Source organism: Bos mutus, chromosome 17, assembly GCF_027580195.1.
Source record: "Bos mutus isolate GX-2022 chromosome 17, NWIPB_WYAK_1.1, whole genome shotgun sequence".
Taxonomy (NCBI): Eukaryota; Metazoa; Chordata; class Mammalia; order Artiodactyla; family Bovidae; genus Bos; species Bos mutus.
This window is the reverse complement of record NC_091633.1, coordinates 31,852,273-31,924,361: the sequence shown is the minus strand read 5'-3', so window position 1 is coordinate 31,924,361 and position 72,089 is coordinate 31,852,273. Positions and strand designations below refer to the sequence as shown.

Below are 72,089 nucleotides of genomic sequence, written 5' to 3'. Positions count from 1 at the left end.
GGAGTTAGAACATCATCACATCATGGGTTACCTTAAAGTTTTGTCTAATACAGTTGTATGCAGAGTATTTAGCATAGGCAGCCTTACTACTGAAGGAATATGTGATTGGGTGAGTGTTGAGCCAATTTATTGATTAATATTGTGCTTTGGAACACTATAGATTAAATGAATCAGTCAATATATTATTCTTATTACTAAACACAAATGAGAAAAGACATTAATGAAACAATCCCCTGCAAGCAAAGCTTTTAAACATTTAACAAACACCACTTTCATAAACTTGTGTATCCTGGGAATTCCCAGGTGGTGTAATGGTAAAGAATCTGCTTGTCAATGCAGGAGATAAGGGATAGGTTGGGAAGATTCCCTGGAGGAGGAAATGGTAACTCATTTCCATTGCCTGGGAAATCCCATGGACAGAGGGGTCTGGCTGTCTACAGTCTGTGGGGTTGCAAAGAGTTGGATACTACTGAGCAACTGAGCATGCACACATTGCAATTCCTGAGCAGTGTGGTAACATGAACACTTGCTTCTATGTGCTTCACCCAGAAAATGTTAAACAGGGCCATTCTTTGACCAAGCTGTGAAGTCTCTTAGATTTGTTTTTGTGAAGGTACTACTTTGAGGAATGATTTGATAGTCAGTTCTTTTCATGTATGTGTTGACTGCTTCACCATATTTTCTTGCATCAATTCTTTCTCATTCACAAACAATTCTTGTTTTTAGCCAGGGACTTGACTGTATGCCTGCTGACTCTAAATCATGAAATAAAAGGTCTGTCCCTTATTACAGGCATTATTAAGAAAGACAATCATCTAATAGCATATTTAGTTTCATTAAGTGCAATAGGCATTATGTACCCATAGTGATTAGGTACCCACAGACAAATAAAGCAGCAGTTAAAAGCATGCATTCTGGAGTCAGACCAGCTGAGCTTAAATCCTGGATCCGGCACTTACTGGCTGTATGTTCCTAGGCAAGCTGCATCTTTATGCCTCAGTTGTTTAATCTGTAAAATGGAGAAATGGATAGCAGCTTTAGACTCATTGTGAAGATATGTGAAAAGCATGTGGGACACAGATCGGTGCAGAGGTGAGCACTCAAGGAATGTTAATTACCATTATAGATGACTGTGCTAGGTTAACATGGTCAACAAAACCAATAAAAACATAGTGAACCTGTACTACATTTACTGATTTTGACTCATACTCTGGAGTTTGCCACTTGTTCTTGTCTTTTTTCCCCTCTTGCTTACATAAATCTGTAGGCCAAGTATAGAGCCTAGACTGACCCATTCTCTAAGATGGGCAAATTTCTGAGAGCTGTGATGTCAACTGTAATCACCACTAGCCATATGTGGCTATTAATTAAAATTAAAATTTATATTAATGGAAATGGAATAGAGCAAAATTCAGTTGCTCAGTCAATTAGCCACATTTCCAGAGCTCAATGCCCAGATGTGGTTAGTGGCTACATGGTGTTTAGTACAAATATTGAGCATTTCCAATTTAGCAGAAAGTTCTATCGGGTAGTACTGATAAGAGTTTGGAAGGGTACCAGCTCTCTTGCTTCATCCCAGTCTGCAGCTAATATAAATAGCTTCTTGAAAATTGGTTGGAACTTTGAATCAGTCCCTATGGACCCATTAGATCAAGATTATGGCAACATAAATTCTATGAAAAGATCAGTCACTAACAAACATATGAAAATATTCAAGCTTATTAGAAACAGAAATTAAGACAATGGACTTACTTTTGATTCTCCAACTAGAAAGATTAAAAAGTGGTCAGGTTTAATGCTGATAAATGTTCAGTGAAGCAAGAATTTGTGGGTGTATATTTTGGTAAAATTTATCTGTCATGTGATTTATCAATGTATATTAAGAGGCTTAAAATTGTCTATATTATCTGGCCCTATAATTGCACTTCCTAGGACTTTAATATAAGAAAACAGACATACTTGCAAGATTCAACACAGAGGTTCTCACAACAACATTAATTATAACAGCAGTTGGAAACAACCCAGGTGTCTTACAATAGGAATAGAGTTAGGTCAGCTATGACTTGGATATATTGGGATGCTGTATATCCACTGAAATGCTAACGTTAATGAAAATGTTCTTGTTTTAAAACATAGGACATACTCATGTAGAAATACATGAAGAATAATATTTAATACTGCATAGCATGTTTAAATAAAATATCTTTAGGAAATGGTTGAAAATAAACTAAAACATTAATAATGATAATATTTTAATAGTAATAAAATATTGATCATGATAAAGTTTTCAGGAATGGCATGTGATTTATTTTTTTATATTCTTTTGTACTTTTAAGTTGTCTACAGTGTACATGTTGGTGCTTTTGTCATCAGGGAACAAAACCACAATAATACTTGGAAACTGTTTAATGCGGATAGTTTAAAGTGAATCTAATAGTACTATAAATACAATCAATCAGATGAAAGTTTAAAATAGTCAATAACTATTTATTGGGCACATCTTCTGTATTATGTCCTGCTTGAGATGCTTAGTTTAAAAAATAGAACTGGGCATTAAATAAAATTACATTAGCAGGAATAAGTAACCTGATTAAGGTTTTTGTCTATAATATTGGCATATCCTACTAGGTTATGCTGTAGAAACAAATGCACCTAGCACTGTAGTCACACACAGCAGAGATTTATTTTTGTTGATGTTACTTGTCCCTTAAGGGTGGCTGGGATCCATGTCCTCTTCTTCAATGGGGAGACCAAGGCTAACAGAGCAGCCCCTAACTGGAACACTGCTGACCTGAACATGGCATAGGGAAAAAAGGGAAGATGGAGCCCATAATGATGTAGCTTCTGCTATGACAGAGCTTCACACCCTTTATGTTTCATTGGCCAGTGCAAGTTACAGATGTAAGCTTCATGTCAGTGGGGTGAGGGGTACAATATTTCTGCAGGAGAGGCCAGAGATGGAGGTGACTGATGTGGAGAAGCCTGAACCACTTTGAAGATGACACATTCATTACACTCAGCAGTGGAGATTTTGATTCTACAGATACGTCTCAGGAAGTTGAACTTTGAACAGTGGTCATCAGAATTTTTATGAGTTCAATGGAGGGACCCAGGTTTAGGAATAATTAACTAGAGTATAAAAGTTATTACAGGGCTTCCTTGGTGGTCCAGTGTTTAAGAATCTGCCTGGCAATGCATGGGACACTGGTTTGATCCCTGGTCTAGAAAGATCTCACATGCCACGGGGCAATTAAGCCCGAGTGCCACAACGGCTGAGCCCGTGCCCTGAGGCTGCCACTACTGAAGTTTGCACGCCACAGAGCCCCTGCTCCACAATGAGAGGCCACCGCAATGAGAAGCCCGTACACCACAAATAGAGAGTGGCCCCTACCCCTGCAACTAGAGAAACCCCACGCAGCAGTCAAGACCCAGCATGACCAAACATAAATAAATATTTTAAAAAATTATTACAAAAAAAAAAAAAAAAAAATTATTACAATCGGCAGCAGTCTTGAAATAAGAGTAATTACAGGTTTTTATTGGTTGAGGCTTGCTACGTGGACCAATGTAATTGTCAAGACTTCCCCCTTTCTTCACAAAAGTATCCCAGTTTATATGATAAATAGTATGGCCACCCTAAGAATAATTCATTATTAAAGCAGGAGAGGATATAGTTTCTCCTGCTTTCTTTCACGTGGGCTTAGCCCAGTATAGTCAATCTTCCCCAGGCCAATTCTATAAACCATATCTTACTGATTCTGATGGATGGCATGTCACAGAAACTCTAGTCCTGAGAGACCCTCAAGGTTCACTGACAAACTATTTCTAGGAGTCTCTAGGGATGGGATAGCTCACATTTTCTCAGAAAGATAGCTTTCTGTGTCCTTTTCATTATTGTGATACGCTGTATCACTGGAAAAAATGATTGCCGCCCATGTCTACAGAAACACTTGCTATCAGGCGCCTCTCCACCCACCTGTGGAGCAGACACACGTGTCACCCTACTGATGGAAGACTGGCTGTGACACTTGCATGACAGGTGAGTGTGAGTGCAAGTCCCAGTGCCACTTTAGAACCATCATGCAGTCCTGCTTTCTCACTGTTCTCTCTGCTGCAGGCACAGAATGTTCCAGATAGAAGATGCTCCTGGATTCAGCCTTGGTCTGGAAACAAGAGGATGTGCACCAAAGCCACACCAAACCTCAAACAAGACAGGGGTCTTTTTGAGTAAGCCACTATCATTCCCTGGTGGCTCAGACGGTAAAGCGTCTGCCTACAATTTGGGAGACCCAGGTTCGATCCCTGGGTTGGAAAAGATCCTCTGGAGAAGGAAATGGCAACCCACTCCAGTATTCTTGCCTGGAAAATCCCATAGACGGAGGAGACTGGTGGGCTACAGTCCATGGGGTCGCAAAGAGCTGGACACGACTGAGTGACTTCACTTTCACTTTCAGTATCATTCTAGGGTTAGCTGGCAACGCAGCCTCACTTAGTGGAAACTGGATGATGCAGTTGTATTTTTCATTTTTTCTCTTCCATGCCAGTTCTCCATCTTGGTCAGTCTCTGATGTCATGAAAGTTGCATATGGTTTTGAAAAGTCACTGATACCCTGAATCAGCTGGGGCTGCTACATTTGGATTGCCTGTAATTACACCCGAACGTCTTGCTGCACATCTTCTGGGCCGAGCGGGCATGGTTTAGTGCTATTTTTGTGAGGTGCTTCCTTTCTTTGTGACATTGTTTTTGTCTCTCTTCAATCATTTTGTTCTGCTGGGGGTGCCTCTAATAGCTTTCTGGGCCCCCCATTCAAGATACTCGGTATTCCATCCCCACTGGGATCAGTGGTGAGTCCAAGAGTGAGTATGTGATGAAAGTCTTCTCTGGGGCTCTTGTTTCTAGCTAACATGGAAGATGCTTTTCTTAAGATATGTGGGAGGTGGTTGGAGCTGCTTGTGAAGTTTCACCACCTTGTGGAGATAGCCTAGATGAGGGCAGGGAATGAAACCAGTCAAAGCAGAGTACAGCTGAGAGTAAACGACAGAAAATATGGGGAAGCAGAGGTAGTAAGGACTAAGCTGGCAGGAGATGGGGAGAGAGAAAAACAGAACACCCACCATTCTGAACTGAGTGATGCCTAAGGCCACTCCCTACTGTCTCCCTATTGATACAAACTGAAAAGCTTCTATTTGTCTCAAGCTGGTTTGTGTTGGGTTTTTGTCTCTTGAAATCAGAGATACCTCACTACCACACAAGTGTGAAAGGGGGAGCCCTGCAGAAGTTCCCCTGTTGTGCACACCTGCTGATACCATCCGCTCCACAAACACAACAGAGCCTGTGATTCATCCTTTTGGAAGCTGGGGCCATCCTGCTCCCCTCAACACTGTGTAACACCAGCTACAGAGAATGGCTGCTACTCCAGTGTCTGACTGGGATTTTAATGGACAGACGTTTTGTTCTTACTTGGCCCTTGTTCTCCTTTTGGTTCAAGCAAGTGACTAGGTGAGATGGATCAGAGGGACAAGCCCCGTATAGTATCCAATTCCAAGTTCCAATGCTATTCATCATAGCTTTTTTTTTTTTTTCAACTATTAGCTAATTCCCTTTTGAACAGGATGTTGTTTCTGATTTTGCATTTTCCTTTCTCAAATGAGACCTCTTGTTATTGTCTTTACAGCTTCAACTAACAATCCTGCAGTAGGAAGAGTGAATAACAGAGTGAGCGCAGCCACAGAGAAAGCAGGAAGCATCTCTGTCAATGTCATTAAAGACTGAAAAACAAATTAGGGATGGAGACGCAATAAATGAAGGCAGTAAAGAAACATGATTACTAAATTCAATGTGTGAGTCTTGAATCAATCCTGGATCAAAAACCTGAAAGCAGCATAAAGGATCTTATTTTAACAGTCAGGTAGCTTAAATTCAGACTCAGTAATTGTAACAGGGAAGACCAACTCTGACTCCATATTGTATCTGTGTCTTTTACTTTAACCTTTTATTTTTGCTATAAGTTAAGAATGTGCCCTACAGCCTGAGATATACAGGAAGCCCATTCTCAAGGCTCTGACCTTTAGAGGTATTATACTCTTCCAGTAACATAGAGATAAAAAGTTGCAGAACACAGGATAACATTTGTCTTGTTTGAGGTTTACAGAAACCTCACGACCTAACCCATGAGGACAGCTGCAAGAGCTAAGGATTCCGGCATCAAGAAGTTTGCACCAGCCAATCACCTTCCCTTTAGGTATAAAAGAAGAGTGAATTCTAACTCAGGTGATTCTTTGGGACATAACTCCACCATCCCAGTCTGTTCTGTGGGCTTTCCTTATAAATTCTCTATTCCTTACCCTAGCCCTTCATTTCTCAGTTTATTGGCAGGAGCATATGAGTTGAGGCTCAGTAATAGTATCATATATTTATTGCTGTGCAACCAATAAAAGCTAAGTAACTTAAAAAGTAATTTGTCAAGTTTCTGTGGATGGGTTGGGAATTTCCTGTTGGCATCGCCTGCACTCATGCAGGCAGCAGGAGGGACCACTGGGTCATGGACTCCTCTGTCCACAAGCCCTTTATCCTCAAGCAGGGTGGACCAGACTCTCTCTGTGGCTCCAGCAGCCTTCCAAAAGGAATGCACAAAGGTATAGTAGATAACAGTTTGGGGACAAGGTTAAATTTTATGAATGTATTAGTTATATTGTCATGAAGCACAATATCCTAGTCTTTTTTTTTTTTTAATATCCTAGTCTTAAGCAAAAAAAGCTGGATTAGTTAAAGGTAGTGTGACATGATTTGTGTCATGACTGGTGGAATTTTCTTTCAGTTACTTTAGGGAAGAAGGGAGGGAGGGAAGTGGTAGGTGGGGAGAGGCGTATAAAGAAAGATGGAGAGAGAGAGAGCGAGGGAACAAAATGCTGGCAACTATGCAGGTCAGGAAGCAACAGTTAGAACTGGACATGGAACAACAGGCTGGTTCCAAATAGGAAAAGGAGTACGTCAAGGCTGTATATTGTCACCCTGCTTATTTAACTTCTATGCAGAGTACACCATGAGAAACGCTGGGCTGGAAGAAGCACAACCTGGAATCAAGATTGCCGGGAGAAATATCAATAACCTCAGATATGCAGATGACACCACCCTTATGGCAGAAAGTGAAGAGGCACTAAAAAGCCTCTTGATGAAAGTGAAAGAGGAGAGTGAAAAAGTTGGCTTGAAGCTCAACATTCAGAAAACTAAGATCATGGCATCTGGTCCCATCACTTCATGGGAAATAGATGGGGAAACAGTGGAAACAGTGTCAGACTTTATTTTTTTGGGCTCCAAAATCACTGCAGATGGTGACTGCAGCCATGAAATTAAAAGATGCTTACTCCTCGGAAGGAAAGTTATGACCAACCTAGACAGCATATTAAAAAGCAGAGACATTACTTTGCCAACAAAGATCCATCTAGTCAAGGCTATGGTTTTTCCTGTGGTCATGTATGGATGTGAGAGTTGGACTGTGAAGAAAGCTGAGTGCCGAAGAATTGATGCTTTTGAAACTGTGGTGTTGGAGAAGACTCTTGAGAATCCCTTGGACTGCAAGGAGATCCAACCAGTCCATCCTAAAGGAGATCAGTCCTGGGTGTTCATTGGAAGGAATGATGCTAAAGCTGAAACTCCAACACATTGGCCACCTCATGTGAAGAGTTGACTCACTGGAAAAGACCCTGATGCTGGGAGGGGTTGGGGGCAGGAGGAGAAGGGGATGACAAAGGATGAGATGGCTGGATGGCATCACCGACTTGATGGACATGACTTTGGGTGGACTCTGGGAATTGGTGATGGACAGGGAGGCCTGGGGTGCTGCGATTCATGGGGTCGCAAAGAGTCGGACACAACTGATCGACTGAACTGAACTGATTAGCCTTAGATGAGGGGCATACAGCTGTTTGTACTACTATTTTTGCAAAATTTCAAACTTGAGTTTGTTGTACATGTTGTCAGTAGGTTTGAAATTTTGCAGTGTAAAACTTGGAGGAATTAAAAAGAGCCCCTGGCAAGCTTGACCAAGCACACCTCTCCTCCATCTTTGGGATCTGGGGTTCAGTAGGTCTGAGATCAGCCTGAGTAATATGCACTAAGGTGACTCTGTGATTCCATGGTCCACACTTTCAGAAACACTACCCTATACAGAACTAAGAGAGGTGCATATATTTTCTAAATTACAAGGAGGACAGAAGGTCAGAGAATACAGATTACGTAGGAAAAGATTGGGAAAAAAGGAAGTTACTAAAAATGAAAGACAGAAGATGAAAGAATTGAAATAAACCCTTGTGTTTAAAAGGATAACTATAAATGGATAAAACTCATTTCTTAATTAAAAAAAAAAAAAACTTTTGTACTGGATCAAAAAGCAAGACTCAACTATATGCTGCTTACATGCAATTCATCTAAAGTTAAGTGAAAAAGTATATTCAAAGATAAAAAGATCTTTTATCTTCTGTAATGAAGATCTAGTTAACTAGTAAATCTCTTTGAACTAAGTAATATAACATCAGAATTCAAGAAGCAAACCTACATGTAATACAAAAGAAAGTTAATAGAAAAATAATTCTTTCAGGGAACATTAACTGATAGATTAAATTAAGAAAACAGACTTGTTTAAAGGTGATGAAAAAGATAATAAATAAGATTGATTTAATAGGTATATGCTGAATTTAATAGCTTTAGAACAGTTATGACATCTTATTTTCAAACTTTGTTAAGTACTTATAGAAATAATATCCTATCTTAGCACACAAAAAATTCTTAAATATATTTTAATAAATATAAGATATAGATTACCTTAATTTTTTGAAAAATAGAAATTATAAAAATTGAAAGCTTTAAACACCTGGAAAATTTTAAATGCTACCTTAATTATTGTTGTGTAAAGCAGGATACTGAAATTCATGGTACACAATTTCTAGAATGAAAATAAAACTCTAGATATCAAAAATTATACGACTTGTCTAAAATCATGTTGCTAAAAATATTAGTAAACCTAGGAACTTATACTTACTAAAAAAGATAGAGCAAAATACTGAATTGGAGGCATTCAAAATATTGAAGAGAATTAAAATGATTAAAACAAGTATAAAAGATAAGTAGAATTCATTAATAAAACCAATATCTGATATTATACTTTAAAACAATAATAAAATACAAGATCATGCAATAGCACAACCAAAATGTTTTTTAAATGTGCAAAGATATTAAATGCTCTTGAATAGAAAGACTATTTGAAGTTTATATACTGAATTTTTCAAATTTAACATTAAAATTAAATCTGAAAATTCAGATACTATCCAATAAATATATCAGCTGACATCTCATTGCTGTTGCATGTGTTTGCTTGAAACTTTATAGACTTATTCTAAATTCATCCATAAAAATAAAGATGCAAGAATAGCCTGGAATAACGTGAAAGAGAATAACGAAGATAATGGACAAGCTAAACAATTTTAGTCTATATTGTTAATATGGTAATTACAATTCTGTGGTCCTAGCACAAAAAATGATTACATGATCCAGAGGTTGATTCAAGTTCCTATAGGAATCTAGCATTTCTAAAAACATTTCTGAACACTGGATAAAAGAAGAATTATTTGGCAATCAGTGCTGAAATAACTCATGAGGTGTTTGGAAAAATAATATAGATAAGTCTTCACCCCTCACTCTAAAATTGACTATTTGTAGATTAAAATTTTAAATATGAAACATCAAAATGAAAGTGTAAGAAAAAAAAATCACAGAGATTAAAAACAAATTATCCTGAGAGTGAGACCAAAATCCGTTAAATGGAGGCATTTGATACTTTTGCTGCTGCTGCTGCTGCTAAGTCTCGTTAGTCGTGTCCGACTCTGTGCGACCCCATAGACAGCAGCCTACAGGCTCCCCCGTCCCTTGGATTCTCCAGGCAAGAACGCTGGAGTGGGTTGCTATTTCCTTCTCCAATGCATGAAAGCGAAAAGTGAAAGTGAAGTTGCTCGGTTGTGTCCGACTCCTAGGGACCCCATGGACTGTAGCCTACCAGGCTCCTCCATCCATGGGATTTTCCAGTACTGGAGTGGGGTGCCATTGCCTTCTCCCTTGATACCTTTACCATATAAGAATTAAATGTATGGTCAGTTCAGTTTAGTTCAGTTGCTCAGTCGTGTCCGACTCTTTGTGACCCCGTGAATTACAGCACCCCAGGCCTCCCTGTCCATCACCAACTCCCGGAGTTCACTCAAACTCATATCCAATAACTTCAGGGACACCAGACAGAGTTGCTGAGCCACCTAATGCCAGTTTTTGGCTCTAAACTTGTAGGGAAAATATGTATATATATATATTTATATATACACACACAAGACCTTCATGAGGATATAAAACCTCTCCCTATTCTCTTGGGGAGCAGGGCACAGTTCGTGAGGCACTGTGTTAATTGTTCAGTCGTGTCAGACTCTTTTCGAGTCCACGGACTGTAGCCTGCCAGGCTCTTCTGTCCATGGGATTCTGCAGGCAAGAATACTGGAGTGGGTTGCCATTTCCTTCTCCAGGGGATCTTCCTGACCCACAGATCGAATCCGGGTCTCCTGCACTGCAGGCAGATTCTTTACCTTCTTGAGGTGCTAGCCTGCTACATACTCCCCTTTGCCAGGCAAAGATAAAGCCATTTTTCTATTTCCTCCAAACTGTCTCCATATATATATATATATTATGTGAGGGACAAGGGGCTATGATTTTGACAACAATTACACCAAAGAGATGAATTCTTTTACTAAACAAAGGTATCCTACAAATTATGTTTAGACCCCAAAACTTCCTAGGAAAAAAATCAACAACAGGAGCAAGAAGAAATCACAAGAAAGGCAATACAAGGAGCCAATACACATAGAAAGGACTGATCAGTTCTGTCCACATATTAATGATCACTTAGACACATTTAGTGGTTTCGATGCCATTTTAACCACATCGCGTTGGGAAATAAGAAAGAAAATCCTTTTAGCAAGTGTATGGAGAATCTTAGCAGTGTTAAAATATAGTTACAACTTTTTGCAAAGTATTGTGAAAATATATACAGAAATTTTAAGTGTGTAACTATCTCATGATACAGTAATTCTACTGGGAATATGCCTTGTAAACAAATGTAAGTGTATCACAATATACAATATATATGGAAAGATATTAATGGCAGCATTTCATTTAGTAACAAACAGGAAATGCTGGGACACTGTGTGTGTGTAAGAAAGAAATTGACAGATTGGGAGACAATGAAAGCGTAAATAAAGGTGCTATTTAATTCACAGTTTTGTACTTTTGATCTTTCACTATTTTAAAAACAAACTTGTTTTACTGATAAACAAACCAACCTACTTAAACAATATCTATGTCCATTTTGGAGAGAATTTAGATGGACAGCATAGGTTACATGAAAAAAAAAAAAAAGAAGAAGAACCAGAATCTTGTTCTACAAATAAATTTTAAAAACTCCAACCAATATGAATAGCAATTTATGTTGATGTGCTTCTTTCTCTTGGACAGGTCAGTTGCAATCAGACTGGACTGTTTTGGCTCTGCTGGATTTTTCAGAGACTTTTCTGAAAAGTTTGCCTGAATCAAGCAGCTGAGGCTGTAGAACCCAAAAAACACACAACACATGAGGATAATTACATTTTGCCCCTTTCATTCATGAACTTGAAACATCTTCTCAGGAGGAGAAATCAATCCCACACAGCATCGACATTAAGCAGTGATTGGGCACTTAGAATTTTTGCAGCGGTCATGTAAAAGACACCCACATAAAACAGCACAGCATGTGGAGACAGCCTTGTTTCTGCAGAAAATCTTTCCTATACAAAAGTGTCCAATACCAAGTTGCCAATAAAATGCACAAAAACCTATTAGAATATATTGAGAGAGTTAATTATATGTATTTTTTCTAACCACATAAGAAATATATCATGCTGCTAAGCTGCTAAGTCACTTCAGTTGTGTCCGACTCTGTGCAACCCCATAGACGGCAGAGAAGGCAATGGCACCCCACTCCAGTACTCTTGCCTGGAAAATCCCATGGATGGAGGAGCCTGGTAGGTTACAGTTCTTGGGGTCTCGAAGAGTCGGACACGACTGAACGATTTCATTTTCACTTTTCACTTTCATGCATTGGAGAAGGAAATGGCAACCCACTCCAGTGTTCTTGCCTGGAGAATCCCAGGGACGGGGGAGCCTGGTGGACTGCTGTCTCTGGGGTCGCAGAGTCAGACACGACTGAAGCAACCACAGCATAGACGGCAGCCCACCAGGATCCCCCATCCCTGGGATTCTCCAGGCAAGAACATTGGAGTGGGTTGCCATTTCCTTCTCCAATGCATGAAAGTGAAAAGTGAAAGGGAAGTTGCTCAGTCATGTCTTGACTCTTAGCGACCCCATGGACTGCAGCCTAGGCTCCTCCATCCATGGGATTTTCCAGTCAAGAGTAAAGGATCATAGTTTCATGTTAAATTTGAAGGCCTTATTACTAAGACAACACTTATATGTGACTTTGGAATTTCAGACTTGAGGTCTTCTATAGGAAGCAACACAAGATGATGTAAATGAAGAGACAGGATTCTGAATGACATTTATTGCATAAATGAAGAGAAATTAAGATGCTGGTGCATAGTCGCTCAGTTGTGTCTAACTCTTTTCGACTCCTTGGACCATAGCCCACCAGGCTCTCTGTCCAAGGGGATTCTCCAGGCAAGAATACTGGAATGGGTTGCCATGCCCTCCTCCAGTGGACCTTCCAAAACCAGGGATTGAACCCAGGTCTCCTGCATTGCAGGCAGATACTTTACCATCTGAGTTACCAGGGAAGCCCCAAGATGGTGGAAAATGTCTCAGTTTCTGATTTGAGCATTTGAGGCATGTCCAACTTCCCTATCTCAGTGGAATATATTATGCAGTAATTTTCCACTAGGCATTTTGGAGTTGGAGCAGACATCATGTTCATTTGCTACCCACTTTCCGTCAAATAATTCACTTTAGTAAGACATTGTTCTGTTCCCTGGAAATAGAAGCTGAGGACATGCCTTCCTGAAGCCAGTGATGGCAAAACCCTTCAGAATCCATATTTAGAATCCATCCAAATTCAGCATACGATTACTTAATAACCTATTTGGAAAACATTTCTCTCTCTTGGTTGCAAAAGTTTCTTCAAAAACAGCAGGGCAAGTAGTCCCAGGTCTCTTTGACCTAAAATGTCTAACAAAGCTCAGGAATTATTAGAACAATTTACAGAACCCTGAGGCCACTCAGCCTGATGATTTGATAATGATGTTTCTGTCACTGGGGCAGAGAATGTTGAGACTCCCAGCTCAGTATTTACTTGCAGCACTGGCTGTGAGAACTCTTCTATGTCCTTAATATTCTTAAGTAACACATTCTTCTGTTTGAATAATTCTAGGGGTGGATGTATTCTGCGATGTGTTCAAACTTCTAGGAAACCAAATGATAGAATGCAAATAATGTTATAAAGGTGTGAAAACTTTAAGAAAGCAGATGTTACAGTGAGGATTTGATTGATACATATAAGATATAGGAGTGTTGTTCTTTAGTCGCTAAGTCATGTCTTTTGGCCCAATGGACTGTAGCCCGCCAGGCTCCTCTGTCCAAGGGATTTCCCAGGCGAGAATACTGGAGTGGGTTGCCATTTCCTTTTCCAGGGGATCTTCTTGACCCAGAGGTTGAACCGGCATCTCCTGTATTGGAAGGCAGATTCTTTACCACTGAGCCACCAGGGAAACAAACAAACAAAAAAATTACATTTTAAAAATATAGACTATCACAACTAAACCTACACTGCCCTCTGGTGGTCAAATATGAAAACATTTATACAGTTGAATTAAACGAATGATTATTTACACATACGGAAACAACTAAAGGTAAGGCAACCAGGTGCCTCATTTTGTATTTTTAACAACTCACTTGACCTGATTATCAAGGTTGAATGGCTTCTTTATGAAGACGTCCCAATTCTTCATTTTAAACTTCATTATAGAAGCTTTATGTAGTAAATTGTAATTTACTGAGTAATACTACTTACATACTGGGGATTTAGGTATTTATACATGTGACAAATTTACATGTAGTAAATTGTAATTTGCTGAGTAATACTGAGTAATACTACTTACATACTTGGGATTTAGGTATTTATACATGTGACAAATTATGCTGAAATAATAAGAAAATATGTTCTTCAATTTGTTACACTATTTAAAGAGTAGATGGTGAATTATTTAATGTTTTAATTTTATCATGCATATTAAAATGAATATTTTAGGAATACAGACACACAATTATCATGGTATGTCAGGTCATAGACTTAATCCAGCAACCAAACCTAGTGTTCTCTATTGTTAGATAATTTTTCTGATTAACAGTTTTAAATTTTTCTAATTTGAACTTTACTACTTGCACAATAAAAAATATTCATAAAATATTTTAAAAATACTTTTGTTTATTTATTTATTCACTAGGCTGCACCAGGTCTTGGTTGCAGCATGTGGAATCTAGTTTCCAGAGCAGGGACTGAACCCGGGCCCCTTGCATATGGAGGCAGAGTCTTAGCTACTGGACTGCCATGCAAGTACCAAAAAATATTGTTTTAAAAGGAAAAATGTTAAATCAAGAGGAATCAGTTGATATGTCCACAGTTTCATTGCTGGTTGTATGTAGGTGTCCTGATACCATCCAGTGGTTTTGTCTATAGTCTTCAAATTCTGATATATTCTCTGTTGCTAATAAAAATGAAAGCAGGTTTCCTCCAAACCTGCTTTTCATTAAAATGTGCTCTTGCAATTTGCTTTCAGTCACATCTCAGATGCTAATTGCTTTGGGGTGAGTGCTCAGGTGCTTCAGACCTCAAGCCTCAGAGTTTCTCAAGAGTTGTTCCTGGTTGCACTTCCCAGCATGTCTCGGGGGTCACTACTGAGTGTCCACTCTTAATGGAGGATGTAGGACAGATGAAGAAGCTTCTCTGTACATGTGTATATGCCGAAAACCAGTGGAGAACTATCTGCAAGGTCAGACCAGGGCAACTACCCACTTGCTCTCTGCCCACCTCCCTTCCTCACACCACAGACTTTGTTAGGACGTGGATAAGAGACAAGTCAGTCTGTGTGGACTGTGCTGATGCCTCAGTGAAGAGGCATCTGACTTTTCTTAGCCATGTCCTATCACCCTGCAAATTACATAATTTGCCTCAATAAAAGTAGTCCTCAAATTTGCCCCAAAGCCTCTTTCTCTTATTATATCATATTTTGAACCAAATAAAAAAAAAACACTATTTTGAACATAGGTTTAATACAATTTCTCCCTGAAATTTTATGGAATTTTATCACATACTAAAACATTTTATGTATTTGAAACATTTATCATGAATGAGTTGACCACCAACCTCTCAATGCTGTGACCACTCACATAAATGACAACTTACTCTGCCCCTTTATATTTCAACAGCTTTATGTCAGGTTTCAGCTGAAAGATAAATTATACACAGAGAAAATATTGTTTCCTTTTTCAGATTGCACAAATTTCTTAAAAGGCTGAACCACATTTTTCACATGGTTTCATGTTTAATTCTGCGGAGTTGAATTTGACTTTAATATAAGCGAGTGAAATCTGAAATAATATCAGACCAGATAAGATCCAGAGGAAAACTTCCTAAGAATTGCATATTCTTTTGTGTGTTTATAATAAGCATATTTTAACTATAGTCTCAGACATATCACAAGCAATCTCTACCTATCAGTATTACCAAACAGTGTATTCAAGAATTTAAACTCAAGTTCTTTTTATGATTGAGGGGTAAAATATGATTGAGTATGAGAAAATATTCTCCCATATGTGTGATGGTTAATACTATGTACCAACTTGGCAGGACCACAGGGCGCTCCAATATTTGGTTGAACATGACTCTGGGTGTGTCCTGTGAGGGTGTTTCTGGATGAGATTGGCATTTGAATGGCAGAATGAGTGAGGCAGATTGGGTGGGCCTTATTCCACCCACTGAAGGCCTAAATGGAATAAAAGGCTGAGTAAGAGAGAAGCTCGGAGAAGGCAATGGCACCCCACTCCAGTACTCTTGCCTGGAAAATCCCATGGACAGAGGAGCCTGGTAGGCTGCAGTCCATGGGGTTGCGAAGAGTCGGACACGACTGAGCGACTTCACTTCCACTTTTCACTTTCGTGCATTGGAGAAGGAAACGGCAACCCACTCCAGTGTTCTTGCCTGGAGAATCCCAGGGACGGGGGAGCCTGGTGGGCTGCCGTCTATGGGGTCGCACAGAGTCGGACACGACTGAAGTGACTTAGCAGCAGCAGCAGCATGAGAGAAGCTGGGCTTCCCAGGTGGTGTTAGTGGTAAAGAACTTACCTGCCAATGCAGGAGATTTGACAGATGTGGGTTTGATCCCTGGGTCGGGAAGATCCCCTGGAGGAGGGCGTGACAAGTATTCTTGCCTGGGGAATCCCACTGACAGAGAAGCCTGACAGGCTATAGTTCATAGTGTCACACAGGGTCGGACACAACTGAAGTGACCTAACACGCACAAGAGAGAAGCCACACTCTCTGCCTGTCTCTGGGTTGGGGCAGGGGTCTTCTCCTGCCTTGGGCAGACCTGGATTCAGACCAGAACTTATTATAGCCTTGGTTTTCCTGGTTCTCTGGCCTTCAAACTCAGGCTGGGCTTGACAACATCAACTCCTTTGTTTTCCAGGCTTTTGGACTCAGACTGGAATTACACAAGCCCTCAGGGTCTCTGGGTCACCAACTGCAGACTAGGGACTTAGCCTCATAATCGTGTGAACCAATTACTTATAATGAATCTCTTTTACATAGTTATGTACAGGTAACTCGAGCACTGGTATAAACAATGATGAGTGAGTCATCAGATCAGATCAGTCGCTCAGTCGTGTCTGACTCTTTGCGACCCCATGAATCACAGCACGCCAGGCCTCCCTGTCCATCACCAACTCCCGGAGTTCACTCAGACTCACGTCCATCGAGTCAGTGATGCCATCCAGCCATCTCATCCTCTGTCGTCCCCTTCTCCTCCTGCCTCCAATCCCTCCCAGCATCAGAGTCTTTTTCAGTGAGTCAACTCTTCGCATGAGGTAGCCAAAATACTGGAGTTTCAGCTTTAGCATCATTCCTTCCAAAGAAATCCCAGGGCTGATCTCCTTCAGAATGGACTGGTTGGATCTCCTTGCAGTCCAAGGGACTCTCAAGAGTCTTCTCCAACACCACAGTTCAAAAAAATTCTGTGTTACATTTTATTTTTCACTTTACTCAGAATCCTTATAATTATCTTCCACAGAGACAGTTTGTCTTCAATAGGAAAAAGAAAGCGACATAGCTCCCACATGAGTACATCAGTAGCCAAAAAACAATTGAGTTCACGTCAGTGTCCTGTTTGCTAGAAGGATCTTACTGTCAATATCAAGAAACTTTAGACAAAGTTCTATTATTTTTAATAGAACATAAAATTCTAGTAAAATGAAGTTCTGTTATTTTTCTTATCTAATTCCTGTTTCCTATATGGAGATGTCTGCCTAAGATGCTTTACACAACATCCCAGATCATCAGGTTTATTTCCTTTTTAAAAATGAAAACCAAACAAATGGAAAATCATTTGACACATTTCCTTTTCATAGAGGAAGAAAGGTGTGCCCTCTCTCACACTAGGATGAAATGCACAACTCTGTTGAGGCAAAAACAGCCACTTTTTCGGACCTTCACAAAATGTAATTTTCTACTTATTCTGTTTGCCTTGCAGTTTAGCCAACATCTTTATCTTAGTAGTAGTATTGCCAGGGCTAAAGTTCATAGTTTGCATTTGTGTATCTTATTTTGTGCAATATATTGTATGCTCACTGGGTTAGAGATACCTGAGTTAGTTGCTTAGGGGTGTGTGCTCTCTTACACACACCCCTGGTGGCTATCAAGTCTGAAATTAAGATCTTGGCAGGGCTGTGTCCTGGAGGGTGTGGGGAAGAAGTTCTTTCTATGTCTGTCTCTTGGTTTCCAGTGCCTTCCAGCAATCCAAGTCATCTCTTGGCTTGTATTGCTTATGTCTCTCTTATCTCTCCTCCCTTTTAAAGTATCCTTTCTTGTGTTCCTGAGAATGCCAAATAATCCTCTCCTCCTCTTATAAGAGTTAGAGTCCATATTAAACCCAGGATGACCTCACTGTGAGATCCATAATTTAATTAAATCTGCAAAGACCTTATTGCCAAATAAGGTCACATTCATGGGTACTGAAAATTAGGACTTGGACATACTTTTTGGGTAGTCACACTCAACCTGGTATAATGCCTAATTATTATCTGATATTGCTGTTTATGAAAGTGTGACAGAAGAGAAGTTTCAGTAATTTAACCTGCTACAATTTAGTAACAGAATGCTTACCAGAGGGGTTCTGTTTCTGGCAAAGATGAAATAACTGAAGGCACATGAATCTTCACACAATAAAGAAATTTAACATGAGTAAAATATATAAAATATTGGGCCATAGGCAGGACAAGACTGTGATACCTGTTATAAAGGGAAACAAGTTGAGTCCTACAATTTTCCAGTTTTACTTCCTGGAGAGAGTTTGCAGGCTTTAGTGCAGTAAGGGGGAAAACAAACAGACCCCAGCAATCTTCCTGAGTAGACAGAGATAAGAATTTGGGAATGTTAAGGTAGGTACAGTAAGTAGGATTAAGTACTAAAAGTTGGGGAAGGGAGAGAGTGAGATCGAGAGACCAAGCAATATCCAGGGAGTTTCTCAAGTCTTCAGGTCGCTAAAGTGTTGGAGACTGGGCAAAGAACCAGAGAAAAGGTAAAAACAGGTGGGGAAAAAAACTCCAAATGACCTAGAGTTTGGGAGATTTCTGGTTCACCACTGCCAAACAAAACAAAAAAACCAACCTCCCCCAATACGAAAAACCTAACAAAGAACAAAAAAATCAAACAGCGTGAAGCCACCAAAATTCTTATAGTATAAAAGGATCTGAGTATCAGAGTACATAAGAAGGGTAATAAGTTCTGAACTATAACGTAAAGATATTCTTCAGAGTATATGGTAAAAAAAAAAGTCACTTTTCCCCCCTATGTGTCTACACTGTGCTATGTTCTTGAGATATAAAGATTAATCAAACACCATTCACATTTCATAATAATTTAAACTATCAATTGCCTATAAAGCTCATATAATTCTCAAATAAAGGGAGACAAAACAGCTTTCTATGTCAGAAAAACTTAGAGGTGAGTTTCATAATTCAGAACTTTATGGTATATGGGAAAGACAAACTTATAAACCCTTTAATTATGGAAGGTATGAATGAGTTAAGAGTACTTACAAGTACCTTGTTGGTAAGAGAAAAAGGAAAAATAGATCTCTTTCTTAGCTGTGTCACCTCACACTGGTCAGAATGGCCACCATCAAAATATCTACAAATAATAAATACTGGAGAGGATGTGGAGAGAAAGGAGCCCTCTGACACTTTTGGGAGAAATGCAAATTGGTGTACCCACTATGGAGAACAGTATGCTGCTGCTACTGCTGGTAAGTCGCTTCAGTTGTGTCCGACTCTGTGCAACCCCATACACGGCAGCCCACCAGGCTCCCCTGTCCCTGGGATTCTCCAGGCAAGAACACTGGAGTGGGTTGCCATTTCCTTCTCCAATGCATGAAAGTGAAAAGTGAAAGTGAAGTCGCTCAGTCGTGTCCGACTCTAGAGACCCCATGGACTGCAGCCCACCAGGCTCCTCCGTCCATGGGATTTTCCAGGCAGGAGTACTGGAGTGGGTTGCCATTGCCTTCTCCAGGAGAACAGTATGGAGATACCTTAAAAAAGTGAAAACAGAGCTACCATATGATCCAGCAATTCCACTGCTGAGCATATTTCCAGAAAAGATGAAAACTCTAATTTAAAAATATATACACAGCTCAATGTTTATAGCAGCACTGTTCAAAATAGCCAAGGCACGGAAGCAAACCTAAACATCTATCAACAGAGGAATGGATAAAGAAGATGTGGCACGTGTATACAATGGAATAGTACTCAGCCATTAAAAACAAGAGATAATGCCATTTGCAGCAACATGGATGGACATAGTCAATCCTAAGGGAAATCAGTCCTGAATATTCATTGGAAGGACTGATGCTGAAGCTGAAACTCTGATACTTGGACCACCTGATGTGAAGAACTGACTCATTGGAAAAGACCTTGATGCTGGGAAAGATTGAAGGCAGGAGAAGGCATCAACAGAGGATGAGATGGTTGGATAGCATCACCGACTTGATGGACATGAGTTTGAGCAAGCTCTGAGGGTTGGTGATGGACAGGGAAGCCTGGCATGCTGCAGTCCATGGGGTTGCAAAGAGTCACATGACCGAGCAAATGAACTGAACTAGATGGACATAGAGATTATCAAATTAAGTGAAGTAAGTCAGACACAGAAAAACAAATATATAATATCACTTATATGTGTATCTAAAAATAATGATACAAATGAACTTTACAAAACAAAAACAGACTCAGACATAGAAAACAAACTATGGTTATGGTTATCAAAGGTGGGGAAGGGATAAACTCGATATATACATACTACTATACATAAACTCAGAGAAGGCAATAGCACCCCACTCCAGTACTCTTGCCTGGAAAATCCATGGACAGAGGAGCCTGGTAGGCTGCAGTCCATGGGGTCACTAGAGTCGGACACGACTGAGCGATTTCACTTTCACTTTTCACTTTCATGCATTGGAGAAGGAAATGGCAACCCACTCCAGTGTTCTTGCCTGGAGAATCCCAGGGACGGGAAGCCTGGTGGGCTGCCATCTACGGGGTCACACAGAGTTGGACACGACTAAATCGACGCAGCAGCAGCAGCAGCATACATAAACTAGATAACTAATAAGAACCGATTGTATAGCACAGGCAACTCTAGACAATACTCTGTAATGACCTGCATGGGAAAAGAAGCAAAAAAGAATGAATATATGACTGAGTCACTCTGCTGTACACCTGAAACTAACACGATGTTGTAAATCAACTCTACTCCAATATAATTTTTTTAAAGAAGAAAGAAAGGCATATAAAAAAGAAAAAATAGCCAGTGTCTTGGAAGACTCTATGAGGTTCTCCAGAAAACCATGTGGAGTGCTGTATTTGTGACTTATACCTGTAATAAGTAGTAAGTTGGGGTCAGGCTTGCAGCCTGCTGTCTCCACACATGAAACAATTTTCACCTTTCTCTCCAGTTCATTTCCAGTGATTTGTTTCACTGAATCTTGCTGCAAAATATCCATTTGGAAGTTGGGATTTTTGTTTGGTTTCATGAGATCTTGTCAATATGAATTGTGTTAGAGATTTTATTATTAAAGAAAGAAAGAGTCAGTTTGCAGAATCTGAAGTGGCTACTTCAGAGTGGCCACTAAAATACACTAGATAATTAATAAGAACCTATTGTATAGCACAGGCGACTCTAGTCAATACTCTGTAATGGTCTGTATGGGAAAAGAAGCAAAAAAGAATGAATATATGACTGAAAATAGGTGTGGCCACTACCTGGAGATGATTCAACATATGGAAATTAAGTGTTTGAACCAAAAATAATAATACAATGCCCAGTTATTATTATTGTTATTTTTTTTTAAAAAATACCACTTAAATGGAATGGTTTTAAGCATTTTGTTTTTTTCTCCCCCAAACCTTCATAAAATTAAATGAATACCTGTTTTTTAAAAATAACTTTTCTGTCTTCCTCTAGAGGTAGAAGACAATATTCTTTATTTTGTAAGAACTTAGTACTTTGAAATCCTTTAAATATCAAGGTATAAGTCACAGATTCAAAAGAATTTAGAGTTCAGGTGTGATAAGAATCACCAAGAGCACTTGTAAAAAGTTCAAATTCATACTTTCCAGCCCCAAAGATAGTAATCCATTAGGCCATTGTAGGAAACCCAAGAGTATGCATTTTTTTCAACATGCAGAAAATGGAAGTGATCTGGTTTAAGCAGCTTAATGTTTTGCAGCTCCTCAAAAGACAACATTAAAGAATGGGAATGGACTCAAAGAGTAGCTAAGAAGTCTTTTTAATTACACTATTAATTTAAAACAGTGAATTTTTGGAGCAGGATACATCACACACTTAAATATAATAATTCCAAATGTTAGTCATTTTTGCTTTTGTTGTTATTTTGAATACACACATATGCTTTCTTCCACTAGGGAAAATAATTGAGAATGAATTATAATTGTTTGAGATCAAGAAAAATTGTTCAAAAATGGCTAGAACATGAAAGAAATCAGATTCGAAGGGTACATTATATATGATCCCATTTATATGAAATTTTAGAATAGGCAAAAAGCAATCTAGAATGACAGAAAACAGATCATTCGTGGCCTGGAGCATAAAGTTAGCTCCAAAGAGGCAGAAGGGAACTTTTGGGGTTGCTGGAAATGTTCTGTGTGTAGTGTGTAGTGGTGCTTATATGGGTGTGTATTTGCTAAAGCTCAAATAGCACTGGTCACTTAAAATGGGAGAATTTTATTGGATGCAAATTATACCTCATTAAAGTTAATAAACAGACTGTAAGATATTTGTGTGTATGTGTGTGTGTGTGTGTGTGTGTGTGTATGTGTTTTTAATGAGGCCAAATTTCTGAAACAAGTATGTTCGGTAGCTCACAGGATCTCAAGCAGGACCATGGAACTAGGCTTAGATCCTACTGCACGGAGGCCATGAAAGTGAGTTTCTGGCATCCACCTTTAGGAGGTGGGATTACCAAGCTGGAAATTTTCCCAACTGTCTTGATTTTTGCTGCTTTTATTTGTGTGTACCTGTGTGTATGCATTCTTGTTTTAAAGTTTTAACCAACACCAAAAAGGATAAAGATGAAAGTAACATTCCTCCACACTCTCTTTGCCTAGTTTTAATTACTTCAACATTTAGACATATGCTTCTGAACTATTTTGCTGTTGATTCTTTAACACATATTAACGAACACATAGATAATTCATTGCCATAAAAAGTAGAGTATTACAGGTAATGCTCAAGGTTACCTTGACCCAGTGTTGCCATTTTAATCTCATTTATCCTCATTAAAAGCAAACCTTATGAGTTTGGTGTACATGTTATTCTAACATGTTGCATACATATGAATTTATAGAAAATATACATATTACTTTGATTTTTACAGTTTTTTAAAAATGGTATCACAATACCGTGTACATGGTTCTACAACTCATCTTTTTACTGAGTGTGTTTTTCAGAAGCTCTCCCAATATTGATACACACACGGCTAAGAGGTAGCAACTCTATCAGTACAAATAAATGGGTATAACAGGACTAAAAGAAGATTTGGTAGTTCAGAGGAAATGCTATATTATTCATTCTTTAACATCTGTTAGGGAATTTTAGTAATCAGGCATTTTTGTTGTGATAGTAGAAAAGTCTTACTCAGGATGCCAGTCTCACTGGGAATAAGTGCTGCCTCTCTGCACAAAGAGACAGAAAGCAAAGACAAAGTTAATGCAAACACAAGAATCTGACCATACTAAGCCCCAGACTTCAAAAGACATGGGCGTTAACTTCCTAAGGCAAGCAAAGAAAGTGGAGATCTACAATTGCCCATTTAGACTAGTCTCTACCTAAAAAGGTGCTGGCTTGGTAAGCATTTTGAAAAAGCTTCTTTTCTCTAACTTTTGCTAACACTACTCTCACTAACGCTATAGGCACTGCCTGATAGCAGAGACTATACAGTGGTAATGGGATTTTTTTTTCTTTCATTTTTCCTCTGCAACTGCTTTACTTCACATTTAAAATTTTGCATACAAATTTGCAACCTCAACTAAAAAGTAATTCAATGCCATTAATATAAAAAAATTAAATATATTTAAATGAGAAAAATAGTTTTGCTTCATATCAATTTATTCAAAGCTATCAGTATAGTTAGTGACATTTCAGGTTAAAATTAAATGAGATTTTGGAAGATGTTAATCAAATATTTATTTATATTTGCAATTCAACAATTAAGCAGTGTCATTTTTAAATTGTACTCATAGACAGGTATAAGTAGTTGTTTGGGTTGTGGGGGAGTGGTAAGGGAAGCGGTTCTTACAATGTATTCTCTGATCTACAGACACAGGCTTTTTCCCTCAAACAAGATGTAATAATAGCTGAGAATTATACAATGTTTTCCAAGTGCCAGACAATCATGAAAATATAGATTTTCACTAATTTGGACTTCCTGGTAACCATGTGAGATGGATACTAGCAAGAGCCCCAGTTTACAGATGAGGAATCTGACTAGAACATTTATCCAAAGTCACACAATTAAGATGAAGTAGAGGTGAGATTTAAACCCACACAGATCGGCTAGGGAGTCACATACATTTTGCCCCTCCAAGTAGCAAAGTAATGTGATATCATCAAGTGGGAGTGGGTGAAACTTTTACTGCACTATTCCAGTTTTTTTTTATACTATTATTTTAAGAGTTTGGGAACCATTGTAATAAACACTGTAATAGCTGTTCCATTTCAGTTTTCTTAAAGACAATTATCATGTTCTGTGATTTTCTTTGACCTAGTGTAAACTACCATTTAAAAATTAAAGAAAACCACTGGTTAGAAGAGAGGTTTTAGAAAAAATATATTTCAGAAAAAAATTAAATTGTACATCTAATGGAGTGTATTGGTTCCTTAAAATTCTCACTGTGATAAGCTACAACCCTGCTTCAGCAATTCTAGAATTTCTCCACAAGTTAGAGTACATACATATATGGGTGTATATTCATGGGTATGTAATAAGCTAGAATCTTGCTTCAGCAATTCTAGATTTTACCCCCAACTTATAGTAGAACATTCATATATGCATGTGTATTTACGGGTGTATACTTGTAAACATACGTATATGTGTTACACACATATTCTCAACAGTGGGAAGTTTTTGCTCTCTAAGGATGGATTTTATCTGGAGATATCAAAGGCATTTTGAGCTAACTGGGTGGGTGATTGAGAATCGGGCAACATTAATTTGAAGTAAAAATAAGTCTGGGCTGAAAATAATGAAATGGCTTTTTTAACATTCACTTGCCAACTCTGACATTTATTTTTTCTCACAAAGGCTCCAGATATCTTTGGATCCTAATTCCGTCATAATATAAGTCTTCTTCCTGCTCCATCCCCCACATTTTTATGCCTGTCTTCATGAATGAGGCTCATATTTTGGAAATGTGGACACATACAAAATTCTTTACATACGAATGCCACACTGTTTGCTATGTTATATACCAGTAAACACATATTGTGGTCAAAGCAGCATCTTCAGATACAATGAGGTCAAGTCCTACTTTCATAAACAGTTCATTAGAAGAACTTCTCATTTTTACGCTTGACTGAAAGCTGGTTTTCCTTCAGTGTCACATTTGTGGGAAAGAAAATCATTTACCCTAATCCAGGACGGATGAAGATCCACTTGCTGTGTGAGCATGAACTCTATTTTCAGCACAATCTCTTGCGTCCAGGAGAGAAGTGTTCTCAAGTACCGCTGCCATCTGCTGGCCTTGTGGTTGTCAAATTTTAGAAAAAGCTGTGCATAAGGCTCCAGTCAAGATGATGCAAAATGCAAGCATCATCAGCAGGTAGTTTTTTCGACCCTGAGTAATAAAAAGAATAACTGTCATTAAGAAGACCTGAATCAAATATATAAAAAGCACAAACTCAAGATTTCTGTGGACCTTACTAACCATCTGGTCTACCTCCTGTATGCTTTTCCATTATCCCTCTGTATGAATCTTCCAGGTTCTCAGGTCCTCTGTCATTACCCATTCAATAAATACATGTGCACTCCTACTATCCATCCACATGTTCTGGGATTAAAATGGTAAGCAAAATGTGCCCTTATTCAGTGACTCGTGTAATGTGGGAGATGGGAATGAGTAACACGCAAACAGCAGTGGCTGTTGTAAGTGCATCACAACAAAATCTTAAGGAGGCAGATCTAGAGTTGAGTTGAGCTCCTAAGTATCAGTGAATTGGGGGAAGAGGAGGGCAGCAAAATCTCAAATACAGATTTTGAGTAGAAGGAATGTGTGTGCAAAGCTCTGTTGTAAGAGAAACATGGTACTTTCCAGGGACTGAAAGAAGGTCTGAGAGGGTGCAGCAGTGAATTAAGTGTGGCTTGATGAGGCTGGAGGCTATCCATATGCCTGAGCAGGAGGTATCTTAGAGGCCATGTTATACTTTGGATTTACTTTTCAAGCAATGGGAAGACATGAGAGGAACAGGCAGAGCCAAGTGTATTGAAAAGACAGGCTTGCATTTTGTAAAGCCCACACTTTTGCAGATGATGAACAGATTGGAGGGGGCCAGAGTGGATGCAAGGGGACTAGTGAGGAGGTGACCGCAGTCCTCCTGGGAAGAGAGGATGAAGTGCAGATGGAGAGACAGAGACCAAGCTAAAGGGCAAGGGAGAAATAGAAACAAAGATGACTCCCCCAGCTACATGTGGGTGCACTGGTCTTAAAGATGGAACCATGGAGGATGCCAGCCAATCTTTATATGAATAAACATATACCACTCTGTGTTCAGTAGAATACTGTATTTCTCACAAGTTCCATCTCTAAGAGTTCAGATAGATCGATTCTAATTTCTCTCCCACAAGATAAACTCTCAGACACAGGAAAATAAATGTGCTATATCCCTGAAGCATTTTTTCCTTGGTCAATATTTTAGCTCCTCTGACCATCTTTCATAGGGAACAATTTGAAGCTCCCACATAGTCCTGGCTGTTCTCCTCTGAATGATTGCCAGGCTAAACAGTCTATATGATTGGGTTTAAATGTAGACCCAATACTCTGAGGCAAGTGGAACAAGATCTCAATTACACTGAGATCTCCTGGTAGTCAAATCATATGATACTATTATCAGCTTTTAGTAAAACTAATGACAATTAATATATAACCAAAATGTCAAAAATGTATATCCCCATTTTTCATGTGAATAAAGAATTGGGTTAGAGTAGGTGATTCTGCATCTATCTGATGACCAGAGTGGTCTTTTTAAGTTGGATTTGGCTGGCTTAACTGATTCACTGCCAGCACAAACTCTGCAAAAGTCACTCTGGTATAAGTTCCACAAGTGAAAGACAGCATAAAACCTTGCCAAGCGCAGGGCAGCTAATTTACTCACACTCACATACAACACACAGAGACACATAAACACACACACACTCCTGAAGGCTTTAAGGTTTCCTGACAACTTTTTCTTAAAGGCTGCAGCCTTTGCCTAGATACCAGTATTGGTGCAGAGCAGGCACTCAATAAATATTTGTTCAAAGAGTCAATACACTCAATTTCCAAATGTGCTGTGTGAATTAAACAACTGATGAGATCATTGACATAAAGAAAAACAATATATGGGGTCTCAATTATCAGCACTTTACAACCAAATTATGTGAATATGTTGTAAGCTCTATGTTTTATTGTCTTTGGAGACAGTAGAACAATGTTCTCAGGGACTAAAATTTTTTTCCCTTTTAAGGTTAAGAATCTGAGCAAACTTCCTAGTCTCCTAGAGAAAAAGACCAATTATATTTGGGCAAAAGCAATAGTTTTACTTTGTCAAAGGTGAATGCTAACTCTTAGAAAGAGCACGCTAACAATCTCCCCAAAGCAAAAAGTGTTTAATGTGGATTTCTGAGACAGCTAGTAAAATGACAAATCATCTCATTCTTTATCTGGAAGTCACTATTGACTTGTAAATTGTGGTAACAATTCCCTGCATTGGGATTACTGTGGACATTCTGACTAAAGTGTGTTGCTAAAAATATACTGGCGGTCTAGCTTAAAATAGCTAAATATGAGATTCTAAAACAAATTTTCCAAAGAGGAACAGATATTACATATAAAAGAATGTCACAAGGGCAAAGCGTCCAACCAAAGCACTAATGGCATTGAAATGAAATAAAATCTTTAAACTCTTCCACACAGTGCTCAGATCTCCGATTAAGTCCTCACTGCTGTAGGTTGTGGACTTTTAAATATGTGTCTTCCAGGACTGCTTCAAGACATAGCTGACAGGACCTACAAGTCACAAACGTGAAACGTTTTGCTGATAAGGACCTACTCTACAGCATGGGGAACTCCACTCAATACGCAATGACCCATATGGGAAAAGAATCTAAAACAGGGCCAATATATGTAGATGTATAACTGATTTAATTTGCTGCACAGCAGAAACTAATAGAACGTCATAAATCAACTATACCTTAATAAAAACTTTTTAAAAAATTGCTTTTTTTTTCCCCTCTAGGGTTTTGTTTTTAAGAAAAATAATTTAAAAAATTCAAATAGGATGTTGGTTTCAGTTTCTAGTTAAACTCTTAAACTCATTGGCATATAAAGTGTTTAAAACTGTCGTTTAGGTCATCTGGCAAGAGGCTGTTAGGCATTTGCTTTGAATGATAAGTACACTGGACACTCCTTAAGTTCTGCTTGTAGACAGATTTGTAAGGTGTTTTAACTAGAGTTAAAAGGTCAACAAAACTCATTGAGCTTTCAGCTGTAGCCCTCCAGGCTCCTCTGTCCATGGGATTTCCCAGGCAAAAATACTGGAATGGGTTGCCACTTCCTTCTCCAGGGGATCTTCCCAACACAGAGATTGAACCCATGTCTCCTGCTTGGCAGGCAGATTCTTTAGGACTGAGCTATCAGGGAAGCCCAAAAGATCAACAAAATTTGCTGTGCTTTCAGCTTTGCCTTCCCTCTCTTTATTTGGATACATACTTGGCCAAACTTAAGCACTCGCTTGCACATCTATAGATGGAACACCCTGGGATTTTATTGGAATTACACTGATGGTGAATGGAGATGCTGTCCAATAACAACAGGGAGCCGTTCTATCAGGGATATAGTGAGTTGCTCATTTGTTATGACAATCTTTGATGTTCTGTAGTAAGCTTCTGGAGTATAGGAAATTATTTCTTAAATTCAGCACATTTCTTGCAATTTTCTTGCATTTTTATCATTTTTGTTGGTATGAATAGCATTTATTTTTTTCTTTTTAATTGGTTCTTGATGGCATATTGGAAAGTTACTAATTTAACATTTATATTTCAGTGCCTTACAAAGTGATCTTATTGGTTCTCCAGATTTTCAGCTGATTTTTTTTAAATTTAAAGAAGAGAATATTATACGCAAACAATATTTTTCCTTATTTTTCTCTTATGTCTTAATTTTATCTTAGCCCATTGGCTATGATCTCCAGAAAATACTGAGTAACAGCAATGATGGAAAGATCTTTGACATATAGAGAACTCATATTTTTTCAGTTCTATTGAGATATAATTGATAGAGAATGCTTATGTTTCACTTTAGTTATGTATTTACATAGTTTTTGATAGACATCTTATATCAGCTAAACTTCCTCTTATATCCTATTCCTCCTATTGTTAAAGGTTGTTCTCTCAATTAAAAACTGTTTTTTAATTTTAGTAAATACTTATTGAATATGTACTATTACACAGTTTCTTTTCTATCTAAAAAGAGTACAATAAATTACATTATACATAATATGATCCATTACTGCATTCCTGAATTAAACCCTACTTGGTCATGTTTTATCATTTTTAAAAGCCCCTCCTCTAATTGGTCTGAGCTTTTTTTCCAGGTATCTTAAAAAGTCATTTTGTCTTTTATGTGTCTCTTTAAAAGACTCTCAAGAATTAACAGTAGGCCCAATGGTTAGGTATTCTCTTGCTCAAGTAAGTGCCTCTATCTAGGGAAGAAGATTTTAATTCAGTACTATTATACTGTAAAATAATTTTTACATGCTTCATAATAAATCTATTCTTAGTTTATGTTTATTTATACATACAGTTGTAAATAGGCTTGTGATTTTCTAAGGTTTCAGCATGTTATGCTGAATAATATCCAGTTCTTAAATAGGATTCATTATCCTTCATGAAGCAGATGAAATATTTGTGAAGAGATTTAGAGTGTGCTTTGGCATAAAATTATTTTTTTTTGTGGAAAGCAATCCTAACTAAAATAAGTAAAAAACATATTCAAAAGAATAACATCTATAAATGTTTTAAGTTGTCTTGTAAATTTAAAAACACAGCAATCAAGATTGTGATCCAAATATCTTCTAAACAAATTTATTACTTCTTTAACCTGAAAATCTTACTTGTATTAACATCTTACGACTTTCTAAGTCAACACATTTCATTTGAAATGAATGAAATGACGTTTTAAACCTAAAACTGAGTAATCATTTTAAGAATTTTCCAAGGACATGTTCACTTTATGGCTCCCAGAGGTTAGCAACATCAGATCTTCTTAAAGAGAGGAATTATTTGCTTCTTGATAAGGCAAAAAATATTATATCCATAATGCCTTGACAGTGTCTCTAATTTATATTGTTTTCAGTAAAAACTACTACAAAATACCATTCACACAGCTTCAACTGAAGGCTTTTGCCACAAATAAAGGTAAAGGGGAAAAAAATCTTAAAAACAATGTTTAATGAAAACACACACACACACACATCCTAGAACTACTTTTAAGTCACCATCATTTATACTTGAGAGGGTGTTCTCCTATAAAGATGCTGGTTGGATGTGGAGGACTTTGGAAAGCATGAGATTCAACAACAACAAAAAATCTATTCTCAAATTCCATCTGCCTCAAGGATGTTTTAATTTGGGGGGTAAAAATTTTCATCTTGTTTATCTAACATTTTTCACTAGATAAAATTTCTATCTATCTGATTTTATTGGATGATTTAACCAAAATCTCTTAAGGGAAAATAAAGTCAACTAAAGCATTTTTCCTCTAAGGTTGGGGTGGAGAAAAACATACCCATAATAATTATCATATGGTTAGTATTTTCTTTTCTAATTAGAGATGATAACACTTTGAATATCTGACCTGTCAAATTCATTCACGTGTTTTCTGCCCTGGGCTTTGGTGTTGCAGTTTTCAGAAATAACACATACTATTAAATATGTTTCTTGACTGGATCTGCACCTTTTGTGTACATACCTGTATTTCCTTAAACATGAAGACACCCCACATTGTAGCTATAAATCCTGGACCCTTAAATTAAAAAAAAAATTTATTAAATTGGCTATTTTTCTGTGACTGTACTCTATACAAATACAGTAAGTTGGAGAACTGACCTGACACTTATCAAATAAATTTTGATTTTAAATCAATATAATAACATTGTCAGGAAAAACTATTCATAATCTCAATTCAAACTCAACATTAAATTAAACTAAGCAGCATTAGGAGAAAAACGAAGACTTTTCCCCTTTTTTTCTTTATGGTTTTCATTTTTAGTTTTTTGATGGTGATAGAATATTGTGTGCCATAGAATGTTTTTCTTCAATGTGATTTATAACAAAATATTTTCATAAGCAAATAGATAATCTTTTTCACTAGTTCCTCAAGATACTAGAAATGGGCTTAATAGGAACAAGTGTATGAATAAACATAACTTCCTTTAGCATGAGATAATTTCAAAACTGAAGAAATTCTAATATGTTATTCTGGACTTGAAATATAGCATGTACTTTAAAGTTTTCCTTAACTGGAGAAGGAAATGGCAATCCACTCCAGTATTCTTGCCTGGAGAATTCCATGGACACAGGAGCCTGGGCAGGTAGTCCATGGGTTTGCAAAAGAGTAGGACACGACTCAGCAATTAACACTTCAACTGATATTACTGGACAGTAATCAGCTATATCTCACATTTCACTCTAATGAATGCTAAAGATAGTATTATGGCAAGATGGAAAAATCATGATGGAAAAATAAACAGTGGGTTAGTGAGCAGGAAAAAAAGACAGGAATGAAATAATATAGGACAAAAGAGAAGAAACGAGATGGAAAAAAGATTTGCAATTTGAAAATTTTAAGCTCTTAAAGCATTTATTATTATTATTATTGTTGTTGTTTTTTGCTGAGAAAGGAAAACATTGTAACTTAGATCAATTGCTGTCTTTGTGAAAGAGATGTATCAGCATTCTGATGATTCCTTTTCAAGTCCTGCACAAACTCTGGAAGGGTTCCAAATAAACAATCCCAGCCTGTTTCCCCGTTTCCCAGTTGTACATGACTGGATCAGCAGAGCTGGACTCCACTCCTGACGGGTAAGCCAAGCAATGGGAACACATTACTTTCTGTTTATCAGGTTCCAGGAAAGTCAAGATCCAAAGAGCCAGAGAAATAGGTCAAAGGAACTGTCTTCCACCAATGATGTATGGTCTTAAGCCTCAAAAATCCAAACCAAACAAGAAACACCTGGGCCCTTTAGCAATTCCACACTGACTTTGGGCAGGATGGGAGGAAACAATAGCACAGGGCACAAAATATTAATGTTATCATGCCAATCGCACTTTATCCTCTTCAATCTGGAAACTTGTTTCCCTTTCAGAGTACGTGGGCGAAGACTATACCAAGAGGTACCGTTGACCTCTGCAGGTTTTTGGCTGATGATTTTTTAAATATGAGTTTGGACGTGGCTTAAGGGTTATTGCAAGGAGCAATGTAGTGCGTTGCTAGAAGTAATCCAAGCAGAAGTCAATGTGCCTGGCTCAGTTCAGGCAAAGGAGATCCGAGTAAGGCTGTTGTTCAGTCCCTAAGTCACATCCGAATCTTTGCGAGTAGGGAGGGCATCTTAAACAAAAGAGACAACTGTTTTGGCATTGGGATCATGCATTTTTCTGTTGTAAATTAACACAAATTACTGAAACTCCAGTACTTTGGCCACCTCATACCAAGAGTTGACTCATTGGAAAAGACTGATGCTGGGAGGGATTGGGGGCAAGAGGAGAAGGGGACGACAGAGGATGAGATGGCAGGATGGCATCACGGACTCGATGGACGTGAGTCTGAGTGAACTCCGGGAGTTGGTGATGGACAGGGAGGCCTGGCGTGCTGCGATTCATGAGGTCGCAAAGAGTCGGACACTACTGAGAGACTGAACTGAACTGACACATTTATAAATTGACCTTTGAAAAGAAGGTGAGCTGGAGCCATCTGGAGAGGCTGACCCTTCTGGAGAAGCTGAGTTGGCTGTTAAGCTCCTTGAGGAAGACTGGAAAGAGAGCCCTTTGTCCTGCTACATGGGCTTTTCTTCTTTCTTCACCTTTTTGCTTTTTAATTGAATATTTGCCAAGGAAAAGCAAATAATGCTTTCAAGGAACTCCCGGTTTAGTCACCAATGGATTCTAACAGTGGAAATACATGTCCTTGGGAGGAAAAGTATGCTGCTGGGATGTGAAAAATGTACTCTTGATGAAACAAGATTAGCCAGATCCATACTTCTTAAAGCTGGGTGGTGGGTATGGTTGAAATTTTCCATCAAAAAGTTAAACTTAAAGCAAATCTAGCTCTATGATGAAAATAAAGAAGAAAGTAAGATCCTGGAGGTTATGGCTGACCTTTTCCTTCATGCGGATAAGGCCATCTTTGAACTGAATGACAATGAAATCAAGCAAGAGTCCAGTAGCAGTAAAGATCTAGGCCCTCACCTCCCAGAGATACCTGTCCCTTCCAGGAGACAATCCTCAGGCACCAGAGGAAGCCACACCAGGGGGGTGAGTTGCCTGCTTCCATCACAGTGGTCAAGAGTCATCCTTCTGACAGGTCAGTCTCCAGATGCCACAGAGACCACTCCCACCGGCCCTCCACCCACGCCCACCTGCCTCAGCAATGTATTTGCATTGCATTTGGCTGTCATGTCTTGCCCTAAGTCTTCACTGTAATTTAACACAAGAAAGAATAGTAGGAAAATCATATCTATCTACTATAAAATTTTTGTGAAGAATATTATTATTATTGTTCCATGTCTCCTATATAGGACCCACAGGATAAATTCTATTAAGAATTCAGTATTTTTAAAAGAACCAAAAAAAAATTAGTGTTAGAAAATAGTCTTTTCTGAGGAAATAATGTTACCAGTCGAAAAGAATTAACTATCTCACTGTCTCACCCACTTCTGCAAGCACAAAGCAAAACAATGTGTAAAAAAAAAAAATGCTTAATCACATGACTGTTTACCCTCTGTGTGACTTGTGTGACTTAATTGTATCTGTGTGTTTTACAGAAAGTTGCCTCAAACTCATTTTGAAGAATCCACATTTGTTCAAGAAGATAGCTTGATTGAATGACAAAATCACTGTCATATGACCAAGTTTAAGTTTGACGTGATTAATGACTTACCTATTTCAATACATGTCATTCTTCCTTATATTGTGGGATACGACTGTCATGCAACATTTGCATCCCTAGTCGAGGTGCATACCACATTGTATACTTTGCTCTACAAATTTAGTTTAAATTTGTTTAATTTCATTTAGTTTTAAGTATTTCACTGATAAGTTTTACATCCCATTGCCCATTACTATTTTTCCTGTTATATTGCTCAATTCTTGCACTACATATCTTTGAAAAAATGAAAAACAAACACTTTTTGGGGAAAAATTCAGGTTTTTACCACTCCAATGATGAGGACTTAAACTATTCCTTATAATCTGCTCAATTTTGATAACATTTTCCCTCAGTACAGATTAAGAATGTCAAAATGTGAGTCCTTTAAGTTAAAAAAACCCCAAACCTTTATCATGTGAATTTAATTGTACACTAAAGCTATTTTATGAACACAGTAGAACTGTCAAAAATATGCTATTTGAAACCCAGATTCCTATTAAAATTGAAGGATATTTCAAACTTTTATGTAGTTGTATTTTAGACTAGACAATGTATTTTAAAAATTCAGTTTTGTATGCTTGCACAGGTGTGTGGCTAAAATGTTTCAGGCAAATTTTATTTGTGATTATGATTTAGGAAGCAGGGGAGGCAGGTAATCAACTGAACAATCTAAGATACCAAGAGTAGAAATAAGAGCAATTAATTCGTGTGTAGGCATGTCAGTCCTGGCACCATAAGGAACCTAAAACACTTTAAACTGGATTTTATACTGAAGGCAGAAAGCAGTCCTGTGTACAGTAAACTCTATACTAAGAAGCTTTGAGATGTCCATGTGGCTGTGTCCCTTCAGATGATGCTCTTAGCTACTGTCTCAACTTTCTCATCTGCAAATCGGGGACAATCCTATCAATACTAGTCCTATTTACATCAAAAGAAACATTTTTGTTTTTCTGTTACCTGACTATGTGCTACCTGTCTGGCACTCAAAAATATCAGATGAAGCAAATTACATTATGAATGCATGAGAAATGGCACCATCAAGAGACAGTACTTTGCTTCAGCACTTTCTGAAAACCTTCTTTAAAACACTGACACACACTATGAAGAGGGGCTAAAGTACTCTCTGTCTCACAAGGATGCCATGAGATTCAAGTGTAACAATATATACAAAAGCATTTTTATATCTATAAACTATTACATAGAGATAAATATTGTTATCAGTCAGATTCCCAGGTGACTCAGTGGTAAAGAATCTGCCTGCCAATGCATGAGACACAAGAGAAGTGGGTTTGGTCCCTGGGTCAAGAAGATCCCTTGGAGGAGGAAATGCAAACCACTCCAGTATTCTTGCTGGGAAAATCCCATGGACAGAGGAGCCTGGTGGGCTACAGTCCATGGGGTCGTGGAGTCTGATACAACTGAGTCACTGAGCACACACATTGCTATTAATAGCAAATTACAATGTATCCCAAAAGAAATTAGGCAAAATGACCAAACAAAAACTGCAAAGGCATCAAAGATGAACAGACTTGTTAAAATGAAGTTAGCAACATTCCCTTAGCAATCAAGGACAAGAGACTAAAGGGGTCAGTTTATCCACATGCATCTGTTATGTTGACTGTACTCCTGAAAAATCAAACTCCATGACAGACTTCAGTGATTCACTAAGAAAGCTTCAGAAAAGTGTGATTTACATTTGGAAAACAAAAATTTGGAAATGCAATACAGCTACTTACGGCAGTGATGATTGGAAAACTGACCACAGCACTGAGAGAGCGGTTCGCTATGAACCAACAGCAGGTGGCGATCGCCCAGAGGACTCCGGACAGGAACCCTGAAACACAGACGCGTTCGCCAACCACATACCTCTCCCGAAAGTCCACACTCCCGGCGGAACGACTACTAAAGTGAACACATCACACACTCCTATTAACACCGACAGCCAACATGGGTTTTTGAGTCATGTTTATGACCATTTGGAAAACAAATCATTTCTCTTTTTATGACTGCACTAGGTGTAAGGATCACCTTTTACCTTATTGACATTAAATCAAGTACCCAAAGTAATAGGTGCAGTAAAGATTGGATAATGGAGTGGGACCCAGGGAAGGTACTGGGTCTGAATATTTTCTGAAAACACCATTTACTCTAAGCCATGTACGTCAAACTATGTGAAATTCAGAATGATGCTTAAATAAGGGGGTGTGACTTGGAATCTGAATAAAAATACCAGCTTAAAATGTTCAGGGTACTTTAGCTAGACATTCAGTAAATATTCTACCATTCTTCCAAAACTGTATAGTGGGGTAGTGGCACTCTTTGGCTTAAATGAATCAAGCACTCAAAAGTGAATCTCTGATACATGCTTTGTTTTGTTCTTTAAAAAATTTTTACTTGTGGACCTACATTCCATATTGAATTATAGTAAATTCTTAAGTGAGAAATTATATTTATATACAATGTATTTTTATAATTAACTTAAAGTATATTAATTTTAATCTTTAATGCATAATACATATTTAAATTGAATTATATATAATTTTTATAATTTATGTATTTATAATTCTTATTATATATAATTTCTCATTGTATATGTGTTGAGTATATATATATATATATATATATATATATGGGCTTCTCTGGTGGCTCAGATGGTAAAGAATCTGCCTGCAATGCAAGAGACATGGGTTTGATATATATACAATTATATATAACTTTCTTTTATAATTTATATATTATTTATAATTCTTATTATATATAATTTCTCATTATATATGTGTGTATATACATACATATATGAGCATATATGGCTTCCCTGATGGCTTAGATGGTAAAGAATCTGCCTAAAATGAAGAAGATCCATGTTCTATATATATATATATATATATATACACATACATTACCATCAGTGCCTAATAGATTAAATTCAAAAGCATGTATATTTGACATAACTTTTTTACACTCTGAAATAATTTCTCCTAACTTTCTGGAAAAAAATACTTATTTTCCCTAGTGACAATATAAAAATATGTGAAATTCAGAATGATGCTTAGCTAAGGGGGAAAAAAATCTGGAATTTGAATAAAGATACTAGCTAAAAATTTCAGGATATTTTAGCTAGACATTCAGTAAGAATTCTACCATTTTTACATCTACACATTATACCATTACTATAATGTCTGAATTATAGTAAACATTCTGTACTATAAAATGGTGCAATGGTGTAGTGGTATGCTGCTGCTGCTGCTAAGTCGCTTCAGTCGTGTCCGACTCTGTGCGACCCCACAGACGGCAGCCCACCAGGCTCCCCCGTCCCTGGGATTGGGTTGCCATTTCCTTCTCCAATGCATGAAAGTGAAAAGTGAAAGTGAAGTCGCTCAGTCATGTCCGACTCTTAGTGACCCCATGGACTGCAGCCTACCAGGCTCCTCCATCCATGGGATTTTCCAGGCAAGAGTACTGGAGTGGGGTGCCATTGCCTTCTCCGGTGTAATGGTATACTTTGGCTTAAATGAATCAGGCACTCAAAGCAAATCTCTGGCATATGCTTTATTTTGTTCTTTAAAAAATTTTACTTGTGAATCTATATTCCAAGTTGAATTATAGTAAACACCTAAATAAGTGAGAAATTATAATTCTTCATCATATATATATGTGTGTGTATGTATGTATATATATATATATATATATATATATATAAAAAAACCAACAATGCCTAACTGATTAAATCCAAAGCATGTTCATTTGACATACCTTTTTTAAACTCTAAAATAATTTCTCCTAAATTTTTGGACAAAATGCTTATTTTCCCAAGTGACTGCAGATTTGTATTTGTGGATACCTTTAAGAATAAAAGAGCCCCAGCACTCTGACTTTTAATGTGTATCCTTAGTGAGGAAGAAATACTAAAGTCTCATGCTTATCACACAAGGTATTTCAGCAGAGGAAACAATCTCAGATTCACTGGTCCAGTTCTGGGTTTAGCATTAATGACTTGGCATTTCAAATACAGTTTCATAGTTTTTAAGTCCTCCATATTTGGTGGTGAACTGAACCAGAGCAACTGAGGGAAGGAACACACAGACACAGACACACACAGACACACAGACACACACACACACACAGAATGGCTTCATTTCCAGAAGATGAGTATTCAAGCTAAATTAATAGGGAATGATGCTTTCAAAGCGTAGGAAGATTTTTCTGTAGTAAAGATTCTTACCTGGCAAGACTGCTTCAGGATGTAGTTTAGGATTATTTTTCATGGCTACACAGTAGGCCAGAAAGTAGACTGTACTTGTGAGGAAGATGCCACTGAAGTGTGCAAAAACGTAGTCTAAATCTGGAAGTACAGATTATAAAAATCTCAAGCATATCATTTTAGTCATTTCAAATATATTTAGAGTTCTAAGAATAAAACAAGCTCACCAAAATTAACCTCAATTGTAAAGGAAGCATTCATTATATTTTATCATACTATTTTTCTGCATGCTATTTATAGAGAATTTTAATTAAAATATTTAAAATATTAAGAAGTTGGTTACTATAATCAAATCTAAAAGGCTGGCTTTTATATTGTCTTGGAAAGCTAAGTAAGAAATGACAAACATTATGTGAATATAACATTAATATCTCATTTTTTAAGAATTAAGTATATTAAGTATTCAGACTTAATATTACTGATGGCTATAGAAACTAGCAAATCTCCAAGCAGACGGTATTTAGGGGGTAGTATGTAAAGAACTTTGGCAGAGCTGATTTTATAGGTTGCATTGATCAATCTGGAAACCAGTGTCCAGGTTGCAGCTATACAGAAGGATATTCATGAAGTTATTCCAGGGGATTTAATTATTTGTTATAAAACTAATTACATGGGGAAGTTAATACACAGATGGTGGCCCAAATTCTGAGAAACCCAACTCCACTGAGGAAAGCAGACGGTCCTTTTCCATAGAGATGGGTATAGCAGGTTCTTGGCCGGGAAGGTCACTCTGGGCCCAGTATTTCAACTAAATCTAGAGGATGAGCAGCCATGCTTAGAGAGGAGAGCTTGAAAGTCAAAGGGCTTGTCTATTCTTCTGAGTCATATCATAACTCATCTGTCCCAAGACCATCACAAAAGGCAGCTTAATCTAACGATCAGAAACACAGACCACCTGGTGAGACTCCTGAATCCACCATTTGCTAACTTGGAGACTTAAGTAAATTAACTTATATCTCTCTGTTTCATCTTATTGTAAAACCAGGATAATAATGGTACCCAAACAGTAAAGCTGCTATGAGGGCCAATCAAGTTATTATTGTAATTAGAAGAGTGCCCAAGATACAGTATATAGTGTTTACGTGGTCATTAAATAAATGAAATAAAAACTATGCCCCCTTGAATGAGTTTTGAATGAATCAAAATAAAGTGTGTTTCTATTAGACTACATTTGAGTTGCCATAAAAAGATCCCTTAGACCTGATTGTACTATTTATGTGAAGAGATTGTTAAGGACATTGTTCATTATGCTCTAGGACCAAGAACAACTGTGCTTCTGAACAATCAGTTGTTTTTATCTTGTGTTTGCTGAATTCTGGGACTGATCTGATTTCCTTTGTGGCTGTAAGAATCTTGGAGCCAAATTTATGACTCATTACTAGCAAGTGTACAAGTGTGGTGCAGTTTTTAAGACTCGTTCATGGTTCCATTTTGCTTGGTCATTCATTTTCCCTTCCCTCTTAATTTTTCCTAAGTGATTCTATTTTTATTAGTTTTTATCCTTTAAAACAAAAAGAATAAAAATACAAAAAATATTTGCATAAAATCTTAAAAAACACAGAAGGTAATAAAAGTACTTTGGGAACTGTTTGTGGGGCTGAACATATAAGGGAAAAAACAAACCATGGTGTCTATTCAAAGTCAATCCATTCAATTAGAGTTCAGATCCCAGTTTTTCCATCCATCTGCCCCTCATGACTTGCCCTCCAAACTTCTCCCTTATCTGAACACAGATGACATTCATTTTCCATGCCACTCAGGTAGAACCGACTTAACCATTATCTCCTTTTATCATCACAGATGTGAGCCACATTTCAATATAATCACAGGATCCTGAACTAGACCCTCTCATCTCCTTCTGAGCCTGTAGAAGGCTGTTGCACGCAGTGTGGAGGTGACGTCTAAGAGAGGAATTCTATCGCTAGAACCCAAGACAATTTGCAAGCATTACATTGGGTCTTTCAATGTACTACTTTGTGCTTGAAAAATAATATCCTAAGCAGGCTATATTTTGATTTGAAAGCACTTTACTTGATTTGAAAGCACTGTATGCTACACTTCAGTTTCTTTTTTAAAGAGGAGAAGAACACACATTTTCCCAGAGATCATCAAAATGGAAAATAACCTCCAAATCTTGCAGCAAATCCAGAAACCATATGTTAAAATCTGAGTAGCTGAAATGAATCTTGACTAAAATCGATTCCGTTAGTATGTTGAAGATCATATGAAAATATTGAAATAGTCCTTTATTTCTTTTAGTTTCCAGGGCCCTTCTAATTCACCACTTACAATGACAAAGTAAGATCAAATCTGATGAAAGGAAATTTATACTTTAAGATGGGATGAGAAAGCTTAAGCATAAAATTCTGTCTGTGTCTGTCTGGGCTTTCTCCCTCTTCAACACAAAGTGTGCACCTGCCTTTTACTTTAATCAGAGCTTCTCAAAGATGAGGGCACTTGCTTGACCATAAAGATCAATTTCTTTCTTTCTTCTCATGCTAGTGATGTATTAATAACTTCTTAAAAGAGTAACATTCTTTCCCAGCTCTGCAGGGGGTCATGGTGACTCGCTGTTCACTTTGTACTATGCTTCCCTAGATTATGTATCCTTGGTGAACTTTATGTGAAATGTCAGTATGTCATTTTGATGTACATCCTTTGTCTTAAAAGTGCCTTCAACTTTTAACAGGTGGAATTGTTCTCAGAGCTTCAGAGAGTGGGTCTCCCGGGTTATAATGTTCAGTTTGGCTCAGATAAAATTTCCTTTTTTTCCTTCTTAACTTGATTTTTCATTGTATTTCCACCAACCAATCTATGTACCAATATCTACCACAGTCCGTTTCTTTTTATAGTCTAAAGTAGAAACACAGGTATTGAGTTCACTTATGAAGTAAAATGACTTTTTCCTCTCACCATTCTGGCTTGCCCCTGCATACATACTATCATTTCTTTTGCTGTGGTCCTTGATGTAAATGATGGGCACAAATGTAGATCCATAGAGAATTCCAGATATCACTGCGAGACTGCAGCCCCTTAAAAAACAAATACATTTCTATTCATCTTGGCCCAAAGCAATATTTCTGCCACACATAAATGGAATCATATCTAAAGCATGCTTCAAAATGTAAATCACAAGGCATCACGTAGCAATTACCCATCTATCTCAATCGGGGTGATGAGCAAAAGTCCCAGGAATGCCCTGCAGCATCCAGGTACCTTGCTGGGACACAGCTTCAGCCCTTCGCTATCTAACGGTGGAAGGACATGATTTACAGACACTGTAAAGGATTATTATTATAAATTGTCATTACATAGGTGAGAATATTGCCATCATCGTCTACAAGTGACATGAAAAAACAAGGCTCTCTAACTACATTAGGACTTCACTGGTGGCTTGGTGGTAAAGAATCTGCCTGCAGTGCAGGAGACTCAGGTTCGATCCCTGAGTGAGGAAGATCCCCTGTAGGAGGAAATGGCAACCCACTCCAGTATTCTTGCCAGGGAAATCCCATGGACAGAGGAGCCTGGAGGGTTACAGTCCATGGGGTCCCAAAAAGTTGGACCATCCTGGGTGACTTGTAGAATCTTAGTTCCCCAGACCAGGAATTGAACCTGGGTCCACAGCAGCAAAAGCACCAAGTCTTAACCAATGGACTGCCAGGAAATTCCTTAATAAAATAATTTGAATATTTCAGATAAAACATTACTTTTGTAAAAAGAAAATGTTTTGCCTTAAGCAGTAGAATCATGTTGGACCTTCATACTTGGGCTATATCTGCATGAAGCAACAGTCTTCATTGACTTTGGTGGGAGATGATTAATATTTTAGAACAGTCCCTTTAGCTTAACATAAAGGAGAATGGCATGAAACAGGAAAGAGTTTTAGGCAAAAACCATTACTTTCTAAGCTTAAAAATAAATTCTTAAAGTCTATTTTAGTGGTGCTTTGAGGAATATGAGACTGTAGGTACTCACAAGACCAATAAGCTCTGTTCATGATGGAAACCTCTACATAATGGTAAAGACCACGAATCCTGGAGGAGGGTCCCAAACAGATCAGACTAATGGACTAGGCTCTCCAATGAGACAACTGAAAGAGTGCTTAACAAATATTCCCTTAATGAAGGTGATGCTTCGTGAAGAACGTTTTTGTTGGAGAGATCTATTTTATTTCAAAGCAAAAATAACATTTCTTTCTTCCAATGCCTATAGGTTAGTTCATTCTTTCATTCATTTAATTGATCCAAATATTTTTTGAGCATCTATTATGTGCCCCGCACTGCTGCTTTCCACTGTGAAGACAGTGTATATACTAACAGAGGACATGCTTTCTGTTCTTAAAGTATCACCACATAAAGTCTAAAACAGCCCTCAATTGAAAAATGCAAGCTACATACTACTACGTATTCATATTTCTTATATAAACATATAAAGGTTCATACATAAAACATATCATTCTCATATTTCTTTGCTAGCCCCCTAAACCCCTAAATATAGAAGCTATTGTTGAGCCTAAGTCTCTCACTCTTTATAGAGACAGCACAGGGGTGGGGGCTAAGACCTACATGGACACAAAATATTCTACCATATTTGACAATAAATACCTCAGGATTATAAAACTCTTGATGCATGAGTGGAGGGATTCCTAGGGCACAGTGGTCATCTTGGCTAGAGATGTGGCTTGCCTAATTTGACAGTGATTGCTGGGAGCATATTGGTTGCCATACTCTGTGGCCTGTACTTTTCCTTTACTTTGCATTTTTTTTTAATCTTTCCTTTTACTTTAGGCATGAAAGTCCTGCAAAATGAGATTGCTTCTGTGAGTGACTTATTGACTAGAAACACTGCAGGGGCTTAGGAATTCCTTGAAGCACTGAGACCAAGGCCCTCTGTGCTGTAAAATTCAGCAAGGGACCAGAAAGTCTACCATGAAGTTAGGAAGTCAAAGCTTGTGTTACCATTTTTATCTTGAGCTCAAATGGATACAACTCTACTCTGCTTATCCTTGCTGTAACCATATATGAAACAGAATGACAGAACCTCTTCTTACACTAAGTGGCTTTGTGCTGTGGAAAGTTTATCCACCCAGGAACAGTCAGGATCAGGATCTTGAGTTTTGTTAATCACCTAGTGAAAACATTGGCAAAAACCAAAAGAAAAACAGCAGTCAATTAATAGCCACACTGGTGACAAGATTTTCAGTGTTTTTCTCTTCTGTCTCAGATACACTTTAAAATAAAACCATGCCACCCTGCATTCTGATTCTGTGGGCATCACTAGACTCGCATGTTTCCAATTCTGTTTCTGTTTTACTCAGAATGGTCTGGTCTCTTTTAAAATGTTTTTCACAGTTTAATAAATGGCTACTTTGATACACCTATCAAAACTAATGAGGTTATTAGTGCTTGCATTTTATTTGCAAGTTTTAATAATCTGTCAGAGGATGAGATGGCTGGATGGCATCACTGACTCGATGGACATAAGTTTGGGTAAACTCTGGGAGTTGGTGATGGACATGGAGATCTGGCGTGCTGTGACTCATGGGGTCTCAAAGAGTTGGACATGACTGAGCGACTGAAATGAACTGAACTGAATAATCTGTCAAGAAATTAGATCTTAAGACTCTTCTACTATGGAGTACTTAAGATCAACAGGCATATTTTTACCCAGATTTTTAAAAACTAAATTGGTTGCTTAAACATTTCCAGCCTTGTTTCAAGATTAGCTCATATTCTAACTTTGGAAAAATTTTGCCCAAGTTCATAATATTTCTATCAAAGTAATCATCTTTGTCTCTTAGCTGAGGTTTCCTTGATGCTATACTCCTAATAGTAAAAGATGAGATTAGAACTGAATTCTTTGTTATGTGCTAGGTCAAGCTTTCTTCTGACAACTATGCTTTCTTCTCCCATGAGGACCTCCGGATGTATGGCTGCATCACAATCAAGACTTTATGCAACTTTAATCTTAGTTGGCCTACTGCCAGCTTGATGGAAAACTCTAAGGCAATTAGACTCCTATGTAGCTTTCCCCAAGTTGCATGTATTTCCTCCCCTGCTCCATTGTTTGAAGGGAGGTTGGTTAGGAGGTATCTGGAACACTAAAGTAGACAGGGACACCAAACACCTTCCCCCCATCTCACTTCTCCATCCTCTCTAAAGAGCTCCCTGATTAGAGATGCCCGTGGATGAATACATCTCTTTCCTCTTACACCTAAGCTACTTACTATTTAACTTGACTCCCCTGGTGACTCAGATGGTAAAGAATCTGCCTGTAATGCAGGAGACCCAGGTTTGATCCCTGGGTTGGGAAGATCCCCTGGAGAAGGAAATGGCAACCCACTCCAGTATTCTTGCCTGGAGAATCCCATGGACAGATGAGCCTGGTGGGGGCTACAGTCCATGTGGTCACAAAGAGTCAGACACGACTGAGTGACTAACATACTTAATGTCAATTTAACTAAGGTTTCTGTCACCTTAGTTGAGAAGAGTTTTGATATGGGAAAGATAAAAGGGGGAAGAAAGATTAATTTTGAAGTAAGGCTTAAAGGCTGTGCCTTCCAGGGGGGCATTGCCTGAATGTGGGGGTGGGATGCGAGATTGAGGCTAGCTTGCTAGCACTGGGCCCTGGCAGGTGGACAAGATACGTGACATAGGAGGACAGGAGTCTGTGCTCATGGCCACTGGGGTTTGCCCCGAAATCGCTTCTTTAAGGTGGAACCACTGGGACTGGTGCTGTGTGGGCTGTCTTGGAAAGACTGTCCCTGCTTAATCTAGGTTTGCTATGTTCAGACTCATTTAGCTTCTTTAAGGTCAAAACACAGACTCCTTACATAGTTCCTGTCTTCACCTTTGAGTGGAAGAGATAGGGCAGAAAAATGAGAAGAAATCCAAGTCTAATTCCTATATTCATACGACCTGATTTACCTTTTCATTAACTTCCTCTGATCGGTTACCTGCTGCCCTCCCTGGAGTTATTAAAACCTCCTCCCTCCTCCTTTCCAAGTAATTTTCATCTTCCTCTATAGTATTTAGAATTGCTATACCATGACATCCTTAAGTTATTACAAATATGGGCTTGTATGAACATCTACTAGGAATCTACCATTAATAAAAACAACCAGACCTCTATATTCGTTGAGAAATTTTACTGTGGAAATATGGATTGACTGCTACATAAACCTACCCATGAAAATATGCTAAGATATTTCAGATAGCCTTGATTTAACAACATGCCCCACCATCCTCTCATCTGAGTTCAAATCCATGCAGTTTCCTTTTATCCTAATTTCATGTTTCAGATCAAGGTGGTTCTCATTCTGTACTCACATGCTCTGATATCAGTGGTGTGGTGTCCACAGAATATGTGTTATTTGGTATTTCACTTTTGATGAACAAAAATATGAAAGCACTGTAAAGAAAACAAATTTTAGTGACATTTATCATAACCCTGGTTCACATTAAGATGCCTGCATTTGAAGGGAAACAGAGCTAAAATGAAGACCTAATGGTATTGCTTCCAAACTGCCTTTGCAGAGATCCTGCCATTTCTCCAGCACTGACATTCTCTTTGATGTCTCTCCTCAACCTTAATTTCAACAGTTTAAAAGCTGAACTCATAAGCTTCCCTCCCAAATCAGCTCTTTCTCCCAGTTTTCTTGTTTCAGTCAATGACCCCATCCTTCTTTTTATTCCTGCTTAGTGCTGGAATTACATGGTAAGAAAAATACAAATGAAAACTACATTGAAATATATGTCTCACCTATTCTATTGACAAAACCCCCAAAGCTTAACATGCTTGAGCAACCTGGAGGAGAAAAGCACCACTGATATGAGTGCAGACTGTGTGACCCCAGGGAGCAGACTCTGCGGCCATGTACTAAGGGCACAGGTGTGTCCACTCCTGCCCTTACGAATCCTGCTCCAGGTCCTATAACACAGGCATAGCCACACTCAGGTGAGCTGATCTTCATGGGCATGCGATGGAATACAACACAGCCATAAAAAAGGAATGAGGATACCCTCTATGTTCTGATATGGAAAGACCTCCAGACTATATTTTAAGAGATAAAAACACATGTAGACCTAATGATTTATTTTTCCCTTGAACCTCTCTCTCCTAATTTACTAACTATTCATGTCCAGCATCTTTGTAATAAATACCTCAATGACCTTGACTTTTAAACTATGCAGAAATGTTAAAATGTGTTAAAGTATTTAATTAACTGAAGGAAAGTCACAACTCTAGTATTCTTTTGCTTTCTTTTTTTTAAAACATTTGCATGGCTCAAAAGTGAAAGCAATATAAGAAGTTTTCAATGCACACATGAGACTGAAATAGTATAGATAGCTGGGTGCAGACAAAAGCATCCAGATATGCTGCTGCTGCTGCTGCTGCTAAGTCGCTTCAGTCGTGTCCGACTCTGTGCGACCCCATAGGCGGCAGCCCACCAGGCTCCCCCGTCCCTGGGATTCTCCAGGCAAGAACACTGGAGTGGGTTGCCATTTCCTTCTCCAATGTATGAAAGTGAAAACTGAAAGGGAAGTCGCTCAGTCGTGTCCGACTCTTAGCGATCCCATGGACTGCAGCCTTCCAGGCTCTTCCATCCATGGGATTTTCCAGGCAGAGTACTGGAGTGGGGTGCCATTGCCTTCTCCACCAGATATGCTATTATTTGTATAAAAATTAAAAATGTCTAGTGGTTTCCTTACTTCAGTCTGTTGTTTGCTTTATACACTTAACCGGCTCCATACTCCATACCATAGGAAATTCAAGTTTCCTTTTGATTTTTTAAAAATGTATTTATTTATTTATCTTTGGCTGTGCTGGGTCTTTGCTGTTGTGTGTGGGCTTTCTCTAGTTGCGGCAAATGAGAGATACTCTTGCTAGTTGTTCTGTGTGGGTTTCTCATCGCAGTGGCTTCTCTTGTTGCAGAGCACAGGCCCTAGGTACGTGGGATTCAGTAGTTTTGACGCATAGGTTTATTTGCCCTCTGGCATGTTGGATCTTCCCAGACCACAGATCGAATAGTGTCCCTTGCACTGGCAAGCAGATTCTTAACCAATGAACCGCCTGGGAAGTCCTCCTTTTATTGCTCTCTACTTCATGCCACACCCAACCTTCCTGAACATAACTCCCCCATGGACTTCTTTCTCTGACCAGCCCCTGCTCCAAGCTTTCATGTCTTGCTTGCCAGCATTCCTTAGCTGGGCATACCATATTCTCGCCTCTTATCCAAACTACAGAAGAGGTGACTACTGACTGTGAGATGGGAGCTCTCCCCAGGCCAATCCTCCCCAAATCCTCCTCTTTTCTGAATTCCTGCAACACTGAGAACCGTCATCACACAATCCAGACCATTTTCCATGCAATCTTTTTTCTCTAAAGATGTTCCAATTCCATAGAAAATTGAATAGGAACCACATTTTCTATCTCTTTCAAGGTCCTCAAAGTACTTGTCTATCTTAATTGTTAAATATGTAAACATGTGTGTGTGCTCATATATATGTTAATTCGCAAAGCTAATATTAGACACTACCTTTGCATTTTCTCCTCAAAATTACCATGAAAACTCTCTACTTTGTATAGACCAGTCTGTTTTCTAATAAAAATAGAGAATGATATTTTAGAAATACTTGAAGGAGCTTCGGATCCGCCATCTGTGGTGGAACCACCGCCAAGGTGCAGATTTTCGTGGAGACGCTGATGGGGAAGACCATCACTCTCAGGTCGAGCCCTCGGATACCATAGAAAATGTAAAGGTCAAGGTCCAGGATAAGGAAGGAATTCCTCCTGACCAGAAAAGACTGATCTTTGCTGGCAAGCAACTGAAAGATGGATGTACTTTGTCTGACTACAACATTCAAAAGGAGTCCACTTTTCATCTTGTGTTGCGACTTCGTGGTGGTGCTAAGAAAAGGAAGAAGTCTTACACCGCTCCCAAGAAGAACAAGCATAAGAGAAAGAAGGTTAAGCTGGCTGTTCTGAAATACTATAAGGTAGATGAGAATGGCAAAATCAATCGCCTTCGCTGGGAGTGTCCCTCACATGAATGTGGTGCTGGAATTTTTATGGCCAGTCATTTCGGCAGACATTATTGCGGCAAATGTTGTCTGACCTATTGTTTCAACAAACCAGAAAACAAGTAATTGTATATTGGTTAATAAAGATATGAGCTAACATTAAAAAAAATACTTAAAGGATCCAGAGAAAAGTCCTTGAACGCTTCTTCAAACACCTGTACAACTTTCAACAAATCAGTTAACCTCACTGACCTTCAACTGTTTTCATCTAAAAAATGGGGAGAGACCCGCTTTACAGAGCTGTGATGAGCAACTGTCCTCCGATAATTATGTTTTGGTCTATACTTCTCATAGTGTACAATTATAGTCTTTAATAATTAAAAACAATTCAAAAAATGGTCACAAAATTCTCAAGGTACTTTTTGGCACATGATAAAAGCTCAAAATATGTTAATCAGTTGAGAACCTTAGCTATAAACTGGATGGAAGAGAAGGGTGCGGAGCATATGAAAGAAATCAAGACTAAGTCAGTCATCTGAGCCTGTGTGACTAGACACGAAATGGGTAAGTCAGAAAGAAGAATCCCAGCTAAGTCAGGTCAAGAGAGGATGTGGTGGCACTAAGTTAGGGCAAGGTAATGAGACATATCATATATGTCAATATATTAATATGAACATAAAGGTAAATAGATCACATGGTCTTCTGGGTTATAGATGCAAAGAACTTGGTGCAGTTTGTCAAACACAAAGTTCCATGAGAAAGTCTAGAAATCTTGTCAAAAGCATGGGAAGCAAAAAAAGAAAAAGAAAAAAAAATCAATTATATTACAGGCAAGGGTGCTTTTCTACATTTTCAACCTTTCCAATTTCCATAGATCTGCAACTTTCTATTAGGAAAACTCACGTGTGTGTGTGTTTACACTGACAACTGATTTCAACAAGCGTTTGTTCTGAGTCAAGCACTGTCTGAGAGTGATGGTGAGGGAGATGGTATACAAAGAGGAGACTTTGTCCTTTAGGATCCCATGGTTTAAGGATAAAGACGGTTGTGTGAATAATACAAAACACACCTGGGGGATGTGGATAATATCAATAGAGGAAGTGCAAAATACAGTAAGAATTTAGGAAGAAGAAAATATCATCAGATGGGAAATCTTACCTGAAATTTCAGGGTGGCCAATGAAGCAGAAGAAAGGGCTTTTGGGGTTAAGGGAAGTGCCACATATGCTGTGATAAGTAATTCCAGGTCAATGAGGTGACAACACAGGAGAAACCATGCTAGGAAGAAGCACTAGATCTGTAACTATGGGGGACATGCCAGACTAACGAGACAGATTTATTTTGAATCCAGTGGTGAGCCTTCAGAGGTTATTAAATAGAAGAATGATGTCCTGATTTGAGAGCAGATACAAGCAAGTCATTCTGACAAAGGAAAGAACAGAACTAGGGAAATGAGATGCGAGATTTTTACAACTGTATACAGGTGAGTAGATAGAAAGGGGCCAAGGCAAAGGAGGGGAGGAAGTTGTGAAACATTCAAAAAGAATTTTACAAGAATTCTAAAAACAATTAGTTATGGGGGGTTATAAAGGAAAAAAAAAATAAGAAGCCTGAGTTTCTGAATTTGGATGACTGTGACTAATATCTTCCATGCAGAGAAGAAATGCAAGAAGAGAAATCAGTTTTCAGGGAAGGCTAAAGTAAGAGAAGTATTTTTTTTTTTTAATAGTACTTTTTAAATTAATTTATTTATTTGGACATACATGATGTGGGAATCTTAGCTCCCTGACCAGGGACTGAACCGGTGCACCCTGCATTGGAAGAACAGTGTTAACCGCTGGACCACCAGGGAAGCCCTAAGAAAAGTAATTCTGATTGCAAATGTTGAAGGCAAAGAAAAAGGAACCAACAGCCCAGGGTTTGCACAGTCCTGGCCTTGTTCCTGACCTGGCAGGGTCCCCTTCCACAGGTCACCCCACCTGAAATGGAATAGGAGGTGCCCGGAGAGCATCTACCTTAAGATGACTAGCCTGCTCCACAGTTCCCTGTAAGGGCCATGGCTCTGAAGAAAGGTAACGGCTGGAGTCCAAGGCCTGGGTTTCCTCACAGCACCATTCTCCAGGGAAAACAAGTTAAGAAAGTAAAGAATGGAGACAGATTCAAGGATAATCCAGAGCCTGCTTTTAACTGAAAAGGAACTCTGTCTTTTGATGAATTCTGACTCCAGGATCTTCACTAAAGCATGTCTAAGAGAGTGTCTTGAACTTTGTTTCTTGTCATCAGTTCCACTTCTATCCTGAACCATGGAGCCCAGAAGACTGAAAACTATGTTTTCCCAAACTTTGCGCTTCATTTTGGCTTTGTCAGTGGGAGACACATGAATAAGGCAAAAGTAGGGAGGCGCTATATTGCCTTCGTGGGGGCTCCAGTGGTGGCGGTAGCCCAGGGCAGGGGAGTCTGTCCCCACAGCGCCAGCAGGAACAGGGGCTCTGGGGCTTCTGGTGAGGCCACTTTCCTCCCTTTGCTACTTTGGTCCTTGTAACACTTTTGTCAACAATTTCCTCTGTTAAATCCTCTGCTGCTTAGGATGCCTGGAGTGGTCAGAATGTGGAAAGTGACTAATCCTTACAATAGATATCATGTAGGAAAAACGTAATGCTAGACATGGCCTAAGCAACCGTTTAGACATGATGGTCAGGAGGACTGAAGCAATCACTGCAATTTTAAAAAGAAAGCAACATCTTAAACCAAGATGACCATATGTCAAGTTTCCTTATACTGACCATGAGACTCCAAGGTATTTCAGTGAATTCCACTCAGAATAAACTAATTTATAAATTTCTCTTACGAAAGCATAAAATTTTTTAATAAACAGAACCTTTAATTAAACAGAGGGAAAGGAAATTTCTCACACCCTGTGAGGATGGTAGAGCCAACAGAAAGAAAAAGGCACCTCTTCCTTCCTGTCCAGGACTCAGTCAGGGAAAATCCATGCACTCCTTGCTTACTGTAGCCTTCCCAGCTTCCTTCTCCCCTCTATAGACTTCTCCTCCCTTTGCTGTGGGAGATTGGTACTGGCTTGTCATGGCTGCAGACCCCGAATGGCAATTCTCTGTGATCCCGAATAAACCCACTTTGGCTGGGGACTATCTGGCCATGTAGTATTTATTTTAGGTCAACAAAAGAGAGCGAGGATGCACCACAAGCAGAGACCATTGCATCTCCCTGCCTCAGATCAAGCTGCAGGCCAAACTGGGAGACTCCCCAGGCACTCTGACTAGCTGACTGCAGGGATGGACACCACAGGTCCAAAGAGGAAAGAGTAACTGAGCATGGACAGTTACTAACAAAAGAATGACTACTGTAATTAAACTTATCCAACATATAGAGTCTTAGCTATGTGTCTAACATATTTTATTTCATTTAATGCTCAAAATGTCATATAAGGCTGGTGCAATTATTATCCACACTTTATCCCCAGACAAAGAAACCAAGATTTAGGGACATTAAGGTCACACAGGTGGAAGTGGTAAATCATGAGTAATCTGTCATTTCAAAGAATGTACACTTTCTAAAGAAGAAGGAATATGGAAAAGAAACAATGTCTGATGGACTGGCTAAATTGGTCTTAAATTACCATTAAGTCAAGATAAACGCATGCCACATTCCAATCCTTGGGAGTAAAGAAATGGTTTTTGAGAAAGCTATTCAAAGCTCGAATGCTATGTGAATTGTACAAAAGGCACAAAACTGCCTCTAACCAAAAATGTCAAGAATCTGCTATTGTAGAATAATCTATGTTATTTCCTCTCTGATTGGCCTGGAACCACTCTCGAAGGCAACATTTCAGTGACAAAGAGATTGTTCCTGAATGTGACTGGGGAAAAGTCATCACCACAGGAGGAAGAGAAATATAGTGTTTTTTCCCTGAAGAATAAAAAAAGTACTAAAATCTTCGCAGGAAGTGTTATCCATTATGTGAGGTGCTGACAGGAAATATAGATGGAGTCTAGAGAGGAGAAGGGAGTGAATCAAAGGTGACCTAATTCAGCAATGACTTTTATGGACTGAACGCTGCCATGCAGAGACTCAGTCACTTTCACCCTCGTTCATACGGTGACTGTAACTAGACATCCCCAAAGAGGCAGCCACAGGAGTGTGTGTTGCTCATACGGTGACTACAACTAGATCCCCAAAGAGGCAGCTACAGGAGTGTATGTTGTCACAGGTGAGAGTGTGCTTAACTGAGCAGGCTGAGGAGACGGGAGTGAGGCCATGGGAAAGCGGAAACCGAGTGGCAAAGAATCCATAAGAAATGAGAAGAGCATGCCAGTAGCTATTTCAGAGCCACAGGAAACCAGCACAACCCTGATTCGTATAGGATTTTCTAGTTTGCAAAATACTGGGTTGGCCTAAAAGTTCATTTGGGTTTTTCCATAAGTGCATACAGAAAAATTCGAATGAACTTTTTGGCCAACTCAATACTTTAACTGCCATTTGATTCTCATTTATGAGCCATGTTTTAGGACTTTCTGAATATTACAGATAATGAAAGTGAGCTTGACAACAGCTGAACAGTTTCTTGGGGTCTCAGAGCTTTCTAGCTGTGAAGCTGGGGCTCCGGACCCCAGAGCTGGCATTTTCTATCCTCTGAAGTCATCATGGCTGTCAATGTAAATGAAGGATCTGAGGAAAAAATCATGCTGATTGATGAGATGTGGATGTAAAACAATGTAAACACATCAGGATCTTTAAAAATGGTTTTTGATGTTGGGAAGAAGAATTAAATGATTATAAATGGCCATGTACCTTACTACAGACAGCCCAGCTCCAATATAATTGAGCACTGGTTTTGCCACTTCTTCTGCATCCATTCCAAACCAGCCAAACCTGGAAATGGAGAAAGTCACATCAAAGTCGATGTTGCACTGTTTGCAGAGGCATGGATGGACCTAGAGACTGTCATACAGAGTGAAGTGAGTCAGAAGGTAATATACCATAAAATATCGCATATTAATGCATATGTGGAATCTAGAGAAACAATACAGATGAACTTATTTGGAAAGCAGAAATAGAGACACAGGTGTAGAGATCAAACATATGGACACCAAGGGGTGGAAGCGGGGTGGGATGAATTGGGAGACTGGGACTGACGTATATATAACTACTAGGTATAACACAGGTAACTAACGAGAACCTACTGTATACAGCACAGGGAACTCTACTCAGTGCTTTATAATAACCTCTATGGGAAAACCATCTAAAAAAAGTGGATATATGTGTATGTATAACTGATTCACTTTTCTGTACAGCAGAAACCAACACAACATTATGAAACAACTATATTCCAATAAAATAAATAAATTGTAAAAAAAAAGCAGATATTTTTGAATATGTGTGCATCACACTATTTAAGGCCATGGACTCAAGATCAGATTCCTGATTCAAACCCTAGGTCCATGATTTATTAACTGTGACTTGGATAAGTTAACTACCTTTATTGTGTCTCAACTTTTCATGTTTAAAATGGGGATAATTATATCTATAATTATACCTAATATACAAGTTTCTTATGAAGATTAAATGAGTCAGTATATATAAAAGTACTTGTCTAAAAGAAAACTCCCTTTCACTTTAAGACTAAGAAATAAAGAAGAAAAAATAGGTTAAGTGGCTAACTGAATGCTGATAAATTGACTGCAATTTTGTATAGAATTTGAAATAAACTTCAGTGACTATTTGGTTAAAGATCTCTACTCTTTGGCATCGCTTTAAATTCTGTTTTTAACCCCTTGATCTTGCAGTGACTATTACCAATAATCACTGTGAACCATCCAAGGATGAGAAAAATGGAGGCAAGAAGAAGAAAACAGCACTTGTACAAGGCAGACTGGGGGCGGAGAAAGGACAGGAAAGAATGTCTTGGAGGTTAGTTTGCTTCATTATAACTGAGGTTGCTGTAGTGCTTTGAGTAGGAAGAGGAGCTGGAAAAGTAAGGTTAGAATAAAATCCTCCTTCTATTTATCATCCCAAACTCAACTGGAATATTCATCTTAATGCTGACAGAGGATGGTACAGTCCAACAGGACTTCTCTAATGCTCCATGGCTATTCCATGGTTGCACAGGGCAGCTTCTAACCAGATACAGTGATGGAGCACTTGAGATGTGGCCAGGACCACTGAGGAACTGAATGCTTAATTTTATCACATTTTAATGAATTCAAATATACACAGCCACATGTTTTGTGGCAACCCCATCTGACAGCTCAACTCTAGAGCTGAGGGGTTGGCTAACTTTCCCATAAAGAGCAAGAGAGTAGATATTTTAGGCTTTGTGGGCTGGATGGCCTCTGGTAACTGCTCACCCCTGCCTTTATGGATTAAAAGCAGCCATGCTGCAAATGTTCCTAAAGTGGATGTGTTTGGCTGTGTGTCAATAATATTTTATTTACAAAGTGGAAGCTGGGCAATGATTTGCTGACCCTGGCTCAGACCCTACAGGGAAGAATATAGGCTCTAGAACTATTAGACCTGGGTTTGAACTCGGCTCATTAGCTCCGCGACCTTCAACAAGCCACTCATCTTTTTGTGTGTCAGTTATCTTCTAAGACAGCACCTACCTCATTTGTTTGTGGAAATAAGATTAGAATGATGATGTGTACAACATGTGAAACAAAACAGTCACACTCAGAAAAGGAAAATAAATATCAATGCCCTTTCTCTCTCCCTATTTCATTCTCTAAAGAAAATTATTTATCTTGGTTGGTGTGTTAGATCACTTCTTTAGAATTAAGGCAAATAATTCAACGTAGCACAAGTTACGTGTGTATCTTACAAGAAGTGACCTTTCTGAGGGCAGGAATCAGCGTTTGCCTTACACAGAATGTGAGTGAAGAGAATCTGAGTTGAAAACACCCTGTTTTGTGTTACCTTGAGCTTGCCCATCCAGTTAAGGCATTAAATGATCCCCAGATTAAGATTCCAAGGCCCAAACCAATGGTTTTGATAATTGGGACAACAGCTATGTTACCTGTAGGTGAAATATAAAGAAGAAGGGTGTTATTTTTCAATACAGAAAATCTATTTGTAAATTAAATTAGTTTTAATTTCAGATGAAGCTTATGGGATTTGGACAAACTTAGTAAAGCTTAATTCCTCATTTTAAAAATAAAACAACCAATGTTTGGCATTAACCTCATGATTATGATTGCTAAAAGAGCCAGGCTTAGGGCAAAATCCTACAAAGAAAATGTTAAGTTAGCTCTTTGCCTAACTGCACCAATGTTCTTCATCTTTAGTGCAGGTCTCCATTATGACTTTTTTGCAGAAGTTGGTCAATGATAAAATTAATGGTGACCATCCTCTTAGACTGGAACTAGACCAACCATCAGCAGATGTCCTTGGCTCATATGGCTCCAGACTTTGCTCTCTCATGCTCATTTACTTGTCTTTTGGATTGCCCCACCCAGCGCTTTGTGCTCTTGAGGGTCACTCAGGACCAAATTCACGGTCATTTTTTTTTTTTCCAGTTCCTGACCTGCTATCTGACTCAGTCAATATCCTCTTGACAGGTTTTCTCTCTTGGTTTTCAAGATGCCTTCATCATCAGCTTCCCTCCTGTTCCTCTTATTCTTTGGCTGTTCTTTCTCATCATACCATCTGCATAGAGGCACCCTCTAAAAATTATCCCTAAAGTACACTCCTCCTCTTGCTATATTCTTTGGGCATTTGACTAGTTTCATGATTTCAGCTATCAGCTAGAGACACATGCTTCCAGCACTAGCCTGGACCTTCTCCAGAGCTTTAGTGCCAGTGAGAGATTACCGACCAGATGTTCCCCATTGTGGGAATATTAGGAACTTTAAACTAAAAAGGTTCCAAGCTGAAGTCATTTTCCCTCTCATCCATGTTCTTTTCCCTTTTCTCCTCATCCATTTCAATGATACTGTCACTCTCCTAATCACCTACAATAATATCTCTACATCACTGTTAACTCTTCCCCTTCCTCTACTAACCATATCCAGTCAGCTACTGTGCCCTACACTGCGAGATGGTTAGATAGCATCACTACATCAATGGACATGAGTCTGAGCAAACTCCAGGAGATAGTGGAAGACACAGGAGCCTGGTGGGCTGCAGTTCATGGAGTCCCAAAGAGTCAGACACAACTTAGCAACCAAAGAAAAATACTGTGACCCACATCATCCCAGTCTGCAGCAGTTCTCAAATTAAACTTTTCCCACCAACTCCTTGGACCATAAAGAAGCCTGAGGGCCAAAGGACTGATGCTTTTGAATTGTGGTATTGGAGAAGACCCTTGACAGTTCCCTGGACTGCAAGGAGATCAAACCAATCCATCCTAAAGGAAATCAATTCTGAATAGTCATTGGAAGGACTGATGCTGAAGCTCCAATACTTTGGCCACCTGATGCTAAGAGCTTGACTCATTAGAAAAGACCCTGATGCTGGGAAAGATTGAAGGCGGGAGAAGAAGGAGACAACAGAGGATGAGATGGTTGGATGGCATCACCAACTCAATGGACGTGAGTTTGTGTAAACTCCAGGAGATAGTGAAGGACAGGGAAGCCTGGCATGCTGCAGTCCATGGGGTCGCAAACAGTCAGACACAACTGAATGACTGAACAACAACAACCAACTCCTAGTGTGAACAGCCGTGTGAATATAAATACTGAAGTGGTTGTCAAGATCTGCAGGATGAATGACTGGTCTCTCTGTTCCCCTCTCCTATTCAAAATGATAATCACAATCATACTAAAGTATACATGAGGTATAATAATTACAACTCTAGTGCAAATTTAACTCTTTTATCCTCCAACTCATCATCTTCACTAAATCACTTAATTCTGTAGAGATTCAAATTAAGTAGGTGCCCTATAAATTTTTAACATTTAAACATCTATTTGCTTTTAATCAAATTACCTCTAGAGATCCTTGATTTTCTTTGTTAAAGAAAAGAAAACTCCCCCAGGGATATATTAATAGAAGAAAAATACTACTGATAGGCCAAGCAAAGGCATAAACTCTAGCTATAAAATTTCAGGCAATAGTGATAAGGCAACAGAAGGAAGATTTTTGTTTGTTTTTGTTTTTCTGCCAGTGCTTTTGAAATGATACTGTGTTTGTGTTTGTCTACTTCTAAGCACAAGTCTTAAAAATGCTATTAGTAGAGAGGATTATTTAATAAGTATTTTCTGATAAACATGCTAGAGAAAGGGCAGAGCACTTATGCTTGAACAAATAGCAAGTGAAACATTTTTCCTATAATAATTTTATATAATAATATAAATAAATAATTTTGCTATAATTTTTCTAGCAGGAACAAGAAAGAAATCATTAAAAGGAAAGAGTAAGGAAAAATATCTGAGTCAAAAATATGAACCAAAAATATTTATGGAGCATATAAATGAAAGAAACGAAATCATTAATTTCTAGTATCTACTGCCATTTCCTTCTATTATGATCATAGTATCAAATGATTAAAGGATAAGTTATATCATACACTACCTGTTGCCCAAATGCAGCCCCCAACCATTGCAAAAGGCCAAAATTTAGGGCAATGTAGTATCAGATTTACCACCAAGGCAACCAACCATATGGCAGCACAAAGTACCCACTGGAGAAACATTCCTAGAAATAAAAAAAAATCAGTGTCAGGGGCTCAACCTGATATAAGAAAATTAGTGCTTAGGAATATCAATGAGATGTTATAATAACAGTCACAATTTTTTGAATACCTATATTCCAGATGCTTTACACCTCTATTATAACACCTGTAACTACTATGCATCATAATTAACCCTAGTTCAAAGACAGAGAAAACAAATCTGAGATGAAGCAACTTGTCCAAATAGCTAACAGTTTGTAAAACTAGAATTCCTCACTTGGGCTCCAAGGCTTGTTCTACATTGTGCATTCCTGCTTAACAGGGATCAAGAATTTTCTGCCAAAGAGTAAGGGCAAGACCAAGTCAATATATTTTTATTTAGATGTCATACTTAGTGCCATTCCTGACCAAAGAGAATGGCATTAAGAATTTCAGAATAGCACAATAGTACTTTGAACCATTGGAGATCATATGAGTCACTCTGAGATAAACATAAAGTCCTTTATGGCCACGTGTAGGATCCATGAACTTGGAGTCCAGTGTCTGTTGTGAGGCAGACATTCCAGACCTGAGAATTAGCCTTTCTACTCCCCTTCCTATGCTCTTGGCTGCTGTCTGTCAGTTACTGGAAGGTCACGTGGTGATATGGGGTATATCTGTACCTTTCTGAGGCTCAGAAAGAAGGTTCAGGGATTAAAAGGACACAGAAACATCAACCTTGGAAGAAATACTAAGGTTGTTATAACTCAACATTATTTATAGCACTTTAGACTCTACAGGAAGATTTTTGTGTATTTCTACTCGGTCTCATGGTGGAGGAGAGAAAAACATCTGTTAACCTCTAAAATTAGGAACACAGAGATGAAAGGGCACTTCATTTTACAAGTCATTCATTTTACAAACGAGAAACTGAGAACAAACGAACTGATCAGGCTTCCCGGGATCACATGGTTCTTCTAAACCCTGAAAGCCAGGACCTCTACCCTTTAGCATCTTTTTTGTTCTTCTTTTAGTACTTTTTATTCCTGTTCTGACTCCAGTGGGAAAAAGAAGAAAGGCTATGGAAGGAAAGGATCTGCGACTCTATTGTCCACGTAGTATAAAGACATAAGAAATTGGGGTGATAACACAGTGCTTCTCACCAGACTTTCACCATAACCTCTCTATTCCTTTTCCTGGCTTTAACAGGAGAAGCAAGTGGATAAAAACAACTATTACTTCTCCTTCCTTGAATTCACATTACAGTCAATTCTATGAAAATGTGACATGTATGTTTCAAAAATCACTGCTCTAGGTAAAATAATGTGATAAAATCCACAGAGCTCATGAGGGAAATGGGACTAAGGACAGAACACTTGGAAACTTCATTAAAAAAAGGTATTAAAAAAGATAGGAAGGCTTCCCTGATGGTTCAGTGCTAAAGAATCTGCCTGCCAATGCAAGAGACACAGGTCTGATCCCTGGTCCAGAAAGACCCCACATGCTTTGGAACAATTTAGCCAGTGTTCCATAGCTATTGCGGAGAAGGCAATGGCACCCTACTCCAGTACTCTTGCCTGGAAAATCCCATGGACAGAGGAGCCTGGTGGGCTGCAGTCCATGGGGTCACTAAGAGTCAGACATGACTGAGCGACTTCACTTTCACTTTTCACTTTCATGCATTGGAGAAGGAAATGGCAACCCACTCCAGTGTTCTTGCCTGGAGAATCCCAGGGACGGGGAGCCTGGTGGGCTGCCGTCTATGGGGTCGCACAGTGTTGGACACAACTGAAGCGACTTAGCAGCAGCAGCAGCAGCAGCAGCCACAACTATTGAGACTGTGCTCTAGGGCCCAAAAGCTGCAAATACTGAAGCCTGCACACCCTGGAGCCTGTGCTCCACAAAAGGAGAACACTGCAATGAGAAGTGCTCGCACCGCAACAAGGAGTAGCTCCCGCTGCTGCAACTATGGAAAAACCCACCCAGCAGCAAAGGCCCAGTGCTGTCAAAAATAAATAGATAAAATTATTTTTTAAAAAAGAAAGCCTAACAAAAAATGGTAGTATAGCTTTATAATGGTTAAGTGGTTAAGAAATTCACAAATTCTGTAATAAATATGGCACTTTACCTTGTAAAACACGTGAAGTTTACTTAAGCAAATGAGTGTGAAAAGTGTTGTAACCCATGAATTACTGCAAAGGTTGGGAAGGTTTGAACACCAGATGTGGATGGGTGTGGTGGTTTGGGGCAGAGGGTGTGAGCACATTTTGTGCATTGCTATGCACCTTTATCCATCTGGCTGCAGTTTTCTATGTTCACATAAGGTTTGTCAGTCAAAATTGTGTATGAGCAAGCACAAAATTTGTGTTATGAGCAAACTGCTTCCTTTTATATCATGTGTTTTGGTTTTAAAAAGCAAGTATTATTACAGAACTGATTAACTTTCTTCCTTTGTAAACATAGCTTTTGTCGCTGTAGTTGTTTAGCTCCTCTGTCCACAGGATTCTCCAGGCAAGAAGACTGCAGTGGGTTGCCATTTCCTTCTTCAGTGGATTTTCTCGGACCAGGGGTTGAATCTGCATCTACTGCCTTGGCAGATGGATTCTTTACCACTGAGCCACCAGGGAAGCCCATAAACATAGCAGGTATGGCTAAAAAGCTTCCTTCATCCTAGCTTTACCATGAAACAGAATATTAAGGTTATCCTATACTGACTGGCCGGAGAAGGCAATGGCACCCCACTCCAGTACTCTTGCCTGGAAAATCCCATGGACAGAGGAGCCTGGTGGGCTGCAGTCCATGGGGTCACTAAGAGTCAGACATGACTGAGCGACTTCCCTTTCACTTTTCACTTTAATGCATTGGAGAAGGAAAAGGCAACCCACTCCAGTGTTCTTGCCTGGAGAATCCCAGGGATGGGGGGAGCCTGGTGGGCTGCCGTCTATGGGGTCGCACAGAGTCGGACATGACTGAAGTGACTTAGCAGCAGCAGCAGCATACTGACTGGCATCACTGACTCGATGGATGTGAGTCTGAGTGAACTCTGGGAGATGGTGATGGACAGGGAGGCCTGGTGTGCTGCAGTTCATGGGGTCGAAAAGAGTTGGACGCGACTTAGCGACTGAACTGCACTGAACTGAACTGATACTGACTAGCACATAGATAACCTGGCATGGGCATTATCAACTGCTTTAAGCTCTATTCACTTGGCATCTGGCACAGCAAAATTCATTTTTACAGTCATCATTTAAAGAAGATCTAAACAGTGAACTTCATATTTAAAATGAACTTAAGATTAACAATGAAGAAAACATAATTACCATCGCCAGTCTCATATTTTTTAAGTGGTACAAAGTTTGAGCCGAACAAAACGATGGCTACAATAGAAGCGATGAAACCAGTGGTGAGATCTGTGGCATTACTGCTCATGGCTCTGGTGCTGCCCAACGGGCAAGCTGATTCACTTTTGACTTGATCTTCTTTTCAAGAATTTCTGAAATAAAAGAAACAAAAATGAAATAATTAAGAAGTTGTGAATCTGTGAGCAAGTTATGATCAATACAGGATACTATTAAGTTTTTCAAAAGTATGGTAAGATTCCTTCATCTAGATTAAAAACTTAGGACATTATGAATTTATGTCCACACCCCACATTAATTCATTTTCTTCTTTTATTTTGCTAACAAATATTTTCTGACTACTGACCTAAATAAAAATCAAACAGAAAAAACAAGCAAACTTTGTCTTCAGAGTTTGAAAAACCTAACTTCTTCCAAGATCCGGCTACAATTTGTATGATATTTTAGAGAAATTCTGTGTGGGTAGACTGGTATAATGAAGATTTGTGGATCAAAATTCTATTCATTTCAATTGGGTCTTGTGACAATTAAGTGACAGAGCACATGTGAAGACAGAAGGTACTATCAGTACCTTCTGAGCACAAGCTCTTCTGCTATTTGAAATACAAGCTTAAGGGCATATTTAAGTTGTATTGTTGCTACATACTCAGGATCCCCTAGAGGTAAAGTCATTGTTCTTCATCAGTAGCACCCTTTCAGTGTGTAATAGTTCAAATAGTTCAGTTCATGAAACTATCTTTTGTGACTTAAAAAAAAAAAAAAAAAAAAACCCACCGGACATATAGAAGAATCTCCTACAGACCTCTTCAACAATCTACTAAATCTCTTGAAGGTGGCCAACACAGTGGAGTGGGAAGACTCTGAACTCACTTCCTCTCATGGACACAGCAAACTCACAATTATTTACAGAGAAACTATCAATGAAAGTGACCTGAATACTAACAGAAACAATCTTCTACAACTAAAGAAATAAAGAAGGAACCACAGGGGGATTTCCTGGTGGTCCAGTGGTTAAAACTCTGTGCTTCCACTGCAGGGGGCATGGGTTTGATCCTTGGTCAGGAAACTAAGATCCCACATACCATGAAGTGCAGCAAAAAAAAAAAAGAACCCAACAGGGATGGGAGGAAGGGTGGAGACACAGTAGAGTTGAGACCCATACCTGTTTGTAGGTGACCAAAAAAGAGTATGATAATCATAACTGCTGGGATTCTGCCAAGGTGAGGGGCCCAAGTCCCACACTGGGCTCCCCAGATTGAGGCTCCTGCATGGGGAAGAGGACTCCATGCTTTGGAGAGGACCCTTCCAGCTTTGAGGGCCAGAGAGACTTACATTTGGGAAACCCAGAGGGCTGCAGAAAACACAGACTCTGCTCTTAAGAGGACAGACACAAAATCTCACATGGTCCAAGACCAAAAGCAGAGGTTGTCGTATGAAAGGAGCTGGCTCAGACCCCTCGCTAGTCTTAAAAAGTTGCCTGGTGAGGAAGGAGGCAACTAACACTCACTCTGGGGAATGCAGATGTTGACAACAGCCGTTTTGGGGACTTCAGTCTGCCTGGAAGATGCTGGAAAGCATCATTTTGAAATCCTTCCACTAACCCAGCCTCACTCAAAGGCCTGCTGGCACCATTCCTGTGATGACCCAGGCCAAGCAACCAGCAAGGCAGGGACATAGCCTAACCCACTAGCAGACCAGTAGCAGCCACAGGTAGGCCCCTGCTTAGTCCTCAGTATTCCCAGGACTTGACCCTGCCTAGTGACACCAGCACTGGGACCACCAGGACCTGGCCCTGCCCACTGGCAAGTCCTGACTAGCTCCAGAACCTCTTGGCTTGCAGCTAGCTACCACAGAACTTGACTCAGCATTAGGGGGTCCTAGAGCTAGTCCTAGCCCACCAGTAGAACATGTGAGATTTTGCATTCACCTTTTAAAAGCAAAGTCTATTTTCACCAGCACAGAACACTGGCTCCATGACCTCCTGGTCCACTTCAGTCAGCTGCGTTAGGACCTGGTCTCACCAACCAGCAGGTGGGCAGCAGCCCTGGGATGACCTGGGCCCCATAGCCAGCCATGCTGGGACTTGGCCCCTCGTACCAGTGGCTAGCAGTCTATGCACTAGGCAGGGCCGCAAGCAACTGATTTGAGGGCCAGCCACACCTAGCAGTGTACCCACAGTAGTTGGCTCCAACACAACAGAAGGGCTCATGCAGTCCATATAGGGGGCACCACTAGAGCTCTGGTGATCAGAGAGGAGTGTCATGCTGGGATGCATAGGGATGTCTACTATTTATGGCTACTTCTCCAAGATCAGAAAATATAGCCAACTTACCTAATACGGAGTAACAAAAACAAAGAACTGGAAAAGTGAGGTGACAGAGGAATAGTTTCAAAATAAAAAAAACAAGATAAAACTAAACAAGAAAAGCTAAGTGAAGTGAAGAAAGAAATTTACCCAATGAAGAGTTCAGGTAATGATCATAAAGATACTCAAGGAACTTAAGAATGGATGAAACAATAGGAATTTTAACAGTGAGCTAGAAAATCTGAAGAACCAAAGAGAGGTGAAGAATACAACAATTGATATAAAAAGTACACTAGAGAAAAATAACAGTTGATAATTAGATGTTACATGGGAAGGGATCAGCTAACTGGAAGACAGAGTAGTGGAAATCACCAAAGCTGAACAGAAAGAAAAAATTTAGAAAACTAAGGATAGTTTAAGAGATCCTTGGGACAACATCAAGCATCTAACATTCACATTGGGCTCAGTCACTTCAGTCGTGTCTGACTCTTTGCAACGTTATAGACTGTAGACCCTCAGGCTCCTCTGTCCATGGGATTCTCCAAGCAAGAATACTGGAGGGGGTTGCCATGCCATCCTTTAGGGGATCTTCCTGACCTAGGAATCAAACCCACACCTCTTATGTCTCCTGCATTGCAGGCAGCTTCTTTACCTCTGAGCTACCAGAGAAGCCCAGTACTCACATTAAGCGGTGCCAGAATGAGAAGACAGAGAAAAAGGGTAGGAAAAGTTATTTGAAAAAATAAAAGTTGAAATTTACAAACAGCTCACGTAGCTCAATATGAAAAAAAAAATCAAAAAAGTGGGCAGAATACCTATAATATGATCCAGCAATCCTGGGCAGAGAAAAATGTGGTTCAAAAGTATACAGGCACTGCAATGTTCACTAAAACACTATTTACAAAAGTCAAGATATGGAGGCAACCACCAACAAATGAAAGGATAAAGAAGACGTGATATGTATACACAAAGGAAGATTACTCAGCCATAATAAGAATGAAATAATGCATTTGCAGCAACATGGATGGACCTGGAGATTATCATACTAAGTGAAGTAAGTCAGACAAAGACAAATATCATACGGTATTCCTTATATATTCAATCTAAAAAAAAACTGATACAAATGAGCTTATTTACAAAACAGAAAGAGACTCACAGACTTAGAGAACAAACTTATAGTTACCAAGGGAGGAAGGTGGAAGAGGAGGAATAGTTAGGGAGTTTGAGATTGATAGGTATACATTGCTCTCTTTAAAATAGATAACCAACAAGGGTCTACTGTAAAAAAAAAATAAAGAATAATAATAATAGCTGAAACTTTCTACAACCTTGGAAAAGAAACAGAAATCCAGATCCAGTAAGCAAAAACATCCCAAACAAGATCAATTCAGAGAGGTCCACACTAAGACACAGTAAAAATTAAAGATAGAGAATATTAAAAGCAGCAAGGAAAAAGCAAGTAGTTACATACAAGAGAACTCCCATAAGACTGTCAGCTAACTTTTCAGCAGGAACTTTGCAGGCCACAGGGAGTGGCATGATATATTTTAAGTGATGAAACCAAGATGGCTTTATTCCAGGGATGCAAGGATATGTCAATATCTGCAAATCAATCAGCATGATACACGACATTAACAAATTGAAGCATAAAAACCATGATCATCTCAATAGATGCAGAAAAAGTTTTTGACAAAATTCAATATCCATTTATGATAAAAAAAACTCTCAAGAAAGTGGATAGAGAGGGAGCAAATCTTAACATAATAACAGCCATATATGATGAACCTGGGGCTTCTCTGGTGGCTCAATGTTAAAGATCCGCCTGCCAGAGCAGGCGACACAAGAGATTCAAGTTTGATCCCTGGGTCACAAAGATCCCCTGGAGAAGGAAATGGCAACCCACTCCAGTATTATTGTCTGGAAAATTCCACAGATAGAGAAGCCTGGTGGGCTATAGTCCATGGGATTGCAAAGAGTTGAACACGACTGAGCACACCTACACACTCAACTAGGTGGTGGTATGTGCAGCAGGCATGGGCATGAGGAGCCTACGGCTAATACCACTCAATGGTGAAAACCTGAAATCATTTCCTTTAAGAATAGGAGCAAGACAAAAGATGCCCCCTGTCATCACTTTTATTGAATGCAGTATTGGAAGTCCTAGCCCTGGCATTGTGGACAAAAAAAGAAATAAAGGGAATACAAATTGGAAAGAAAGATGTAAAACTGTCACTGTTTGCAGATTACATGATAATATCTATGCTGCTGCTGCTGCTGCTGCTGCTAAGTTGCTTCAGTTGTGTCCGACTGTGCGACCCTATGGACAGCAGCCCACCAGGCTTCTCTGTCCATGGGATATTCTAGGCAAGAATACTGGAGTGGGTTGCCGTTTCCTTCTCTAAAAATGCATCAAAAACGTGAGAACTAGTATATGAATTCAGTAAAGCTGCAGGGTACAAAATTAAAATATAGAAACCTGTTGCGTTTCTGTACACTAGTAATGAACTATCAGAGAGAGAAATTAATTAAACAATCCCATTTACAATAGCATCAAAAAGAATAAAATCTCTGGGAATAAATTTAACCACAGAGGTTAAAGATCTGTACTTGGAAAACTATAAGACACTGATAAAATTGAAGATGACACAAACAGAAGTATATACCATGCTCATGTATTAAAAGACTTAATGTTGTTAAAATGACCATACTACCCTGTGCAATCTACAAATTTCATACAATTCCTGTCAAAACAGCATGGCATTTTTCACAGAAGTGGAACAAATAATTGTAAATGTGTATGGAAACACAAAAGACCACAAATAGCCAAAATGATCTTGAGAAAGAACAAAGTTTGAGTTATTATGCTCCCTGATTTCATACCACTAAGCTACAGTAATCAAAACCATATGGTATAGGCACAAAACTGGCATACAGATCAATGGAACAGAATAGAGAGCCCAGAAATAAATCTACAAACACATAGTAAACTAATTTATGACAAAGGAGGCAAGAATATACAATGGGGAAAAGAAAACCTTTTTGATAAATGGTGTTGGGTAAACTGGACAGCTACATGAAAAAGAAATATCAAATAATGGTGTTGTGTACCTGGAAATAATAGTGATATAAGTCAACAAAGCCGGTGGAGGTGATGGAATTCCAGTTGAGCTATTTCAAATCCTGAAAGATGATGCTGTGAAAGTGCTGCACCCAATATGCCAGCAAATTTGGAAAACTCAGCAGTGGCCACAGGACTGGAAAAGGTCAGTTTTCATTCCAATCCCAAAGAAAGGTAATGCCAAAGAATGCTCAAATTATCGCACAATTGCACTCATCTCGCACGCTAGTAAAGTAATGCTCAAAATTCTCCAAGCCAGGCTTCAGTAATACGTGAACCGTGAACTTCCAGATGTTCAAGCTGGTTTTAGAAAAGGCAGAGGAACCAGAGATCAAATTGCCAACATCTGCTCGATCATGGAAAAAGCAAGAAAGTTCCAGAAAAAGATCTATTTCTGCTTTACTGACTATGTCAAAGCCTTTGACTGTGTGGATCATAAAAAACTGTGGAAAATTCTGAAAGAGATGGGAATACCAGACCACCTGACCTGCCTCTTGAGAAACGTATATGCAGGTCAGGAGGCAACAGTTAGAACTGGACATGGAACAACAGACTGGTTCCAAATAGGAAAAGGAGTACATCAAGGCTGTATATTGTCATCCTGCTTATTTAACTTCTATGCAGATACATCATGAGAAACGCTGGGCTGGAAGAAGCACAAGCTGGAATCAAGATTGCCGGGAGAAATATCAATAACCTCAGATATGCAGATGACATCACCCTTATGACAGAAAGTGAAGAGGAACTAAAAAGCCTCTTGATGAAAGTGAAAGAGGAGGGTGAAAAAGTTGGCTTAAAGCTCAACATTCAGAAAACAAAGATCATGGCATCTGGTCCCATCACTTCATGGGAAATAGATGGGGAAACAGTGGAAACAGTATCAGACTTTATTTTTGGGGGCTCCAAAATCACTGCAGATGGTGATTGCAGCCGTGAAATTAAAAGATGCTTACTCCTTGGAAGGAAAGTTATGACCAACCTAGATAGCATATTCAAAAGCAGAGACATTACTTTGCCAACAAATGTCCATCTAGTCAAGGCTACGGTTTTTCCAGTGGTCATGTATGGATGTGAGAGTTGGACTGTGAAGAAAGCTGAGCGCCCAAGAATTGATGCTTTTGAATTGTGGTGTTGGAGAAGACACTTGAGAGTCCCTTGGGCTGCAAGGAGATCCAACCAGTCCATTCTGAAGGAGATCAGCCCTGGGATTTCTTTGGAAGGAATGATGCTAAAGCTGAAACTCCAATACTTTGGCCACCTCATGTGAAGACTTGACTCATTGGAAAAGACTCTGATACTGGGAGGGATTGGGGGCAGGAGGAAAAGGGGACGACAGAGGATGAGATGGCTGGATGGCATCACCAACTCGATGGACATATGTTTGAGTGAACTCTGGGAGTTGGTGATGGACAGGGAGGCCTGGCTTGCTGCAATTCATAGGGTCGCAAAGAGTCGGACACAACTGAGCGACTGAACTGAACCGAACTGATAGGTCAACTATACCTTTATTTTAAAAAAATTAGCCACTGGGAGGAAATATGTCAAAACAGCAAAGACAGTCACCCCTGGAGGGTAGGGATTATGAGTGAATTGTAAACTTTTACTCGATGGTTTTATGTGTTTCTAGTAGAACATATGGGCTCCCCTGGTAGCTGAGCTGGTAAAGAATCCGCCTGCAATGCAGGAGGCCTGGGTTAGATCCCTGGGTTGGGAAGATCCCCTGGAGAAGGGAATGGCTACCCACTCCAGTATTCTGGCCTGGAGAATTCCATGGACTGTATAATCCATGGGGTCACAAAGAGTCAGACACAACTGAGCGGTAAAATAGAACATATATTGCTTATAAAATGAGAAACAAAACAATGTCATTAAGAATGAAAAAAATTAATCTCTTAAATCCCTTCAGGAGTAATGTTCTTGAAAAATACCTTAAGGACTATCTGAAAATCCAAGGTCAGCAGTTGTGTCCTGCATGATACTATAACTGGCCACTAGAATAAAGGGACAGAGAAGGTGATGGCACCCCACTCCAGTACTCTTGCCCTGGAAAATCCCATGGACAGAGAGGCCTGGTAGGCTGCAGTCCATGGGGTCGCGAAGAGTCGGACACGACTGAGCGACTTCACTTTCACTTTTCACTTTCATGCATTGGAGAAGGAAATGGCAACCCACTCCAGTGTTCTTGCCTGGAGAATCCCAGGGATGGGGGAGCCTGGCGGGCTGCTGTCCATGGGGTCGCACAGAGTCGGACACAACTGAAGTGACTTAGCAGCAGCAGCAGAATAAAGGGAAGCAGCTAACTAGCTGTCTGTGCAATCGGGTAGCCATGGGTCACATAAGGATAACTACATTTTCATTAAAATCAATTAAATGTAGCAAAAGAAAAAAATTCAATTCCTTAGTTAAATTAACTACATTTCAAGTGCTCAATGGCCACATAGAGCCAGAAGCTATCACAATGGACAGTGCAGAATGTATTTAGAACATTCCTATCACTGCAGAAAGTTCTACTGGACAACACTCCTAAGCTTATTAAAAAGCTCTGGTTTACTATGAAGAAAAGGATCAAAACTCAAAGAGCCAAGAACCAGACATTTTTCACAAGATAATATCTGGAAAAGGTTATTGAACATAATTCACTTTTTTAGCTATAAAAGCTACATGAGAAAAATACAACAGTCATTTTATCACAAGAGGTAACCAGAGTCATGCCACAATACCACTCTGAAATCATATTTGGCACACTGACCTTTTGTTTCACTCACTTCTGTATATAAATCCTCTGGAATGTAATTTAAAACAATCCACCTCTTTCCCCCCAAATTTAATATATAGTGATATTTTTCTATGAATATGTAATGAATAAAGCATTTTATACATCTAAAATCACTTTTATTATTTTATTTTACAATAATAAACATTTACTTTCAAGGTGTTTCATTTTGTTCATTGTCAAAGAACAATGCTCTTTGCAGAGAATATTTTATATACAACTATCTACAACATATCTTCTTTGGTATTATTAAAGATAGTTTAACCCCAGACAGGGATAACTTCAATACTGATCAATAAATTTTAGTAAGAAAACTATCTATTTGAGATTTTGTATGCTTTCTTAAAATGAAACAAAATGCCGGTAAGACAATATCTTCCATGAGGATGTAGTTGAGAAAGAGGTGCTGACATATTTAACACTGACAGAGTAAAAAAACTGCAATAAAAATACTACAAATCTCATCGTTAGATGCAAAGAAAGTTTCAGCCCTGTGGCTTCCATCAGTGGCTTACACGAGTTTGGTTCAAAGATCAAGGTGGTGGATTGTTGCTAAAATATCAGAGAGGCAATAGTTCAGAGAAACTGGAGATATTCAGGAAGGATATCACAGGACTAAAGACACATGATTACTTTCAGCTAAGAAAGCAATTTTTTTTTCCATTTTAACTAAACTCAAGGAAGCTGGGGGGTGGTGGATCCTTTATAAGCACATTGCAAAGAGAATGCCCACCCTTAAAAAATAGCAAAGTGAGCAAAAAGATGGTTCTATTGAAGAATATTGAAAGCCCCAAACCGCTCAGATTTCCTTGAAAGAATAACCTGGTATGCTAATCACAGTGGATACACTGCATTTTGACTGCTGGGTGAACATTAACCGGAGTTACTTAGTTATTGTGGGCAGATGCAGTCAAATGAAGTTTACTGCATGCGCCTCTGGCACATTGCAGAAAGCATGTGATCTAATCTCATCGTGGGTTGACAATGTTTATTATCTTTAAAGAAGAGTCTATTCTTTCTAAATCAATGAAATTTTTGTGGAAAAGAAAACACCACTTTAGCACATTACTCCCAGGTTTTTTTGGTGCAAACCTACCGAGTTAACAAGGCTCAAACTTTTAATTATAATGTTTAATTTAAATAATTGAAAATATTTAAATTAACATACTCTCGACTAAAGTAGTTTTTAAATGGCTATCTACTGATATATTGTTAAACCATATTTATTTATTTTTGTTCTAGTACTTTTGATTTACTGAATAGTACTTCTTGAAATCTCTCAAGGTAATTTAAACTTTTTCCTCTAAATCTCTCCTAGCAATTGAAAGCTTTTCCTCTAATTCTCTCCTAACAATTTAAACGTCTATAGAGACCTTTTTTTGACTAGTCTTTTGTACGCTCTGATCAATTTTGCTTGCTCCACTTCACCTAAGATTTCGGTTTTAGTTTCATGTTAATTTCCTCAAATATGCGCCGGTGTCTTGGCTAACATTAGCAGTGTTGAATTTACTTACTCTGAGACTTTTTTTGTTTTGTTTTTTTATTTCAATCAGGAGCATGTTTTTAAAAACCATCAGACACTCCCCTGTCCAGCTGCCCGGGTTTCCTTAAGTTGCTGTCCCCACGCTGCTTGGTGCTCCGGGCTGGGCTGAAATCCCCTGGCGCTCTGCAGCGGCACAGCCGCCTCCCCTACGCAGATGCCGAACAAGCACCGCCTTACTCTTCCGGCGCCCAGCCAGCCTGGACTTCCTGCGAGACCTTCCTTACCTGTTCACCTGCAGAAAGAGAGGGCAGGGCTCCTGCACCCACGTTCCCAGGCTCGTCTGAACTCCTTTCCTTCCGGGGAGGCAATGACCTGCACACCTGACCGCAGAGGACCGAGAAGAACTTAACAAAGGAGATCCCGGACCTGCGGGGCGTTAGGCTGGGAAACACCTTCCTCCAGCTGCCGGGCGGTGCGGGTCACGTGACTTTGTTGTGCGGTCAACTGACCGCTTGTCAATCAACCAGCAAACTTGAAAGGCTTTTGTGTTTTCTAAAACGTGATTGTTTTAGGGAACTCAAAGTGTCATCCTCACTAAATCTCCCAGAGCATGGTATGATCGGTACTATTAATGGATAAAAGGACAAGGAATTTCACAACTGTTAAAGATTATCTAAAGCTGTGTTTTCTTTTTTACAGAATGTGAAGAAATTCATCTGAACCACCAATGTCACTAATATCTCTTGTAACATCACAAGATTTTACTTGACATCACCACCCTTTATAAAAGCTCCCAGACCATTTATCTGTGTATTTATTGGGTCTGTTTTGAGGAGCAGGTGAGAACACATCTTCTAGACTCAAGCTTGGCTGCCCATCACAGTCTCTGGGGAGATTTTCTGTTTTGTTT

General features: G+C 39.0%; 1 protein-coding gene and 1 pseudogene across 6 annotated transcripts; one reads left to right on the top strand and one right to left on the bottom strand.

Annotated features, from left to right (window-relative positions):
• Window positions 1-22,130: 22,130 nt before the first annotated feature.
• On the bottom strand, window positions 22,131-71,647 carry TMEM144 (transmembrane protein 144). Of its 6 annotated transcripts, XR_011467460.1 has the most exons (13): window positions 71,464-71,647; window positions 61,462-61,634; window positions 58,063-58,185; window positions 55,468-55,567; window positions 53,347-53,427; window positions 45,845-45,926; window positions 43,567-43,643; window positions 41,430-41,548; window positions 38,478-38,597; window positions 35,992-36,089; window positions 31,082-31,135; window positions 25,486-25,693; window positions 22,131-23,533 (listed from the first exon to the last, which is right to left on the bottom strand). XR_011467460.1 is itself a non-coding variant. In XM_070386425.1 (12 exons), exons 2-12 carry the CDS (start codon window positions 61,568-61,570, stop codon window positions 25,610-25,612), a joined length of 1,047 nt encoding a protein of 348 aa, XP_070242526.1. In that variant the 5' UTR covers window positions 61,571-61,634; window positions 71,464-71,647; the 3' UTR covers window positions 22,131-25,609. The 6 variants fall into 6 exon arrangements, 5 of the variants coding, with proteins under 5 accessions (XP_070242526.1, XP_070242527.1, XP_070242528.1 ...); XM_070386425.1 differs by having other exon boundaries at window positions 22,131-25,693; XM_070386426.1 differs by having other exon boundaries at window positions 22,131-25,693; window positions 41,457-41,548.
• On the top strand, window positions 46,186-48,875 carry LOC102285513 (ubiquitin-ribosomal protein eS31 fusion protein-like; annotated as a pseudogene).
• Window positions 71,648-72,089: the final 442 nt, after the last annotated feature.

What these genes read in the sequence shown, in the direction of transcription:
- TMEM144 (XM_070386425.1), bottom strand. Translation starts at nt 61,570, where the DNA reads ATGAGCAGTAATGCCACAGATCTCACCACTGGTTTCATCGCTTCTATT. An exon ending in CACCACTGATATCAGAGCAT is followed by an intron (nt 43,644 to 45,844) that starts GTGAGTACAGAA and finishes TGTTTTCACTAG; the next exon opens with GTGATTAACAAAACTCAAGA. An exon ending in TGCAGGGGCAAGCCAGAATG is followed by an intron (nt 38,598 to 41,429) that starts GTGAGAGGAAAA and finishes CTGTACTTCCAG; the next exon opens with ATTTAGACTACGTTTTTGCA.